Source organism: Lonchura striata, chromosome 36, assembly GCF_046129695.1.
Source record: "Lonchura striata isolate bLonStr1 chromosome 36, bLonStr1.mat, whole genome shotgun sequence".
NCBI lineage: Eukaryota > Metazoa > Chordata > Aves > Passeriformes > Estrildidae > Lonchura > Lonchura striata.
Genome location: NC_134638.1, coordinates 1,333,772 through 1,394,719, shown reverse-complemented (window position 1 = coordinate 1,394,719; position 60,948 = coordinate 1,333,772). Strand labels below are relative to the sequence as shown.

Genomic DNA, 60,948 nt, shown 5'->3' with positions numbered 1-60,948 from the left:
GTCCCACTCCCCTCCCAGCCCCTCCCAGTTTATCCCAGTCCCTCCCAGTTTATCCCAGTCCCTCCCAGTTTATCCCAGTCCCTCCCAGTTTATCCCAGTCCCTCCCAGCCCCGCCTCCTCCACCCGGGAGGTCCCGCCCAGGCCCCGCCCCCGCCGCCATCTTGAGCGTGGCGGAACCGGGGGTGGCAAAGGGGCGGGGCCTTAACGATGACGTCATCGGGGTGATGACGTCGTACGTGAGAATGGCGTCGTGGGGTGACGTCAGAGCTTCCGGGGCGCTCCCGAGGGCGGGGGGGGCACCTGGGAGCAGGTGAGGTCCCATGAGGGGGTCAGTGACGTCATCGGAGGGACTCCAGTGACGTCATCGGAGGTAACCCGGTGACGTCATTGAAGGGAACCTGGTGACGTCATCCAGGTGATCTGTGGGGACATCCCTGATCCACCCTCCCGACCCCCCTGGGGACCCCGAAATCAGCACCCGGGGACCCCAAAAGCCATCGGGGGGTCCCAAATCCACCTGGGGGGACCCAAAATCACCTGGGGGGGTCCCAAATCCACCTGGGGGGGTCCCAAAATCACCTGGGGGGGTCCCAAATCCACCTGGGGGGTCCCAAATCCACCTGGGGGGACCCAAAATCACCTGGGGGGGGTCCCAAATCTACCTGGGGGGTCCCAAATCCACCTGGGGGGACCCAAACTCACCTCGGAGGGTCCCAAAATCACCTCGGGGGGTCCCAAAATCACCTTGGGGGTCCCAAATCCACCTGAGGGATCCCAAACTCACCTCGGAGGGTCCCAAAATCACCTCGGGGGGTCCCAAAATCACCTTGGGGGTCCCAAATCCACCTGGGGGGACCCAAAATCACCTGGGGGGTCCCAAACTCACCTGGGGGGGTCCCAAATCCACCTGGGGGGGTCCCAAAATCACCTGGGGGGTCCCAAATCCACCTGGGGGGTCCCAAAATCACCTGGGGGGGTCCCAAATCCACCTGGGGGGACCCAAAATCACCTTGGGGGTCCCAAGTCCACCTGAGGGGTCCTAAACTCACCTGGGGGGGTCCCAAAATCACCTGGGGGGGTCCCAAATCCACCTTGGGGGTCCCAAATCCACCTGGGAGGACCCAAACTCAGCACACGTCGGGGTCAAAATCCACGCAGGACCCCCAAAATCTTCCTGGAGGAACCCAACCTCAGCAGCCCGGGATCCTAAACCTCACCTGGGGGTTCCCAATGCACCTGGACGGACACAGCCCCACCTGGGGAGAGCCTAAAATCAACTCCTGCACGGCCGAAAAGCACTCGGGAACCCCAAAATCCACCTGGGCACCCCAAAATCCACCTGGGGACTCCAAAATCAGCCCATTGGGACCCCAAAATCCACCTGGGGACTCCAAAATCCACCTGGGGACTCCAAAATCCACCTGGGGACTCCAAAATCAGCCCATGGGGAGCCTAAAATCCACCTGGGGAACCTAAAATCCACCTGGGGACCCCAAAATCCACCCGGGGACCCCAAAATCAGCCCATGGGGAGCCTAAAATCCACCTGGGGACCATAAAGTCAGCCCATTGAGACCCCAAAATTTACCTGGGGACCCCAAAATCAGCCCATGGGAAGCCCAAAATCCACCTGGAGACCCTAAAATCCACCTGGGGACCCCAAAATCAGCCCATGGGGAGCCCAAAATCCACCTAGGGACCCTGAAGTCCACCTGAGGACCCCAAAATCCACCTGGGGACCCCAAAATCAGCCCATGGGAAGCCCAAAATCCACCTGGAGACCCTAAAATCCACCTGGGGACCCTGAAGTCCACCTGGGGACTCCAAAATCCACCTGGGGACCCAAAAATCAGCCCATGGGGAGCCCAAAATCAGCCCATGGGGTCCCCAAATAAACCGGGGAGCCTCCAAACACCAGAAGCACCTGGGGGGGATTTGTGGGGGAAATTCTGGGGGATTCTGGAGGGGATTTTGGGGGCGATTTTTGGAGGGGTTTTGAGGGGATACCATGGGATTTTGGGGGCAATTTTGGGGGGATTTCTGGAGGGATTTTAGGGGGATCAAGGGGGATTTTAGGGGAAATTTTGGGGGGATTTCCGGAGGGGTTTTGAGGGGATCTGGTAGGGATATTTGTGGGGGGATTTTGGAGGGATGTGGGCAGGGATTTTAGGAAGATTTTAAGGGGGATTTTTGGGGAGGTTTTTGGGGAGATGTGGGTGGGATTTTAGGAGGGATCTGGGCGGGATTTTAGGAAGATTTTATAGGGGATTTTTGGGGAGGTTTTTTGGGGATCTGGGAGGGATTTTAGGGGGGATTTTTGGGGAAGTTTTGGGGGATCTGGGCGGGATTTTAGGGGGGATTTTTGGGGAAGTTTTGGGGGATCTGGGCGGGATTTTGGGGGGGATTTTTGGGGAGGTTTTAGGGGATCTGGGCAGGATTTTAGGCGGGATTTTTGGGGATGTTTTGGGGGATCTGGGCGGGATTTTAGGGGGGATTTTTGGGGAAGTTTTAGGGGATCTGGGCGGGATTTTAGGCGGGATTTTTGGGGATGTTTTGGGGGATCTGGGCGGGATTTTAGGGGGGATTTTTGGGGGGACCTGGGTCCGGATTTTCCGGGGGGATCCGTGCGCGGAGCCAAAGAAGCGGCAGAGGCGGCTGAGGGTTACACAGATTTATAATCGCTGGATCACGCGCAGCAGCAGCAGCAGCAGCACAGACACAGACCCGGGGGGGGGGGGGGGGGGGGGGGGCGGAATTTGGGGGTGGGGGGGGGGGGGTGTCTAAATTGGGGGGGAGGGGCGGCGCCGTGGGACCACCCCCCCCCCCACCCCCACCCAAAAACAACCGACACCGAGGGGCTTTTCCGGAACTTTATAAGGCAAAAACGTCTCGAGAGAATAAATAGGTGGGGGGTGGGGGGGCCCCCCAAAATTTACCCCCCCCCCCTCCGTGGTGGTGGCTGCGCCCCCCACGCCCCCCGGGACCCCTCCCCCACGTGGGCCCCTCCCCCTTTTTGGGGTTCGCTCTCTCTGGCCGCCCCTCCCCCCCCGTTATTGCCGTGAGGAGCCGGGGGGGGGTCGGGGACCCCCGGGGGGGGGGGATGGAAGAACGGGGGGGGGGCACAAAGGGGGGGCGACCCCTCCCCCTCCCCCCCCCGGGTGGGTAAAGTGCAGGACGGGGACCCCTCCCCCACCCGGGATGGGACTGGGGGGGGGGGGGCGGGTGGGGGAGGGGCAGAACGACCCCCCCCCCCCTCCCCCCAGGGTGAAGTGGATCGCCCCGTGCTCGCTCCTGATTGGCTCGAGACCAGATCCCGGCCCCGCCCAGCTCACTCCTGATTGGTTCCCGATCGGATCCCACCCGCGTTTCTGATTGGCTCTGTACCAGATCCCAGCTCCACCCATGGTCAGTTCTGATTGGCTGTGGACGGGATCCCAGCCCTGCCCAGCTCGATCATGATTGGCTCTTTACCGGTCCCACTCTTGCCCCTGATTGGCTCCTGACCAGATCACACCCTCAATTTTCATTGGCTCCAGACTGGATCCCAGCTCTGCCCATTCTGACTCGTGATTGGCCGCGCCTGGATCCCACCCTTCCTCCTGATTGGCTCCCACCATTCCCACGGCCTGTCCTGATTGGCCGCGCCTGGATCCCACCCCTCCAGGGCCGAGCAACCCCATTGGGCGGGGGCCGGACCCGCCCCTCCAATCCAAACCACTCCTGATTGGATCCCGGCCGGGCCCCGCCCCCGCCCAGAGTCGCCTGGGGCCAGGGCCGGCCCCGCCCCCACAGGATCTCAGCTCTGATTGGACGGCGCCGACCCTACCCGCTCCCTGATTGGCTCATGACTCGACCACGCCTCCGTGCGGGGGGATCCAGAATCCTCCCCACCCCCCTCTGTTCCCCCTCCGGATCGCGGCTCCTGATTGGCCAAACACTGGATCCCAGCTGAACCCGAGGCTGCTCCTGATTGGCTCCAAGTCTGATCTCGCTTCTCCCGATTGGCTCCACTCCAGGTCCGGCACCCACAGAGCCGCCCCCATTGGCCAAAGGCCAGGCCCCGCCCCCTCCCAATCCTGCCCTGCCTGATTGGCTGCAGACACCAGATCCCGCACAGACTGGTAGCTGCTGATTGGCTCAAAATCCGACCCCCAATAAAATCACACCTGATTGGCTCAACACCAGACCCCCTCCTCCTCAGTCGCTCCTGATTGGTTCCACACTGGATCCCACCCCTGCCCAACTCAGCTCCTGATTGGCTCAGCCCCAGATCCCGGCTGAACCCATCGCTCCTCTTGATTGGCTCCACACCAGACCCCGCCCCCTGACGCCGCACCCCCTTCTCCTGATTGGCTCCACGCTGGATCCCTGCCCCTGATTGGCCGCGGCCTCGGCCCCGCCCCCCTCTTCAGCAGCGCCGCTCGCCATTGGCCGCTGGCCGGATCCCGGCCCCGCCCCCTCCCCTCCCCCATAGTGCAAATGGTTCCCACGGGCGGAAAACGCGAACGGAACTGGAAGAACGAGAAAAGCGGCGCCGGGGGAGGGGGGAAGACGCGGCCCCGCCCCCCCAAAAAACAACCCCCACCCCCCAACCCCGCCCAACCTCGTGGGGGGGGCCCAGGAGACCCCCCCCCTCCAAAAGTGCAAAGTGGGGGGGTCCGGGGTCCCTCGCTGTGCTTGTCGGTAATAAAAATCCGGGGGGGACGCGGGGGGGAGGGGCGGGAAACCCATGGGGGGGGGGGCGCTCCTGGTGGGGGAGGGGGGGTCCCCGCTGCCTCGTGAAAGGGGGGGGGTGGGTAGGGCGGGGAGGGGGGCCCGTCCGTGTGTCCGTCCGTCCGTCCGTCCGTCCGTGCGTCCCCCGCGGCGGCTCACAGTCAGCTGACCCGCTCGGGCACAGGCGTCCGCGTGTCCACCGGCTCCTCGCGGGCCGGGGGCCGCGGCACGGCCACGCTGGGGGGGGCGGGGGCGGCGGCGGCGCCGACGAGGACGACGAGGAGGAGGAGGAGGAGGAGGAGGATGAGGAGGATGAGGAGGTGGAGGAAGAGGAGGCAGAGTCTTTGTGCTCGGGCTCCCCTCGGTGTTTGTAGGGCGGCGACGGCGGCGGGGGCTGAGTCTTAGGGGGCTCCTTGGCGCAGCCGTCGGGGGCCGCGGGACCCCCCCTCTGCTCCGAGCACCCGCTCAAGTCCTGGGGGGGCGGCGGCGGCGGCGGCGGGGGCGGCGGGGCGGGGGGGCTGGCGCTGTCCTTGGGGCTGCTCTGGGGGGGCTCCGGCGGCGGCGGCGGCGGCGGCGGGGGCGCGGGGGGAGCCCCCCGACCCTTGGGGCTGCCCTCCTTGCTGCGCCGCCCGGGGCTGCGGGCGCTGCGGGGGCCGCGGGGGCCCGGCGGGGTCGGCGGCGGCCGCGGCGTCGTCGTCGTGGCGGTCGCGGCGCCCGCCGTCGTCACCGGTTCCACCACCACCGTCTCCCTCGTCTTCCTCTTCTTGATGGGCAGCACGGTCTCCTGCACGGCCGGGGGAGTCGTCGCCTTCTTGTCGGGGCCGCCCGGCCCCCCCGGCCCCGTTGCCCCCGCCGGTTTGCGCCCGCGTTTCTTGGGCACGGCCGGACTGTCCGGCTCGGCCCGGCGCTTGCGGCCCGGCCGCCGCGGGGCCGGCGGGGCAGCGGGGCCCGGCTGGCCCGGGGAGAACGGCATCTTGACCAGCAGCTTGCCCGGCGGCTTCTCCAGCGCCCGCTTGGCCGCGGAGCCCCCTTCGGACACGGCGGCGGCCGCCTTGGGCCGGGCGCCGCCGCCGCCGCCGCCGCTGCCCTTGGGCCGCCCGCGGCCGCGGCCGGTGCCGGGGCCTTTGGGCGATTTGGGCTTCTTGGGCGGGCGCTGCTCGCGGCGCGACGGGCTGCCCCGGCCGGTCACGGTGAAGTCGAAGTCGTTGGGGTCCAGCGAGGTGTCCCCCACCTTCTCGAAGTAGGCGATCAGCTCCACCTTGGAGCGGAAGGCTTTTCCCTGCGGGCTGCGGACGGAGAGCGAGCGGTCAGCGAGCGGTCAGCGGCGATGACCACACCCCGATTCTCCGGCCAACCCCCCACCACGACGCGTGCCGGGGCCTCACTTGATCAGGTAGACGTCGTACTTGCCGGCCGAGCGGCCGGACTTGCGCTGCTTCAGCTTGCGCGTCCAGCCCTCGGGCAGCGTGGGGTCGTCGTACATGGGCCCGCGGTCGCGGATGATGGAGCGCCGCTGCTTCGGCGACGCCGACGCCTCCGGGGCCGCCGGCGCCGCCCCGGCCCCCTCTGAGCTCTCGGCCTTGCCGGCCTCGGCGGGCTCGGCCGCGGGCTGCTCCGGCTCCTTGCGCTCCTTCTTGGGCTTCTTGGCCTTGGGCGGCCGCTGCAGGTTCTCCTCGGACTTCTCCTCCCTGTGGGGACACGCAGCGGTCAGCGGGGGCACGGGGACAGGGGCAGGGATGGACGCACGGACGTGAGGGGCACGGGGCTGCGGCCACGCGAGTCGCTGGGTGTGGGAGGGGTCAGTGCTGGGCTCCGGACACGGCACTGGTCAGTGTTGGACACACAGACAGGGCCCTGGACGCACGGACAGGGCCCTGGACACAGTGCTGGTCAGTGCTGGACACACAGACAGGGCCCTGGACGCACGGACAGGGCCCTGGACACAGTGCTGGTCAGTGCTGGACACACAGACAGGGCCCTGGACACAGTGCTGGTCAGTGCTGGACACACGGACAGGGCCCTGGACACGGCGCTGGTCAGTGCTGGACACACGGACAGAGCCCTGGACACAGTGCTGGTCAGTGCTGGACACACGGACAGAGCCCTGGACACAGTGCTGGTCAGTGCTGGACACACGGACAGGGCCCTGGACGCACGGACAGGGCCCTGGACCCAGCACTGGACACACGGACAGGGCCCTGGACACATGGACAGAGCCCTGGACACAGCGCTGGTCAGTGCTGGACACACGGACACTGACAGACACAGGGACACAGCCCAGTGAGCTCCCGGACACAGCGTTGGTCAGTGCTGGACACACCAATAGGATCCCACGACTCTTTGGACATGGTGCTGGTCAGCACTGGACGCATGAACCCAATGGACACACGGACACAGACTCGCTGGACACATGGACCAGGCCCTGCAACTCTCCAGACGCAGCATTGGTCAGTGCTGGTTGCATGGACCAGATGGACACATGGACACAGCCCTGGGGATCCCTGGACACAGCACCGGTCAGTGCTGGACACACGGACACTGACAGACAGGGCCCTGCACCTCTCCGGACACGGCACCGGTCAGTGCTGGACACACGGACACTGACAGACAGGGCCCTGCACCTCTCTGGACACGGCACCGGTCAGTGCTGGACACACGGACACTGACAGACAGGGCCCTGCACCTCTCCGGACACGGCACTGGTCAGTGCTGGACACACGGACACTGACAGACAGGGCCCTGCACCTCTCCGGACACAGCACCGGTCAGTGCTGGACACACGGACACTGACAGAAGGGCCCTGCACCTCTCTGGACACGGCACCGGTCAGTGCTGGACACACGGACACTGACAGACAGGACCCTGCACCTCTCTGGACACGGCACTGGTCAGTGCTGGACACACGGACACTGACAGACAGGGCCCTGCACCTCTCCGGACACGGCACCGGTCAGTGCTGGACACATGGACACTGACAGACAGGGCCCTGCACCTCTCCGGACACGGCACTGGTCAGTGCTGGACACACGGACGGGCCCCGCATCTCTCTGGACACAGCACCGGTCAGTGCTGGACACACGGACAGGGCCCCGCATCTCTCTGGACACAGCACCGGTCAGTGCTGGACACACGGACAGGGCCCCGCATCTCTCTGGACACAGCACTGGTCAGTGCTGGACACACGGACAGGGCCCTGCATCTCTCTGGACACAGCACTGGTCAGTGCTGGACACACGGACAGGGCCCCGCATCTCTCTGGACACAGCACCGGTCAGTGCTGGACACACGGACACTGACAGACAGGGCCCTGCACCTCTCCAGACATGGCACTGGTCAGTGCTGGACACACGGACGGGCCCCGCATCTCTCTGGACACAGCACTGGTCAGTGCTGGACACACGGACAGGCCCCGCATCTCTCCGGACACAGCACCGGTCAGTGCTGGACACAGACCCCGCCGGACACACGGATGCAGCACCGCAGCTCCCTGGACACGGCACTGGTCAGTCCCGGCTGCACAGATGGACAAACGGACAGGACCGGACACACGGACACGGCACCGAATTGGCCAAAGCAGGGGATGGGCCTGGCCAGAGCCAGGACAAGGAGGAGGAGGAGGAGGAGGAGGAAGGAGGGGCAGCCCGGACCGGCGGGAATTACGGCCGCGGCCGGAATGCCATCCCAGCGCTGGTCAGTCGGCGGTGTGGGGGGCACGGAGGGGACGGGGGCTCGGAGTGGACACCGGACGTCCCCAAAGCCCCGTCCGGGCTCGGCCGGACTAAAACCAGCCCTGGGGGCCGTGGTCAGCGCAGGGCTGTCACCGGGGCTGTCACCGGACCCCCGTGTCGGTGTCACCGGGGACGGGACCCTCGTTAGGGGGGGATTTGGGGTGGGGTGGGACCCCCGTCCTCGGTGTCACCGCTGCCACCGGCGCGGGGGTCCCGTCCTGGCGAGGAAACACACACAGGTGAGGCTCGGGGAGGGGCGGGACCCCCACCGTGGGGTCGGTCATGGGGAGGGGGATGCAGCCCCCCAGGACCCCCTCCCCAGCGCTGGGGGTCCCCACGGTGACACCCTGGACATCAGGAGAGCCCCCCGACCCCTCCCCACCGAGAGGGGAGCACGGCCGGGACCCCCCAGCCCCATCCTGGGGCTAAAAGTCACAAAAACGGCACCAAAAAAATTTGGGAAGGGGCGTGGGAATGGCGGGATGAGGGGGACTGGGGACAAGGGGTGACCCCCAGGGACTCCCCGACATGTCCCATGGTCGGGGGGCTGAGGTGGCCCTGGGTGGTCTCTTGGTGGCCCTGGGGGGTCCCTGGGAGGTCCCAGAGGGGTCTGGGGTGGCCCTGGTGGCCCCAGGGTTGAGGATCCCAAGGGGGTCTTGGGGTGGGCACAACCCCGGGCACAGCAAAGGTGGGCGTGAGACCCCAGATTTTGGGGTGTTCCGGGGAAATTTGGATAATTCTGGCAACATTTGGGAAATTTAGGGATGATTTGTGGGATTTCGGGGCGTGAGGGCAGTTTTAGGGCAATTCCAGGTGGGATTTGGGGGAATTTGGGGGGACTCGGAGGGGCCGCGGGAGCGCGGCTGTTTTGGGGGAATTTGAGGCGTTTTTGGGAGCAGCATGAGGGGAACATTTGAAGCAACTTTGAGGCGATTCTGGGTATTTTGGGGCTGTTGTATTTTGGGGGAATTCAGGGTATTTTGGGGTAACTCGGGGAGTTTGGGGGCGCTGCATGAGTGCAGCAATTTGGGGAAATTTGGGGGATTTTTGGGTAAATGGAGTGTTTGGGGTGTGCTGCCTGAGCAGCGTTTTGGGCAATTTTGGGTATTTTGGGGTGGCGCACGAGCAGAAAATTTTGGAGCAATTCAGGGGATTTTAGGGTAAATCGAGAGGATTTGGGACACGGCGTGAGGAGCAGTTTGGGGCAATTTTGGGTATTTTGGGGCGCAGCATTTTGGGATAATTCAGGGGGTTTGGGGGCGCAGCGTGAACAGCGGTTTGGGGCGTTTTCAGGTATTTTGGGGTGCATCATTTTGGGGCAGTTTGGGATAATTTGGGGCATCACGTGCATGCAATAATTTGAGGCAGTTTTGGGGTGCAGCATTTTGGGGAAATTCCGGTTATTTTGGGGTAACCCGGGGTGTTTTGGGGCACCACGTGAGTGCGAAAGTTCGGGGCAAATTTGGGTATTTTGGGGCGCAGCGCAGGCGTAACATTTTGGGGTGACTCGGGGTGTTTTGGGGCGACTCGGGGTGGGTTTCGGGGTGACTCTGGAGTGGGTTTTGGGGTGACTTCAGGAGGGTTTTGGGGTGACTTCGGGGTGGGTTTTGGGGTGACTTCGGGAGGGTTTTGGGGTGACTTCAGGAGGGTTTTGGGGTGACTCCGGGGTGGGTTTCGGGGTGACTTCAGGAGGGTTTGGGGGTGACTTCGGTGTGGGTTTCGGGGTGACTTCTCTGGGGTGGGTTTTGGGGTGACTTCAAGAGGGTTTTGGGGTGACTTCAGGAGGGTTTTGGGGTGACTTCGGGGTGGGTTTTGGGGTGACTCCGGGGTGGGTTTCGGGGTGACTTCAGGGTGGGTTTCGGGGTGACTCCGGGGTGGGTTTTGGGGTGACTTCAGGAGGGTTTTGGGGTGACTCCGGGGTGGGTTTTGGGGTGACTTCAGGAGGGTTTCGGGGTGACTTCGGGGTGGGTTTCAGGGTGACTTCAGGAGGGTTTTTGGGTGACTTCGGGGTGGGTTTTGGGGTGACTCCGGGGTGGGTTTCGGGGTGACTTCAGGGTGGGTTTCGGGGTGACTCCGGGGTGGGTTTTGGGGTGACTTCAGGAGGGTTTTGGGGTGACTCCGGGGTGGGTTTTGGGGTGACTTCAGGAGGGTTTCGGGGTGACTTCGGGGTGGGTTTCAGGGTGACTTCAGGAGGGTTTTTGGGTGACTTCGGGGTGGGTTTTGGGGTGACTTCAGGAGGGTTTCGGGGTGACTTCGGGGTGGGTTTTGGGGTGACTTCAGGAGGGTTTCGGGGTGACTCCGGGGTGGGTTTTGGGGTGACTTCGGGGGGGGTGTCGGGCTAACTCGGGGAGTCACGGGGTGATTTAGGGGGGTTTGGGGTAACTCTGGAAATCCGGGGTGACTCGCGGGGGGTTCGGGGTGGATTTTGGGGCGACTCGGGAAGGGTTTGGGGCGGTTTTTTTGGGTTTTTTTTGCGCGCGGGACGGGCCGGGGGGGTGTGTCCCCTTGTGGGGGGGGGGGTGGGCGGGGGTCCCTGCGAGAGATGGGGGGTCCCCAAATCCCACCCTGACGGGATGGCGACGCACACAGGATTTTGGGGAAGGGGTGTATTTTGGGGGGGGGGGGGTGTCCCCAAATTTCACAGCGGCGCTGAGGATGGGGTTGGAGGGGGGGGGCCGCATTTTGTGGGGCTGGCGGAGGAAAGGGAAGGGAGGTCCCCCCGTGGCGGAGGGTCCCGAGGAAGGCTCGGGGGGTCCCACCGAGGGTTCCCCGGAGCCGGGGGGCTCCTCCCGCCCCCCGGGGGGGCCGCGGCCGCTCGTGACGCACTCGCGGCGCTCGCAGCCCCCCCCCAGCCCTCACACACACACACACACCCCCCCCGCCCGCCATCCCCGGTTCCCGCCCGGCCCGTGAGGGGAAGGAAAAGGGGATGTGGGGGGGGGGGGGGGGCGTGAGGGAGAGAGGAGGGGGGGGGCGTCGCCCCGTGCGCGCGCGCGCGCGAGACCCCCCCCCCCCCCCCCCCACCGGCTCTCCGCTCCCTCACAGCTTTCCCCAACAGCCGCCGCGGCCCCCCCCCGGCCCCGCCGCCCCCTCCTCACTCACAGCCGCCCCTCGTCGCCGCTCGGCGCCGCCGCCGCCATTTTCTTCGCAGCGAAGAACCCGCGGGGGGGGGGGGGGGGGGGAAGCTGAGGGGGGGGGCCGGGAGGGGGGGGGCGGGAGGGGGGGGGGGCGGCCCGGACCGAGCGGCGACGGGAACCCGGAGCGGCGCTGGCCCCGCCCCTCCGCCCGGCGCTGATTGGCGGAGCGCACCGTCGGTCAAGGCGTCGGCGCGCGGCGATTGGGCGGCGGGGCCGCCCTCCGGGGGCGGGGCCGGGGCGCTCGCGGCGGGCCGTTGGAATTGGCGGGAAGCGCTGTCAGTTACGGGGGGCGGGGTCGGCGGAGCGCGCGCGGCCGCTCATTGGGCCCCGCGCCGGGACGCCGGGTGCTGATTGGCTGTAGGGGACGTCGGTCAAGAGACGGCGGAGGGGGCGTGGCCTGGGCCCCCCCGCGCTGTGAAGGGTTTGAAATCCAACGGCCGTAACGGTCCGTGAGGCCACGCCCCCGGCCACGCCCCCGCGAGGCCACGCCCCGACCACGCCCCGCCCGCCCCGGGTCCCGCTGCCCCAGCACGGGGAGAACTGGGACCAGTATGGGGAGAACTGGGACCAGTACGGGGCAACTGGGACCAGGACGGGGAGAACTGGGACCAGTATGGGAATAACTGGGACCAGTACAGGGAGAACTGGGACCAGTATGGGAATAACTGGGACCAGTACGGGGAGAACTGGGACCAGTACAGGGAGAACTGGGACCAGTACGGGACAACTGGGACCAGTACAGGGAGAACTGGGACCAGTATGGGGAGAACTGGGACCAGTACGGGACAACTGGGACCAGTACGGGGAGAACTGGGACCAGTACGGGGAGAACTGGGACCAGTATGGGAATAACTGGGACCAGTACGGGACAACTGGGACCAGTACAGGGAGAACTGGGACCAGTATGGGGAGAACTGGGACCAGTATGGGAATAACTGGGACCAGTACGGGGAGAACTGGGACCAGTATGGGGAGAGCTGGGACCAGTACGGGGCAACTGGGACCAGTACGGGAATAACTGGGACCAGTACGGGGCAACTGGGACCAGTATGGGAATAACTGGGACCAGTACGGGAATAACTGGGACCAGTACGGGGAGAACTGGGACCAGTATGGGGCAACTGGGACCAGTAGGGGGAGAACTGGGACCAGTATGGGAATAACTGGGACTAGTACGGGACAACTGGGACCAGTACGGGGAGAACTGGGACCAGTACGGGGAGAACTGGGACCAGTATGGGGCAACTGGGACCAGTACGGGGCAACTGGGACCAGTACGGGGAGAACTGGGACCAGTATGGGAATAACTGGGACCAGTACGGGGAGAACTCGGACCAGTATGGGGAGAACTGGGACCAGTATGGGAATAACTGGGACCAGTATGGGGCAACTGGGACCAGTACGGGGAGAACTGGGACCAGTATGGGAATAACTGGGACCAGTACGGGGAGAACTCGGACCAGTATGGGGAGAACTGGGACCAGTATGGGAATAACTGGGACCAGTATGGGGCAACTGGGACCAGTACGGGGAGAACTGGGACCAGTACGGGGCAACTGGGACCAGTACGGGGAGAACTGGGACCAGTATGGGAATAACTGGGACCAGTACGGGGAGAACTGGGACCAGTACGGGGAGAACTGGGACCAGTATGGGGACAACTGGGACCAGTACGGGACAACTGGGACCAGTACGGGGAGAACTGGGACCAGTACGGGGCAACTGGGACCAGTATGGGAATAACTGGGACCAGTATGGGAATAACTGGGACCAGTACGGGACAACTGGGACCAGTACGGGGAGAACTGGGACCAGTATGGGGCAACTGGGACCAGTACGGGGAGAACTGGGACCAGTACGGGGCAACTGGGACCAGTACGGGGAGAACTGGGACCAGTATGGGAATAACTGGGACCAGTACGGGGAGAACTCGGACCAGTATGGGGAGAACTGGGACCAGTATGGGAATAACTGGGACCAGTATGGGGCAACTGGGACCAGTATGGGAATAACTGGGACCAGTACGGGACAACTGGGACCAGTATGGGGAGAACTGGGACCAGTATGGGGCAACTGGGACCAGTACGGGGAGAACTGGGACCAGTATGGGGAGAACTGGGACCAGTACGGGACAACTGGGACCAGTATGGGGAGAACTGGGACCAGTACGGGACAACTGGGACCAGCATGGGGCAACTGGGACCAGTACGGGGCAACTGGGACCAGTACGGGGCAACTGGGACCAGTACGGGAATAACTGGGACCAGTACGGGGAGAACTGGGACCAGTATGGGAATAACTGGGACCAGTATGGGAATAACTGGGACCAGTACGGGACAACTGGGACCAGTACGGGGACAACTAGGACCAGTACGGGAATAACTGGGACCAGTACGGGGACAACTGGGACCAGTACGGGGCAACTGGGACCAGTACGGGGACAACTAGGACCAGTATGGGAATAACTGGGACCAGTACGGGACAACTGGGACCAGTATGGGAATAACTGGGACCAGTACGGGGAGAGCTGGGACCAGCACAGGGAGAACTGGGACCAGTACGGGGCAACTGGGACCAGTACGGGGAGAACTGGGACCAGTACGGGAATAACTGGGACCAGTATGGGAATAACTGGGACCAGTACGGGACAACTGGGACCAGTATGGGGCAACTGGGACCAGTACGGGGACAACTAGGACCAGTATGGGAATAACTGGGACCAGTACAGGGAGAGCTGGGACCAGTATGGGAATAACTGGGACTAGTACGGGACAACTGGGACCAGTACGGGGAGAACTGGGACCAGTACGGGGAGAACTGGGACCAGTATGGGGCAACTGGGACCAGTACGGGGACAAGTGGGACCAGTACGGGACATCAGGGACCAGTATGGGGATCGTGGCCACCAGTCCTGGACCAGTACAGGCACCACAGACTCCAGTGCAGGACCAGTATGGGGACAACTGAGACGAGTACAAGACCAGTAGAGGCACCAGTGCCACCAGTATGGCACCAGTATGGGCACTGCAGCCACCAGTAAAGAACCAGTATGGCACCAGTATGGGCACTGCAGCCACCAATAAAACCAGTATGGCACCAGTATGGGCACTGCAGCCACCAGTACGGGGACCAGTATGGAACCAGTATGGGCACTGCAGCCACCAGTAAAGAACCAGTATGGCACCAGTATGGGCACTGCAGCCACCAGTATGGAGACCAGTATGGAACCAGTATGGGCACTGCAGCCACCAGTAAAGAACCAGTATGGCACCAGTATGGGCACTGCAGCCACCAGTAAAACCAGTATGGCACCAGTATGGGCACTGCAGCCACCAGTATGGGGACCAGTATGGCACCAGTATGGGCACTGCAGCCACCAGTAAAGAACCAGTATGGCACCAGTATGGGCACTGCAGCCACCAGTATGGGGACCAGTATGGCACCAGTATGGGCACTGCAGCCACCAATAAAACCAGTATGGCACCAGTATGGGCACTGCAGCCACCAGTACGGAGACCAGTATGGAACCAGTATGGGCACTGCAGCCACCAGTAAAGAACCAGTATGGCACCAGTATGGGCACTGCAGCCACCAGTAAAGAACCAGTATGCCACCAGTATGGGCACTGCAGCCACCAGTATGGGGACCAGTATGGCACCAGTATGGGCACTGCAGCCACCAATAAAACCAGTATGGCACCAGTATGGGCACTGCAGCCACCAGTAAAGAACCAGTATGGCACCAGTATGGGCACTGCAGCCACCAGTACGGAGACCAGTATGGAACCAGTATGGGCACTGCAGCCACCAGTAAAGAACCAGTATGGCACCAGTATGGGCACTGCAGCCACCAGTACGGAGACCAGTATGGAACCAGTATGGGCACTGCAGCCACCAGTAAAGAACCAGTATGGAACCAGTATGGGCACTGCAGCCACCAGTAAAACCAGTATGGCACCAGTATGGGCACTGCAGCCACCAGTAAAGAACCAGTATGGCACCAGTATGGGCACTGCAGCCACCAGTACGGAGACCAGTATGGAACCAGTATGGGCACTGCAGCCACCAGTAAAGAACCAGTATGGCACCAGTATGGGCACTGCAGCCACCAGTACGGAGACCAGTATGGAACCAGTATGGGCACTGCAGCCACCAGTAAAACCAGTATGGAACCAGTATGGGCACTGCAGCCACCAGTAAAACCAGTATGGCAAGGACGGCCACCAGTCCGGCCACTGTGGCCACCAGTTTGCTCACGGTGCCCCCAGTCCGGAGCGGGGTGGGGGAGGGCGGGGGATGAGCGGGGATGGAGCTCTAATCCCCCCTCCCCCACCCCCGGCCCCTCCCGACCCCCCCCCCGGACCACCCCCCAACCTCCCCGACCCCCTCCCCAATATGGGACCCCCTCCCAAACCCCCTCTGGACACCCCCAAACCCCCCCGGACCCCCCATCCCCCCCAGTCCATGGGTTCCTCTCCCCTCCCCCCAACTTTTTTCCACCCCCCCTCCCCGTTTCGGGGGGTCCCACCCCCGCCCCCTCCCCCCCCCCGGATCGGGGCCACCTCCGGGGGGATTGTCCCTAATCCCGGCCACCCGTGACCCCCCCGGGATTAGGGGGACACCTGGGGGGGGTCCCCAGAGGGACCCTGGGACATGTAGTCCCCCCCTTGGGGGGGGGGGTGGAGGGCAAGGAACCCCGCAAATGTCAGCCGGGACCGCCCAAAATCCCCCGGGACCCCCCAAATGATCCCCGGGACCGCCCAAATTCCCCCGGGACCCCCCAAATGTCAGCCGGGACCGCCCAAAATCCCCCGGGACCCCCCAAATGTCAGCCGGGACCACCCAAAATCCCCCGGGACCCCCCCAAATGTCAGCCGGGACTGCCCAAAATCCCCCGGGATCCCCCAAATGATCCCCGGGACCACCCAAAATCCCCCGGGACCCCCCAAATGATCCCCGGGACCACCCAAAATCCCCCGGGACCGCCCAAATGATCCCCGGGACCACCCAAAATCCCCCGGGACCCCCCAAATGATCCCCGGGACCGCCCAAAATCCCCCGGGACCACCCAAATGTCATCCGGGACCACGCAAAATCCCCCGGGACCCCGCAAATGTCAGCCGGGACCGCCCAAAAGCCCCCGGGACCCCCCAAATGTCAGCCGGGACCGCCCAAAATCCCCCGGGACCCCCCAAATGATCCCCGGGACCGCCCAAAATCCCCCGGGACCCCCCAAATGTCAGCCGGGACCGCCCAAAATCCCCCGGGACCCCCCAAATGATCCCCGGGACCACCCAAAATCCCCCAGGACCGCCCAAATGTTACCCGGCCCCCCCAAAATCCCCCGGGACCACCAAACGCCATTCTGCACCCCACCAGGGTGGGGCAGAGACCCCCCCCAAATGTCACCCGGGACCCCCAAAATGTCCCCTGAGACCCTCCAAAATCCCCCGGGAACCCCCAAATGTCACCCGGGACCCCCAAAATGTCCCCTGAGACCCTCCAAAATCCCCCGGGAACCCCCAAATGTCACCCGGGACCCCCCAAATGTCCACCAGGACCCCCCTCCCAGATGTTGCCAAAACCCTGTGGTGGCATCAGGGGGGGCAGTGGGACCCCAAAATCCAGGGGGGGAATTGGAGGGGCTCCAGAGGGGTTTGGGGGTACAGGGGGGAGAGTCTGGGGTGTTTTGGGGTATGGAGGGACTCGGGAGAAGTTTTGGGGTGCAGGCAAGGGGGTTTGGGAAGGTTTGGGGTTCAAATTTGAGGTCCCAGCAAGTTTTTTGGTTTGATTTGTGGGCACAGGACGGTCCCAGTAAAAATTTTGGCAAACCAGGGAGGTTTTGGGGTCCAATTTGGGATCCCAAAGAAGGTTTTGGGGTCAAATTTTGTGGCACAGAGTGGTACCAAGGAATTTTGGGGTCCAGTTTGGGATCCCAAAGAGTTTTTGGAGTCCAATTTGGGATCCCAAAGAGTTTTTGGGGGTCCAATTCAGGACCCCAGGGACCTTTTGGAGCCAAATTTGGGCTCCCAGGCACCTCCCAGTCTCCAGTTTGGCACCTCAGCACCCCTGAACCCCCCGCAGCACCCGAGGGTATTTCAGGACCACCACCCCCCCACCCCCTCCCCATCACACCAGCACCCAATTAAGCCCTTTTAGGGTGGGGGGGGGGCCTGATACCCCCTGATCCCCCACCCCAACCCCGCTAATCAGGGCTCGGGGGTGATTAAGACCCCCCGAAAGCCGCTTGCCGAGCGCCTAAGCCCGGCTTGGCCAGCGCCGGCTCCGGGATGAGCCGGGCTCAGCCGCGCTTTACCTCCTGAGCCCCGATTATTGGGGGGGGGTCGCATCCGCCCCCCGCCCTATAAAAGATCCTCCCCGTCGCCCCCCACCCGCCCGTCCGACCGCGGTGTCGCCGTCACCGCCGCCATGCAGAAGTCGCGGGAGATGCGGGACGAGCTCCCCGAGGATTTCTACATCCCCGTGAGCTTGGAGACCTCAAACCTGACGGCGCTGAGCCCCTTCCTGGTCCCCCAAACCCACCTGGGCAGCCCCGGCATCTTCAAGGCCATGGCGGCCTTCATGTTCCTGCTGGTGGTCCTCGGCGTCCCCATCAACGCGCTGACCGTGGTGTGCACGGCCAAGTACAAGAAGCTGAGGTCGCACCTCAACTACATCCTGGTCAACCTGGCGGTGGCCAACCTGCTGGTGGTGTGCGTGGGCTCCACCACGGCCTTCTACAGCTTCTCCCAGATGTACTTCGCCCTGGGGCCGCTGGCCTGCAAGATCGAGGGGTTCGCCGCCACGCTGGGCGGTGAGGGACGGGCAACGGGTGGGGGTGGTGGGGTTGGGGGTGGTTGGGGGTGTGGGATGTGGGCTGCGAGGTCATCGTGGTCTGGGGGTGTTGGGTCTGGGGGCATTGGGTTTGGAGGTGTTAGACATGAGGGTATGTGGTAGAAGATCACCATGGTCTGGGGATGTTGGGCATGAGGGTGTTGAGTTTGGGTGTTGGGTGGGGTTGGGGGTGGTTGGGGATGTGGGATGTGGGCTACGAGGTCATAGTGGTCTGGGGGTGTTGGGTCTGGGGGCGTTGGGTTTGGAGGTGTTAGACATGAGGGTATGTGGTAGAAGGTCACCATGGTCTGGGGATATTGGGTTTGGGGATGGTTGGGGGTGTGGGATGTGGGCTTCGAGGTCACTGTGGTCTGGGGGTGTTGGGGTTTGGGGACATTGGGTTTGGAGATGTTGGGGTTTGAGGATATTGGGGTTGAGGACACGGGCTTTGAGGTCACTGTGGTCTGGGGGTGTTGGAGTTTGGGGACATTGGGTTTGGAGATGTTGGGGTTTGAGGATATTGGGGTTGAGGACACGGGCTATGAGGTCACCATGGTCAGGGGATGTTGGGTTTGGGAGCATTGGGTTTGGAGGTGTTGGACATCAGGGTGTGGGCTATGAGGTCACCATGGTCTGGGGGTGTTGGGTTTGGAGATGTTGGGGTTTGAGGATATTGGGGTTGAGGACATGGGCTATGAGGTCACCATGGTCAGGGGATGTTGGGTTTGGGAGCGTTGGGTTTGGAGGTGTTGGACATCAGGGTGTGGGCTATGAGGTCACCATGGTCTGGGGGTGTTGGGTTTGGAGATGTTGGGGTTTGAGGATATTGGGGTTGAGGACATGGGCTATGAGGTCACCGTGGTCTGAGGGTGTTGGGTTTGGGGGCGTTGGGTCTGGAGGTGTTGGACATGAGGGTGTGGGGTAGAAGGTCTGGGAATATTGGGGGCGTTGGGTTTGGGGATGTTGGGTTTGGGGATATTGGGGTGTGGGATATGGACTATGAGGTCACCGTGGTCTGGGGGTGCTGGGTCTGGGGGTGTGGGGTAGAAGGTCCCCATGGTCTGGGGGTGTTGGGTTTGGGGACGTTGGGTCTGGGGGTGCTGGGGTGCATAGAACATGGGTCACAAGGTCACTATGGTCAGGGGGTGTTGGACATGAGGGTATGTGGTAGAAGGTCACCATGGTCTGGGGGTGTTGGGGTTGGGGGCGTTGGGGGTGTGGGACATGGGGCACAAGGTCACCATGGTCTGGGGACATTGGGTCTGGGGACATTGGGTTTGGGGTGTCCCTGTGGTCGCTGGCCGTGGTGGCCATGGTGGCCATGGCCATGGTGACAGGGATGTCACCAGTGTCCCCTGTCCCGCCTAGGGATGGTGTCCCTGTGGTCATGGCCGTGGTGGCCGTGGTGACAGGGATGTCACCCTAGGAATGCTATCCCTGTGGTCACTGGCCATGGTGGCCATGGTGACAGGGATGTCACCAGTGTCCCCTGTCCCTAGGGATGGTGTCCCTGTGGTCATTGGCCATGGTGGCCATGGTGACAGGGATGTCACCAATGTCCCCTGTCCCTAGGGATGGTGTCCCTGTGGTCGCTGGCCGTGGTGGCCTTTGAGCGGTTCCTGGTCATCTGCAAGCCCCTGGGCAACTTCACCTTCCGGGGCAGCCACGCGGTGCTGGGCTGTGCCATCACCTGGATCTTCGGCCTCGTCGCCTCCATGCCCCCCCTCTTCGGCTGGAGCAGGTCTGGGGGGGTTCCTGGGGGTCCCGGGGGGGTCTGGGGGTCCCGGAGGGTTTGGGGGTCCCTGAGGTGTCACGGAGTCTCCAAGGTTTGAGCTTCCAAGGGGAGCTGGGGGTCCCTGGAGTTGGGGATCTGGGGAAGGTTGGGGGGGTCTCAGATCAATTGGGGGGGGTCCCAGGAGGGTCAGGGGGTCCCTGGGGTCAGGGGTCTCTAGAGGGGTCTGGGGGTCCCTGGGGTCAGGGGTCTCTGGAGATTTGGGGTTCCAAGAGGATCTGGGGATCCCTGGAGTTGGAGATCTGGGGAAGGTTGGGGGGGGTCTCAGATCAATTGGGGGGGGGTCCCTGGGGTCAGGGGTCTCTGGAGATTTGGGGTTCCAAGAAGATCTGGGGGTCCCTGGAATTGGGGATCTGGGGAAGGTTGGGGGGGGTCCCAGGAGGGTTTGGGGGTCCTGGATGGGGTCAGGGGGTCCCTGGGGTCAGGGGTCGCAGGGGGGTTGGGGGTCCCGGGGGGGGGGGGGGGTTGAGCCTTCAAAGGAGGTTGGGGGGGGTCTTGGATGGGGTCGGGGGTTTTGGGGGTCCCGAGGGGTTTTAAGGGTCCGGAGGCAGATCGGGGGTCCCGGGGAAGGTCCGGGGGGGGGGTTTGGGGGTCCCTCATCCGTGCGACCCCCCCCTCCTCATCCGCGCCCCCAGACCCATCCCCGCGGGCTGGGAGTGCCCGGAATTGTCGGGGATTTTGGGATCCCGGGGGTCCCGGGGATTTTGCTGATCCCGGGGGCGGTTTGGGGGTCCCGGGCTGGGCTCGGGGGTCCCGTGGGCAGTGCCCACCCCCCGTGCCCCCCTCCCCAGCTCCATCCCCGAGCCGCTGAGGAGCTCCTGGGCTCGGGGGTCCCGGGAATTTTCGGGGATTTGTTGGATCGGGGATGTCGGGGGCGGGCCGGGGGTCCCGGGGGCGGTTTGGGGGTCGCGGGGGTGGTTCGGTTCGGGGGTCCCGCTGAAGTGTGACCCCCCCCGGTGCCCCCCTCCCCAGGTACATCCCCGAGGGGCTGCAGTGCTCGTGCGGGCCGGACTGGTACACGACGGACAACAAATGGAACAACGAGTCCTACGTGATTTTCCTCTTCTGCTTCTGCTTCGGCTTCCCCCTGACCGTCATCGTCTTCTCCTACGGGCGGCTGCTGCTCACCCTGCGCGCGGTGAGGGCATTTTGGGGGGTCCCGGGGGTCCTGGGGGCTCGGGGGGATCAGGGGAGCTCAGGTTCCCCACCGTGATCGTCTCCTGCTGCTCACCCTGCGCGCGGTGAGGGGATTTTGGGGGGTCCCGGGGGTCCTGGGGGGGTCCTGGGGGCTCGGGGGGATCAGAGGAGCGAAGGTTCCTCACCGTGATCATCTCCTGCTGCTCACCCTGAGCGCGGTGAGGGCATTTTGGGGGGTCCCGTGGTGGTCCCGGGGGCTCAGGGTGATCAGAGGAGCGCAGGTTCCCCACCGTGATCGTCTCCTGCTGCTCACCCTGAGCGTGGTGAGGGCATTTTGGGGGTCCTGGGGGGGATTCTGGGTGTCTTGGGGGGGTTCTGGGGGGTCCCAGGGGGTCCCGGGGGCTCGGGGGGATCAGGGGAGCACAGGTTCCCCACCGTGATCCTCTCCTGCTGCTCACCTTGAGCGTGGTGAGGGGATTTTGGGGGTCCTGGGGGGGTTCTGGGGGTCTTGGGGGGTCCCAGGGGGCCCTGGGGGGCTCAGGGGTCACACAGTTTATTGGGGTACACGGTTTATTGGGGGCACAGGGGAATTGGGGTGCCGTGGGGTGGGTGGTCCTTGGGGAGACCCCACAGCGGGGGGGGGGGGGGCAGTGGGGGTCAGCGTTGGGGGTCTGAGACCCCTCCCCGTGTTTGAGACCCCCGTGGGTCACTGGCGTGGCTGAGTGCCCCAGACCTGACCCCATAACTGACCCCATGAGTGTCCCCATAGCCCCCCATTGCCACCCCCACATCTGACCCCACATCTCCTCTATATCTGACCCCACATCTGACCCCATTTCTGACCCAGATCCCCCCGATCTCTGACCCATATCCGACCCCATATTCTCCCATCTTCGACCCCACACTGTCCCCTATATCTTACCCCATATCTACCCTTTCTGACCCCATATCTGACCCCTGTATCTGACCCCACACCATCCCCTATATCTGACCCCACATCTGACCCCACATCTGACCTCATATCTGACCTCATATCTCCTCTATATCTGACCCCACATCTGACCCCACACCATCCCCTATATCTGACCCATACCTGACCCATACTTGACCCTGTATCTGACTCCACATCACTCCTATATCCGACCCACATCTGACCCCACACCATCCCCTATATCCACCCCACACTGACCCCACACCATCCCCTATATCCACCCCACACTGACCCCACACCATCCCCTATATCCGCCCCACACTGACCCCACACCATCCCCTATAGCCGCCCCACACTGACCCCACACCATCCCCTATATCCGCCCCACACTGACCCCACACCATCCCCTATATCCGCCCCACACTGACCCCACACCATCCCCTATATCCGCCCCACACTGACCCCACACTATCCCCTATATCCGCCCCACACTGACCCCACACCATCCCCTATATCCGCCCCACATCTGCCTCACACCATCCCCTATATCCACCCCACACTGACCCCACACTGACCCCACACCATCCCCTATATCCGCCCCACACTGACCCCACACTGACCCCACACCATCCCCTATATCCGCTCCACACTGACCCCACACCATCCCCTATATCCGCCCCACACTGACCCCACACCATCCCCTATATCTGCCCCACATCATCCCTTATATCCGCCCCACACTGACCCCACACTGACCCCACACCATCCCCTATATCCGCCCCACCCTGACCCCACATCATCCCCTATATCCGCCCCACACCAACCCCACCCTGACCCCACAGCGTCCCCACCCTGACCCTGTCCCGCGCCGCCCCGCAGGTGGCCAAGCAGCAGGAGCAGTCGGCCACCACGCAGAAGGCGGAGCGCGAGGTGACCAAGATGGTGGTGGTGATGGTGCTGGGCTTCCTGGTGTGCTGGCTGCCCTACTGCAGCTTCGCGCTCTGGGTGGTGACGCACCGGGGACATCCCTTCGACGTGGGGCTGGCCTCCATCCCCTCCGTCTTCTCCAAGGCCTCCACCGTCTACAACCCCATCATCTACGTCTTCATGAACAAGCAGGTGGGGACGCGGGGACGCGGGGACATGGGGAAGTGGGGACACTGGGATGTGGGGACACAGGGATGTGGGGATGTGGGGACACGGGGACATTGGGGACACGGGGGTGCGGGGACATAGCGATGTGGGGACACTGGGATGTGGGGATGTGGGGACGTGGGAACACAGGGATGTGGGGACATGGGGACATGGGGATATGGGGATGTGGGGACACGGGGACGTGGGGATATACGGACATGGGGACACGGGGACGTGGGGACATGGGGAAGTGGGGACACTGGGATGTGGGGACACTGGGATGTGGGGACACTGGGATGTGGGGATGTGGGGACACGGGGACATTGGGGACACAGGGGTGCGGGGACATGGCGATGTGGGGACACTGGGATGTGGGGATGTGGGGACGTGGGAACACAGGGATGTGGGGACATGGGGACATGGGGATATGGGGATGTGGGGACACGGGGACATGGGGATATACGGACATGGGGACACGGGGACGTGGGGACATGGGGAAGTGGGGACACTGGGATGTGGGGACACGGGGATGTGGGGACACGGGGATGTGGGGACACTGGGATGTGGGGACACGGGGGCACAGGAACATGGGGACATGGGGACACTGGGATGTGGGGACACGGGAACATTGGGGACACGGGGGCATGGGGACATGGTAATGTGGGGACACGGGGATGTGGGGACATGGGGACATGGGGACACGGGGACGTGGGGACACAGGGTCAGGAGGACACAGGGGGACGGTGAAGACATGGGGATATGGGGATATGGGGACACAGACATGGGGACAGGGGGACACAGGGTCACGGGGACATGGGGACACGGGGATGTGGGGATACAGGGTCACGGGGACATGGGGACACAGGGACACAAGGATATGGGGATGTGGGGACACAGGGACACAGGGACATGGCAGTGTGGGTACATGGGGACATGGGGACATGGGGATGTGGGGACATGGGGACACAGGGTCAGGAGGACAGGGGGACAGTGAAGACATGGGGATATGGGGACACAGGGTCACGGGGACATGGGGACACGGGGATGTGGGGACACGGGGATATGTGGACATGGGGACACAGGGTCATGGGGACATGGGGAACACAGGGACACGAAGACGTGGGGATGGTGGGGACAGTTGGGGTGATGGGGGTGGTGGGGACAATGGGGACATGGGGGCAGTGGGGGGATGGGGGTGTTGTTGTGAGTCTGGGGTCCCTCTGTGGGTCTGGGGCTGTTCCTATGGGTCCTTCTGTGGGTCGGGGGTCCAGCTGTGGGTCTGGGGTCTCTCTATGGTTCAGGGGTCCCGCTGTGGGTCAGGGGTCCTGCTGTGGGTTGGGGTCCCTCTCTGGGTCCTGGCTCTTTCCATAGGTCGGGCATCCCTCTATGGGTCTGGGGCTGTTCCTATGGATCCCGCTGTGGGTTGGGGGTCCCACTGTGGCTCTGGGGCTGTTTCTATGGGCCTGGGGCTGTTGCTGTGGGTCTGGGCTGTTCCTGTGGGTCCTGCCGTGGGTCTGGGGCTGTTGCTATGGGTCCCACTGTGGGTCTGGGCTGTTCCTATGGGTCTGAGGCTGTTCCTATGGGTCCTTCTGTGGGTCAGGGGTCCAGCTGTGGGCTGGGGTTCTGCTGTGGGTTGGGGGGGGGTCTCTCTGTGGGTCTGGGGCTGTTCCTATGGGTCTGGAGCTGTGGCTATGGGTCTGGGCTGTAGCTGTGAGTCTGGGGTTGTTGCTGTGGGTCCCGCTGTGGGTCTGGGGCTGTTCCTATGGGTCTGGGGCTGTTGCTGTGGGTCCGGGGCTGTGGGTCTGGGCTGTGGCTGTGGGTCCGGGGCTGTAGCTGTGGGTCTGGGGCTGTAGCTGTGGGTCTGGGCTGTAGCTATGGGTCCCGCCGTGGGTCCGGGGCTGTGGCTGTGGGTCCGGGGCTGTTCCTATGGGTCTGGGCTGTGGCCGTGGGTCCCGCCGTGGGTCCGGGGCTGTAGCTGTGGGTCTGGGCTGTGGCTGTGGGTCCCGCCGTGGGTCCGGGGCCATAGCTGTGGGTCTGGGCTGTGGCCGTGGGTCCCGCCGTGGGTCCGGGGCTGTAGCTGTGGGTCGGGGCTGTAGCTATGGGTCCCGCTGTGGGTCCGGGGCTGTAGCTGTGGGTCTGGGCTGTGGCTGTGAGTCCGGGGTTGTTCCTATGGGTCTGGGCTGTGGCCGTGGGTCCCGCCGTGGGTCCGGGGCTGTGGCTGTGGGTCCGGGGCTGTTCCTATGGGTCTGGGCTGTGGCCGTGGGTCCCGCCGTGGGTCCGGGGCTGTAGCTGTGGGTCTGGGCTGTAGCTGTGGGTCTGGGCTGTAGCTGTGGGTCCCGCCGTGGGTCCGGGGCTGTAGCTGTGGGTCGGGGCTGTAGCTATGGGTCCCGCTGTGGGTCCGGGGCTGTAGCTGTGGGTCGGGGCTGTAGCTGTGGGTCCGGGGTTGTTCCTATGGGTCTGGGCTGTGGCCATGGGTCCCGCCGTGGGTCCGGGGCTGTAGCTGTGGGTCCGGGGCTGTTCCTATGGGTCTGGGCTGTGGCTGTGGGTCCGGGGTTGTTCCTATGGGTCTGGGCTGTGGCCGTGGGTCCCGCCGTGGGTCCGGGGCCGTAGCTGTGGGTCGGGGCTGTAGCTGTGGGTCCGGGGCTGTGGCTGTGGGTCCCCCCGTGGGTCCGGGGCTGTGGCTGTGGGTCCGGGGCTGTTCCTATGGGTCCGGGCTGTGGCCGTGGGTCCCGCCGTGGGTCCGGGGCCGTAGCTGTGGGTCGGGGCTGTAGCTGTGGGTCCCGCCGTGGGTCCGGGGCTGTAGCTGTGGGTCTGGGCTGTGGCTGTGGGTCCGGGGCTGTAGCTGTGGGTCTGGGCTGTAGCTATGGGTCCCGCCGTGGGTCCGGGGCTGTGGCTGTGGGTCCGGGGCTGTTCCTATGGGTCTGGGCTGTGGCCGTGGGTCCCGCCGTGGGTCCGGGGCTGTAGCTGTGGGTCTGGGCTGTGGCCGTGGGTCCCGCCGTGGGTCCGGGGCTGTAGCTGTGGGTCGGGGCTGTAGCTGTGGGTCCCGCCGTGGGTCCGGGGCTGTAGCTGTGGGTCGGGGCTGTAGCTGTGGGTCGGGGCTGTAGCTGTGGGTCCGGGGCTGTTCCTATGGGTCTGGGCTGTGGCTGTGGGTCCGGGGCTGTTCCTATGGGTCTGGGCTGTGGCCGTGGGTCCCGCCGTGGGTCCGGGGCTGTAGCTGTGGGTCGGGGCTGTAGCTGTGGATCCGGGGCTGTTCCTATGGGTCTGGGCTGTAGCTGTGGGTCCCGCTGTGGGTCCGGGGCTGTTCCTATGGGTCCGGGCTGTGGCCGTGGGTCCCGCCGTGGGTCCGGGGCTGTTCCTATGGGTCTGGGCTGTGGCCGTGGGTCCCGCCGTGGGTCCGGGGCCGTAGCTGTGGGTCGGGGTCCCGCAGTTCCGCTCCTGCATGCTCAAGCTCGTGTTCTGCGGCCGGAGCCCGTTCGGGGACGAGGACGACGTGTCCGGCTCGTCCCAGGCCACGCAGGTGTCCTCGGTGTCCTCCAGCCAGGTGTCCCCGGCATAGGGCGGCCCCACGGCGCTGCCCCACGGCGCTGCCCCACGGCGCTGCCCCACGGCGGGCCCGACCCAGCCAGGGCTGCCCTACAGCGGACTTGGTCCTGTATGGGGCTCTGCCCCACATCGGGCTCTGCCCCATATCGGGTTTGGCTCTATATTGGGCTCTGCCCCATATCGGGCTCAGCCCTATATCAGGTTTGCCCCCACATCGGGCTCTGCCCCATATCAGGTTTGGCCCTATATTGGGCTCTGCCCCACACCGGGCTCTGCCCCATATCAGGTTTGGCCCCACATCGGGCTCTGCCCCACATCAGGTTTGGCCCCACATTGGGCTCTGCCCCACATCGGGCTCTGCCCCATATCAGGTTTGGCCCCACATCGGGCTCTGCCCCATATCAGGTTTGACCCTATATTGGGCTCTGCCCCACATCGGGCTCAGCCCTATATCAGGTTTGGCCCCACATTGGGCTCTGCCGCACATCGAGCTCTGCCCCATATCGGGTTTGGCCCTATATTGGGCTCTGCCCCATATCAGGTTTGGCCCCACATTGGGCTCTGCCCCATATCAGGTTTGGCCCCACATCGGGCTCTGCCCCACATCGGGTTTGGCCCTATATTGGGCCCAGCCCTATATTGAGCTCTGCCCCACACCAGGCTCAGCTCTGCCCCACACCAGGCTCAGCTCTATATCAAGCTCTGCCCCACATCGGGCTCTGCCCTATATCATGTTTGGCCCTAGATCGAGCTCTGCCCCACACCGGGCTCTGCCCCACACGGTGTTTGACCCTATATCGGGCTCTGCCCCATATCAGATTTAGCCCTATATCAGTCTCAGCCCTATATCAAGCTCTGCCCCACACCGGGCTCTGCCCCATATCAGGTTTGGCCCCACATTGGGCTCTGCCCCACACCGGGTCAGCCCTATATCGGGTTCTGCCCCACAGCGGGTCAGCCCTATATCGGGTTCTGCCCCACATCAAGCTCTGCCCTATATCGGGTTCTGCCCCACACCGGGTCAGCCCTATATCGGGTTCTGCCCCACATCAAGCTCTGCCCCACCCCGGGTCAGCCCTATATCGGGCTCAGTCTCACAGTTCTGCCCTATGGAGGGCTCTGCCCCATATCGGGCTTTACCCCACAGCAGCTCTGCCCCACAGCAGCTCTGCCCCACGGCTCTCTCAGCCCCACGGCAGCTCTGCCCCACGGCAGCTCTGCCCCCCGCTATGGGGCAGCCCCACAGCTCCGTTGTACATAACCCCCCCTCACCCCATTAAACACTGGAGACGCAGCCGCTGCCTCTGCTTTGGGGGGCACCCCACAAGTGCCCCCAGACCCACAGAACCACCCCAAGTGCCCCACAAGTGCCCCCAGACCCACAGAACCACCCCAAGTGCCCCACAAGTGCCCCCAGACCCACAGAACCACCCCAAGTGCCCCACAAGTGCCCCCAGACCCACAGGTACCACCCCAAGTGCCCCACAAGTGCCCCCAGACCCACAGAACCACCCCTAATGCCCCACAAGTGCCCCCAGACCCACAGAACCACCCCTAATGCCCCACAAGTGCCCCCAGACCCACAGGTACCACCCCAAATATCCCACAAGTGCCCCCAGACCCACAGGTACCACTCCTAATGCCCCACAAGTGCCCCCAGACCCACAGAACCACCCCTAATGCCCCACAAGTGCCCCCAGACCCACAGAACCACCCCTAATGCCCCACAAGTGCCCCCAGACCCACAGAACCACCCCTAATGCCCCACAAGTGCCCCCAGACCCACAGGTACCACCCCAAATATCCCACAAGTGCCCCCAGACCCACAGGTACCACCCCAAATATCCCACAAGTGCCCCCAGACCCACAGGTACCACCCCAAATGCCCCACAAGTGCCCCCAGACCCACAGGTACCACCCCTAATGCCCCACAAGTGCCCCCAGACCCACAGGTACCACCCCTAATGCCCCACAAGTGCCCCCAGACCCACAGGTACCACCCCTAATGCCCCACAAGTGCCCCCAGCCCCACAAGTGCCCCACAAGCACCCCTCAAAGTGCCCCACAAGTGTCCCTGCAGTAACCCCAAGTACCCCCGCAGTGCCCCCAGCCCCACAAGCGCCCCACAAGTGCCCCCAAATGCCCCCGTGGCGCCCCCCGGGTGCCCCCCGGGTGCCCCCGCAGTGGGGCGCGCCGCCGAGTTCTGCCAGTAGTGAGCTTTTTTTCCAGGAAAAAGTTCAGAACTAGCGGAATTCCGGCCGCACGGCCCGGGGGGACACGGGGGGGACACCCCACAGGGGACACCCCACAGGGGACACCCCACAGGGGACACCCCACAGGGGACACGCGGCACCCGTGGAGTCCTTTGGTGGCCCCACGGTGACTCGTGGTGGCCCCAGAGCAGCCCCACGGCACCCAGTGGTGGCCCCCAGCACCCAGTGGTGGCCCCACAGTGACCCACAGCACCCAGTGGTGGCCCTTGGTGGCCCCACAGTGACCCACAGCACCCAGTGGTGGCCCCAGAGCAGCCCCACAGTGACCCACAGCACCCAGTGGTGGCCCCACAGTGACCCACAGCACCCAGTGGTGGCCCCACAGTGACCCACGACACCCAGTGGTGGCCCTTGGTGGCCCCACAGCACCCAGTGGTGGCCCCACAGTGACCCACAGCACCCAGTGGTGGCCCTGGGTGGCCCCACAGTGACCCACAGCACCCAGTGGTGGCCCCACAGTGACCCACGACACCCAGTGGTGGCCCCAGAGGAGCCCCACAGTGACCCACAGCACCCAGTGGTGGCCCCACAGTGATCCACGACACCCAGTGGTGGCCCCACAGTGACCCACAGCACCCAGTGGTGGCCCCAGAGCAGCCCCACAGCACCCAGTTGTGGCCCTTGGTGGCCCCACAGCACCCAGTGGTGGTCCCACAGTGACCCACAGCACCCAGTGGTGGCCCTTGGTGGCCCCACAGCACCCAGTGGTGGTCCCACAGTGACCCACAGCACCCAGTGGTGGCCCTTGGTGGCCCCACAGCACCCAGTGGTGGCCCCACAGTGACCCACAGCAGCCCCACGACAGCCACCAGTGGCTCTTGGTGGCCCCACGGCGCCTCGAGGTGGCCCCAGAGCAGCCCCCCGGTGACCCACGGCACCCACGGGTGGCCCTGGGTGGCCTTGGTAGCCCCACAGCCGCTCCTGGTGGCCCCCCGAGCCCCCAGCCCCCTCCCCCCACGCCCCCCCCCCCAGCACTTACCGGCCGCCCCCCGGGATGGGGGGGGGAGATGGGGGGTGGGGGGCACCGCCCGCCCCCTTTGCCCCCCAATTTGGGGGGTCCGGCTGCTCCCCAAACCAATCCCCCCCACCCGAACCCACGGGACCCCTCAGAGACCCCCCCAGAGCCCCCAAAGCCTCCCCAGAGACCCCCGTAGCGGCCCCAAAACCCCTCAGAAGTGCCCCAAAACCTCTCAGAATGATCCCAAAATCCCTCAGAACTGCCTCAAATCCTTCAGAACTGTCCCAAAATCCCTCAGAATGACCCTAAATCCTTCAGAAGGGCCCCAAACCCCTCAGAACTACCCCAAAATCTTTCAGAACTGCCCCAAAATCCCTCAGAAGTGCCCCAAAACCTCTCAGAATGATCCCAAAATCCTTCAGAACTGCCTCAAATCCTTCACAACTGCCCCAAAATCCTTCAGAACTGCCCCAAAATCCCTCAGAATGATCCCAAAATCCTACAGAACTGCCCCAAAACCCCTCAGAATGACCCAAAATCCTACAGAACCGCCCCAAAACCCCTCAGAACAGCCCCAAACCCCCTCAGAACTGCCCCAAAATCCTTCAGAACCGCCCCAAAACCCCTCAGAACAGCCCCAAACCCCCTCAGAACTGCCCCAAAATCCTTCAGAACTGCCCCAAAACATCTCAGAATGATCCCAAAATCCTTCAGAACTGCCCCAAAATCCTTCACAACTGCCCCCAAATCCCCTCAGAATGCCCCAAAATCCCTCAGAACTGCCCCAAAATCCCTCAGAACTGCCTGAAAACCCCTCAGAATGACCCAAAATCCTTCAGAAGTGCCTCAAATCCTTCAGAACTGCCCCAAAATCCCTCAGAACTGCCCCAAAATCCCTCAGAATGACCCCAAAATCCTTCAGAACTGCCCCAAACCCCCTCAGAACTGCCCCAAAATCCCTCAGAACTGCCCCAAAATCCCTCAGAACTGCCCCAAAATCCCTCAGAACTGCCCCAAAATCCCTCAGAACTGCCTGAAAACCCATCAGAATGACCCCAAAATCCTTCAGAACTGCCCCAAAATCCCTCAGAACCGCCCCAAATCGCCCCCCTGGAGCCCCTCCGGGGAACCCCTGAACCCCCAGACCCCCCTACCCCGCACCCCCGGACGCCCCCAGACCCCTTCACAACCCCTCAGAACCGCCCCAAACCCCCCAGAACCACCGCAAAAACCCCCCAGAAATGCCCCAAAGCCTCTCAGAATTGCCCCAAAACCCCTCAGAGCCCCCCGAGAACACCCAGACCCCCCTAGAGCTCCCCGGAACCCCCCCCTGACACCCCCGGAGCCCTCCAGACCCCCCAACATCCCCTCTGAGAAATGCCCCAAATCCCCTCAGAACCGCCCCAAAACCACCCCCGACACCCCCCTCAAGCCCCCAGACCCCCCAAAACCGCCCCAGCTCCCCCCAGCAGCCCCCCAAGCTCCTCTGTCCGCCGCTCCGCGCCCCCTTTTCCCCGGCGGGGGGATTAAAGTTTCCGTGTCCCCCCTAATCGGACTCCCCCGGGGCGACCCGAAAATCCCGGGATTAAGGGGGGGGGGCAGCTCCGGCCCCCCCGGGGGGCGGGATTGAGGTCAGGCTTGGGGGGTCCCTCCGGGGTGACCCCCCCGGGGGGCGCCCCCCAACCCCCGCGACCCCCGGGACCCCCCGTGGGTGCAGAAGGGGATGGGGGGGACACCCCCGGACCCCAAATTTGAGCCCCCCCCACCCCCCTCGTTAATCCGCCTCCCCGCCCCGAGTTAATTGCTAATTAGGGCTGTGGTTATTTTTGGGGGGTGGGGCTCCCCCCCGTGCCCCACTTGGCCCCGAGCCGGAGCCCCCCGTGATGTAACGCGGCCCCGTGACCCCGATTTGGGGGGCGGAGGGGGGGTCCGACCCCAAAATGTGGGTCAGGAAGGGGCCCCGAGCCCCCGGTGTGGGGCAGGACCCCAAAACGTGGGGCAGGACCCCAAAACGTGGGGCAGGAGAGGGTCCCGAGCCCCCGGTGTGGGGCAGGACCCCAAAATATGGGGCAGGAGAGGGTCCCGACCCCCGATGTGGGGCAGGACCCCAAAATGTGGGTCAGGAGGGGGGTCGGAACCCCGGTGTGGGTCAGGAGGGGGGTCAAGACCCTGATGTGGGTCAGGAGGGGGTCCCGACCCCCCAATGTGGGGCAGGACCCCAAAATGTGGGGCGGGACCCCGATGTGGGGCGGGAGGGGCTCAGGACCCCACTCTGGGTCACAAGGGGGGGTCGGGACCCAGATGTGGGGCAGGGGGGCTCCGGGACCCCTCAATGTGGGGCAGAGGGGCTCCGGGACCCCTCAATGTGGGGCAGGGGGGCTCCGGGACCCCTCAATGTGGGGCAGGACCTCCCAGTGTGGGTCAGGAGGGGGCTGGGGGGGTCCCACAATTTTGTGGGGTGGGGGGTCAGGACCCCCGATGTGGGGCAGGAGGGGGGACGAACACCCCGCTATGGGGCAGGACCCCAATGTGGGGCTGTGTCACATCCCGGGGGGGGGGGCAGCGCTGGTCCTGGGGGGCTCAGCCCCACACTTGGGGGTCCCGGGGAAGCCAATTTGGATCCTGGGGGGCCCAGTCAGGAACTGGGAATTGGTGCTGGGGTTTGGGGGGTCCCGGGGGTCTCTGGGGGTCCCGATTTCCATCCCGGGGGTCTCTGGTGGTCCCGATTTCCATCCCGGGGGTCCCGGGAGTCCCGATTTCCATCCCGGGGGTCCCGGGGGGCTCTGGGGGTCCCGATTTCCATCCCGGAGGGGCTCTGGGGGTCCCGATTTCCATCCCGGGGGGTCTCTGGGGGTCCCGATTTCCATTCCGGGGGGTCTCTGGGGGTCCCGATTTCCATCCCGGGGGTCCCGGGGGGCTCTGGGGGTCCCGATTTCCATCCCGGGGGGCTCTGGAGGTCCCGATTTCCATCCCGGGGGGCTCTGGGGGTCCCGATTTCCAACCCGGGGGGCTCTGGGGGTCTCTGGGGGTCCCGATTTCCATCCCGGGGGTCTCTGGGGGTCCCGATTTCCATCCCGGGGGTCTCTGGGGGTCCCGATTTCCATCCCGGGGGGCTCTGGGGGTCCCGATTTCCAACCCGGGGGGCTCTGGGGGTCCCGATTTCCGTCCCGGGGGGTCTCTGGGGGTCCCGATTTCCATCCCGGGGGTCCCGGGGGGCTCTGGGGGTCCCGATTTCCATTCCGGGGGTCTCTGGGGGGTCCCGATTTCCATTCCGGGGGGTCTCTGGGGGTCCCGATTTCCATCCCGGGGGTCCCGGGAGTCCCGATTTCCATCCCGGGGGTCTCTGGGGGTCGCGATTTCCAACCCGGGGGTCTCTGGGGGTCCCGTGGGGGCCAATTTGAATTTTGGGGGGGGGGAGGTAGAAATCATCCAGGGAACTTCGGGGCTGTCTGTGACGAACTCCGACTTTTGGGGGTCCTGGGGGTTTTCGGGGGTGCCGATTTCGATCCCGGGGGTCCCGTTGTGATCTGGGGGGTCCCGGGGGGTGTCAGTTGGGACCCCCAAAGGGGGGGGGGCAGAGGCCAGGAAGCAGCGGGGGATTAGCGCTGGCGTCAATCCCATCAGCTCACCCCGGCTGCTCAGGTGAGCCCGGGGCGTCCCCCCCGATCCGCGCCGCCCCAATTAAGGGCTCAGGGATGGGATTTTTGGGGGGGGGGCGTGTGTTCCGGGCTAATCCGGGGGCGGGGGGCGGTATAAGAGCAGGGGGGCGCGGGTGGCCGGGGCAGTGGCGCTGGTGGCACTTGGGGACGCGATGGCGACGGGCGTTTGGGACGGGGCGGTTTTCGCCGCGCGCCGGCGTCACGACGACGACGACACCACGCGCGACAGCATCTTCACCTACACCAACAGCAACAACACGCGCGGTGAGCGCGGGGACACGCGGCGACACCGCGGGAGGGGGCCTGGGGGAGTTTTGGGGCGGTTTTGGGGTGGTTTGGGGCGGTTTTGGGGTGGTTTGGGGCAGTTTTGGGGTTGGCGGTGAAGGTATGCCAATGGTAGAGACACGCGTGGTGAAGATGTTGGGGACATCAGCAGCACAGAGAGACATGGGGGACACTGAGGGACACTGGGGGACACACGAGGACACCGGGGGAGGGGGCCTGGGGGAGTTTTGGGGCGGTTTTGGGGTGGTTTGGGGTGGTTTTGGGGTGGTTTGGAGTTGGCGGTGAAGGTACGCCAATGGTAGAGATGTGCACGATGAAGATGTTGGGGACATCAGGGGACACAGACAGGAATGAGGGACATCAGGGGACACTGGGGGACACCAAGGGGACATGGGGGAGGAAGTTTGGGGGAGTTTTGGGGTGGTTTTGGGGCGGTTTTGGTGTTGGCGGTGAAGGTACGCCAATGGTAGAGACATGCGTGGTGAAGATGTTGGGGACATCAGGGACACAGACAGGAATGGGGGACACTGAGGGACATCAGGGGACACTGGGGGACACCAAGGGGACATGGGGGAGGAAGTTTGGGGGAGTTTTGGGGTGGTTTTGGGGTGGTTTTGGGGTTGGCAGTGAAGGTGCGCCAATGGTAGTGATGTGCACGGTGAAGATGTTGGGGACATCAGGGGACACAGACAGGAATGAGGGACACTGAGGGACATCAGGGGACACTGGGGGACACCAGAGGAACATGCAGAGACACTGGGGAAGGGGTCTGGGGGAGTTTTGGGGTCGTTTTGGGGCAGTTTTGGGGTTGGCGGTGAAGGTGTGCCAACAGTAGAGATGTACACGGTGAAGATGTTGGGGACATCAGGGGACACAGACAGGAATGAGGGACACTGAGGGACATCAGGGGACACTGGGGGACACACGAGGACACCGGGGGAGGGGGCCTGGGGGAGTTTTGGGGCGGTTTTGGGGTGGTTTGGGGTGGTTTTGGGGTGTTTTTGGGGTTGGCAGTGAAGGTGCGCCAATGGTAGAGATGTGCACGGTGAAGATGTTGGGGACATGAGGGACACTGAGGGACATCAGGGGACACTGGGGGACACCAGAGGAACATGCAGAGACACTGGGGAAGGGGTCTGGGGGAGTTTTGGGGTGGTTTTGGGGTGTTTTGGAGTTGGCGGTGAAGGTACGCCAACGGTAGAGATGTGCACGGTGAAGATGTTGGGGACATCAGGGGACACAGAGAGACATGGGGGACACTGAGGGACATCAGGGGACACTGGGGGACACACGAGGACACCGGGGGAGGGGGCCTGGGGGAGTTTTGGGGTGGTTTGGTGTGGTTTTGAGGCGGTTTTGGGGTTGGCGGTGAAGGTGCGCCAATGGTAGAGACACGCGTGGTGAAGATGTTGGGAACATCAGTGGCACAGAGAGACATGGGGGACACTGAGGGACACTGGGGGACACACGAGGACACCGGGGGAGGGGGCCTGGGGGAGTTTTGGGGCGGTTCTGGGGCGGTTTTGGGGCGGTTTTGGGGTTGGTGGTGAAGGTACGCCAATGGTAGAGACACACGTGGTGAAGATGTTGGGAACATCAGTGGCACAGAGAGACATGGGGGACACTGAGGGACATCAGGGGACACTGGGGGACACCGGAAGGACACGCAGAGACACTGGGGAAGGGGTCTGGGGGAGTTTTGGGGTGGTTTTGGGGTGTTTTGGGGTGGTTTGGGGTGGTTTTGGGGCAGTTTTGGGGTTGGTGGTGAAGGTATGCCAATGGTAGAGATGTGCACGGTGAAGATGTTGGGGACATCAGGGACACAGAGAGACATGGGGGACACTGAGGCACATCAGGGGACACTGGGGGACTCGGGGAGACATGGGGGGACATGGGGATAGGGAGTTTGGGGGAGTTTTGGGGGGTTTTGGGGTTGAAGGACATCCACGGCAACAACGCGCAGTGAAGATGTGAAGGGACGTGGAGGGACATGGGGGGACAAAAGGGGCAGGAAGGGACATCAGGGGTGACCAAAAGGCACAAAGGGACATGAGGGGACACAGCGGGAGAATTTTGGGAGGGTTTTGGGGGAGTTTTTTGGGTCAACAGTCAATGCATGCCAAGCTGTATTGATGGCAGTGAAGATGTGGTGGGACATGGGGGGACATGAGGGGACACATGAGGAGACACAAAGGGACATGAGGGGACACCAAGGGACACCAGGGGATCGTTTTGAGGGAGATTTTGAGGAATTTTGAAGAGTTTTGGGGTCAATGATCAATGTTTGCCAACCCGTACCGATGGCAGTGACGCAGTGAAGATGTGGTGGGACGTGGGGGGACACAGAGGGACATGAGGGGACACAAAGGGACACCAGGGGATCGTTTTGAGGGAGATTTTGAGGAATTTTGAAGAGTTTTGGGGTCAATGATCAATGTTTGCCAACCCGTACCGATGGCAGTGACGCAGTGAAGATGTGGTGGGACGTGGGGGGACACAGAGGGACATGAGGGGACACAAAGGGACACCAGGGGATCATTTTGAGGGAGATTTTGAGGAATTTTGAAGAGTTTTGGGGTCAATGATCAATGTTTGCCAACCCGTACCGATGGCAGTGACGCAGTGAAGATGTGGTGGGACGTGGGGGGACACGAGGGGACACAGAGGGACATGAGGGGACACCAAGGGACACCAGGGGATCATTTTGAGGGAGATTTTGAGGGAATTTTGAGGTCAACACCAGCCTCCGCCACCACTGCCACCACACCCAGCGGGCGCCAGGTGACACGAGGTGACACGAGGGTCACTCACGGCCACCACCGCTGACCCCACGCTGTCCCCCAGGTCCCTTCGAGGGCCCCAACTACCACATCGCGCCGCGCTGGGTGTACAACCTGACGTCGCTGTGGATGATCTTCGTGGTGGTGGCCTCGGTGTTCACCAACGGGCTGGTGCTGGTGGCCACGGCCAAGTTCAAGAAGCTGCGGCACCCCCTGAACTGGATCCTGGTCAACCTGGCCGTGGCCGACCTGGGCGAGACGGTCATCGCCAGCACCATCAGCGTGGTCAACCAGATCTTCGGCTACTTCATCCTCGGCCACCCCATGTGCGTCATCGAGGGCTACACCGTCAGCGCCTGCGGTCAGTCGGGGCGGGGACATGGGCGGGGTGTGGGCAGTGCCTGTGGTCAGTCGGTGTGGGGACATGGGGTGCAGGGTGTGGTCAGTGCCCATGGTCAGTTGGTATGGGGTGTAGGCAGTTGGTGTGAGGTACGGTGTGTGGTCAGTGCCTGTGGTCAGTTGGTGTGGGGACATGGGGTGCAGGGTGTGGGCAGTGCCCGTGGTCAGTCGGTGTGGGGTGCAGGGTGTGGTCAGTGCGTGTGGTCAGTCGGCATGGGGTCATGGGGTACAGGGTGTGGTCAGTGCCTGTGGTCAGTCGGTGTGGGGTACAGGGTTTGGTCAGTCAGTGTGGGGTACAGGGTGTGGTCAGTGCCCGTGGTCAGTCGGTGTGGGGTACAGGGTGTGGGGTACAGGGTTTGGTCAGTCGGTGTGGGGTACGGGGTGTGGTCAGTGCCCATGGTCAGTCGGTGTGGGGTACGGGATGTGGGGTACGGGGTCTGGTCAGTCGGTGTGGGGTGGGGTGTGGGGACACGGTCCATGTGTGTATTGGTCAGTTTGGGGACAGAGATATGGGAGGGTCACAGATGTGGGTCAGGATTGTGGGTCACGGATGAGGGTCACGGATATGGGGCTGGGGTGAGGGTCAGAGATGCGGGTCAGGGTCACGGATGTGGGTCAGGATTGTGGGTCATGGATATGGGGCTGGGGTGCGGGTCAGAGATGTGGGTCATGGATAAGGGTCACGGATATGGGGCAGGGATATGGACCATGGATATGGGTCACGGATATGGGGCAGGGATATGGGTCACAGGTATGGGTCACGGATATGGGTCACGGATATGGGGCAGGGATATGGATCATGGATATGGGTCACGGATATGGGGCAGTGCTATGGGTCACGGATATGGGGCAGGGATATGGATCATGGATATGGGTCACGGATATGGGGCAGTGCTATGGGTCACGGATATGGGGCAGGGATATGGACCATGGATATGGGGCAGTGCTATGGGTCAGAGATGTGGGTCAGAGATGAGGGTCGTGAATATAGGGCAGGGATGTGGATCATGGATATGGGGCAGGGATATGGGTCACAGGTATGGGTCACGGATATGGGGCAGTGCTATGGGTCACGGATATGGGTCACGGATATGGGGCAGTGCTATGGGTCACGGATATGGGTCACGGATATGGGGCAGTGCTATGGGTCACGGATATGGGGCACGGATATGGGGCAGAGATATGGGTCACGGATATGGGGCAGGGATATGGGTCACGGATATGGGGCAGGGATGTGGGTCACAAATGTGGGTCAGAGATGTGGGTCAGGGACTCTCTGTGGGTCCGGGCGCTATGGGGCAGCCCCATAACCACCCCAAACCCCTGCAGGAATCCCAGTGCTGCAGTTCCTGGCCTCCAGTTCCTCCCCACAGCCAGGACTGGAGGTTATGGGGTTGTCTATGGGGTTCTGTGGGGTTTGGGCTCTACAGGGCCGTGTTCTGTGGGGTTCTGTGGGTCCGGGCGCTATGGGGCAGCCCCATAAGCACCCCAAACCCCCCTGCAGGCATCACGGCGCTCTGGTCCCTGGCCATCATCTCCTGGGAGCGCTGGTTCGTGGTGTGCAAACCCTTCGGGAACATCAAGTTCGACGGGAAGCTGGCGGTGGCCGGGGTCCTCTTCTCCTGGATCTGGTCCTGCGCCTGGACCGCGCCCCCCATCTTCGGCTGGAGCAGGTGGGGAGGGGTCCCCAGGGCCCGGGGAGGGGTCTAGGGGTGTCACAGAGGTGACACGAGTGTCCCCAGGGGATCACAGAGGTGACGCGAGTGTCCCCAAGGTGTGGGGAGGGGTCTCGGCCGGGGTCCTCTTCTCGTGGTCCCACCGCTGGACCGCGCCCCCCATCTTCGGCTGGAGCAGGTGGGGAGGGGTCCCCATGTCCTGGGGAGGGGGCCGGGGGTGACACGAGTGTCCCCAGGGGATCACAGAGGTGACACGAGTGTCCCCAGGGGATCACAGAGGTGACGCGAGTGTCCCCAAGGTGTGGGGAGGGGTCTCGGCCGGGGTCCTCTTCTCGTGGTCCCACCGCTGGACCGCGCCCCCATTTTGGGCTGGAGCAGGTGGGGAGGGGTCCCCATGTCCTGGGGAGGGGGCCGGGGGTGACACGAGTGTCCCCAGGGGATCACAGAGGTGACACGAGTGTCCCCAAGGTGTGGGGAGGGGTCTGGGCCGGGGTCCTCTTCTCGTGGTCCCACCGCTGGACCGCGCCCCCATTTTGGGCTGGAGCAGGTGGGGAGGGGTCCCCAGGGCCCGGGGAGGGGTCTAGGGGTGTCACAGAGGTGACACGAGTGTCCCCAGGGGCTCACAGAGGTGACACGAGTGTCCCCAGAGTTGTCAGGACCCCGAGACCCCTTGGGGTCCCCTGAACCTGGAACCTTCCCGAGGAATTTGGGGGGTCCCTTTTGTCACCCCTGACCCCCCCGATGTCACCCTGACCCCACGGGGGTGACCCAGGTGGCTCCAGGGGGGTCCCCGAGGCTGTCCCAGGGGTCCCCTGAGGATGTCCAAGGTGGGTCTGGGGGTGACCTGCAGTTCCCAGGGGTCCCCCAGACCCGGATCCTCCCCGAGGAATTTGGGGGGTCCCTTTTGCCACCTGTGCCACCCCAATGTCCCCCTGGGTAGGGTCTGGCGCCATGGGGGTGTTCAGATCTCCCTGATGTGGGTCTGGGGGTGACCCCCCGAGGTTCCCAGGGGTCCCCCAGACCCGGATCCTCCCCGAGGAATTTGGGGGTCACCCCTGACCCCCGATGTCTCCCTGGGCAGGTACTGGGGGTTCCCATGGGGGTGCCCCCAGGTCTCCCTATTCTGGGTTTGGGGGTGACCCCCCGAGGTTCCCAAGGGTCCCCCAGACCCGGATCCTTCCCAAGGAATTTGGGGGGTCCCTTTTTGTCACCCCTGACCCCCGGTGTCCCCCCGGGCAGGTACCAACCCCACGAGGCTGTCCAGATGTCCGCAGGGCTACCTGAGATGGGTCTGGGGGTGACCCCCCGAGGTTCCCAGGGGTCCCCCAGACCCGGATCCTTCCCGAGGAATTTGGGGGGTCCCTTTTTGTCACCCCTGCCCCCCGATATCCCCCTGGGCAGGGTCTGGACCCATGGGGGTTCCCTGGGTGGGTCTGGGGGTGACCCCCCGAGGTTCCCAAGGGTCTCCCAGACCCGGATCCTTCCCGAGGAATTTGGGGGTCCCTTTCATCACCCCTGCCCCCCGATGTCCCCCTGGGCAGGGTCTGGACCCATTGGGGTGCCCCAGGTCTCCCCAAGGTGGGTCTGGGGGTGATCCCCCGAGGTTCCCAAGGGTCCCCCAGACCCGGATCCTCCCCGAGGAATTTGGGGGTCACCCCTGACCCCCGATGTCTCCCTGGGCAGGTACTGGGGGTTCCCATGGGGGTGCCCCCAGGTCTCCCTATTCTGGGTCTGGGGGTGACCCCCCGAGGTTCCCAGGGGTCCCCCAGACCCGGATCCTTCCCGAGGAATTTGGGGGGTCCCTTTTTGTCACCCCTGCCCCTCGATATCCCCCTGGGCAGGGTCTGGACCCATTGGGGTGCCCCAGGTCTCCCCAAGGTGGGTCTGGGGGTGACCCCCCGAGGTTCCCAGGGGTCCCCCAAACCTGGATCCTTCCCGAGGAATTTGGGGGGTCCCTTTTTGTCACCCCTGCCCCCCGATGTCCCCTTGGGCAGGGTCTGGACCCATGGGGGTTCCCTGGGTGGGTCTGGGGGTGACCCCCCGAGGTTCCCAGGGGTCCCCCAGACCCGGATCCTTCCCGAGGAATTTGGGGGGTCCCTTTTTGTCACCCCTGCCCCCCGATATCCCCCTGGGCAGGGTCTGGACACATTGGGGTGCCCCAGGTCTCCCCAAGGTGGGTCTGGGGGTGACCCCCCGAGGTTCCCAAGGGTCTCCCAGACCCGGATCCTTCCCGAGGAATTTGGGGGGTCCCTTTTTGTCACCCCTGCCCCCCGATATCCCCCTGGGCAGGGTCTGGACCCATGGGGGTTCCCTGGGTGGGTCTGGGGGTGACCCCCCGAGGTTCCCAGGGGTCCCCCAGACCCGGATCCTTCCCGAGGAATTTGGGGGGTCCCTTTTTGTCACCCCTGCCCCCCGATATCCCCCTGGGCAGGGTCTGGACACATTGGGGTGCCCCAGGTCTCCCCAAGGTGGGTCTGGGGGTGACCCCCCGAGGTTCCCAGGGGTCCCCCAGACCCCGATCCTCCCCGAGGAATTTGGGGGTCACCCCTGACCCCCGATGTCTCCCTGGGCAGGTACTGGGGGTTCCCATGGGGGTGCCCCCAGGTCTCCCTATTCTGGGTTTGGGGGTGACCCCCCGAGGTTCCCAGGGGTCCCCCAGACCCGGATCCTTCCCGAGGAATTTGGGGGTCCCTTTCATCACCCCTGCCCCCCGATATCCCCCTGGGCAGGGTCTGGACACATTGGGGTGCCCCAGGTCTCCCCAAGGTGGGTCTGGGGGTGACCCCCCGAGGTTCCCAGGGGTCCCCCAGACCCGGATCCTCCCCGAGGAATTTGGGGGTCACCCCTGACCCCCGATGTCTCCCTGGGCAGGTACTGGGGGTTCCCATGGGGGTGCCCCCAGGTCTCCCTATTCTGGGTTTGGGGGTGACCCCCCGAGGTTCCCAGGGGTCCCCCAGACCCGGATCCTTCCCGAGGAATTTGGGGGGTCCCTTTTTGTCACCCCTGCCCCCCGATATCCCCCTGGGCAGGGTCTGGACCCATTGGGGTGCCCCAGGTCTCCCCAAGGTGGGTCTGGGGGTGACCCCCCGAGGTTCCCAAGGGTCTCCCAGACCCGGATCCTTCCCGAGGAATTTGGGGGGTCCCTTTTTGTCACCCCTGCCCCCCGGTGTCCCCCCGGGCAGGTACTGGCCCCACGGGCTGAAGACCTCGTGCGGGCCCGACGTGTTCAGCGGCAGCACGGACCCGGGGGTGCAGTCCTACATGGTGGTGCTGATGGTCACCTGCTGCTTCTTCCCGCTGGCCGTCATCATCTTCTGCTACCTGCAAGTCTGGCTGGCCATCCGTGCGGTGAGGAGACACCCCAAAAAAAATCCCGACCCCAAAAAACCCCCGGGGAAAAATCCCTGACTGAAAAAAACCCGGGGAAAAATCCTGGACTGAAAAAAAAAAAAAAACGGGGAAAAATCCTGGACTGAAAAACCCGGGAAAAAAATCCTGAACTGAAAAAACCCCGGGGGGAAAATCCCCGACTGAAAAAACCCGGGAAAAAAATCCTGAACTGAAAAAACCCCGGGGGAAAAATCCCCGACTGAAAAAAAAACCCGGGAAAAATCCCAGATTGAAAAAAACCCGGGGGAAAAATCCCAGATTGAAAAAATCCCGGGGGAAAAATCCCGGACTGAAAAAACCCCGAGGGAAAAATCCCCGACTGAAAAAAAACCCGGGGGAAAAATCCCAGATTGAAAAAATCCCGGGGGAAAAATCCAGAATTGAAAAAAAAAACCCAAGGGAAAAAAATCCCGGACTGAAAAAATCCCGGGGGAAAAATCCAGAATTGAAAAAAAAAACCCAAGGGAAAAAAATCCCGGACTGAAAAAATCCCGGGGGAAAAATCCCGGACTGAAAAAACCCCGGGGGAAAAATCCCGGACTGAAAAAACCCCGAGGGAAAAATCCCGGACTGAAAAACCCGGGAAAAATCCAGAATTGAAAAAAAATAAACCAAAAAAACCCAAGGGAAAAAAATCCCGGACTGAAAAACCCGGGGGAAAAAAATCCAGAATTGAAAAAAAAAACCAACAAAAAAAAAACCCAAGGGAAAAAAATCCTGGGCTGAAAACCCCCGGGGGAAAAAAATCCAGAATTGAAAAAAACTCTAAGAGAAAAAAATCCCGGACTGAAAAACCCTGGGGGAAAAATCCTGAATTGAAAAAAAGAAAAAAAAAAAAACAAACAAAAAAACACCGGCGGAAAAATCCCGGACTGAAAAAATCCCGGGGGAAAAATCCCGGACTGAAAAAATCCCGGGGGAAAAATCCCGGATTTAAAAAAACGCGGGGGAAAAATCCTAAACTGAAAAAACCCCGGGGGGAAAATCCCGGATTTAAAAAACCCCGGGGAAAAAAAAATCCTGAACTGAAAAAACCCCGGGGGAAAAAAATCCCGAATTGAAAAAAAACCCGGGGAAAAATCCTGACCCTAAAAATCCACACTGGATGCAGATGCCCCCCCAAAACCTCCTCCCCACACACCCAGACATCCCCAGGACCCCCCAAACCCTCCAGGACCCCCCAGGACCCCCCAGGACCCCCCGATCTCCCCCCAGGTGGCGGCCAGCAGAAAGAGTCACCCCAAATATCCCCTATAGACCCTGCAAACCCCATAACATCTCCCCCAACTCCCCCAAATCTCCCACCCCAAACCCCCCAGGACCCCCCTAACCCCCCAAATCTCCCACCCCAAACCCCCCAGGACCCCTAAACCCCCCAAATCTCCCACCCCAAACCCCCCAGGACCCCTAAACCCTCCAAATCTCCCACCCCAAACCCCCCAGGACCCCTAAACCCCCCAAATCTCCCACCCCAAACCCCCCAGGACCCCCCTAAACCCCCAAATATCCCACCCCAAACCCCCCAGGACCCCCCTAAACCCCCAAATCTCCCACCCCAAACCCCCCAGGACCCCTAAACCCCCTAAATCTCCCACCCCAAACCCCCCAGGACCCCCCTAAACCCCCAAATCTCCCACCCCAAACCCCCCAGGACCCCCCTAAACCCCCAAATCTCCCACCCCAAACCCCCCAGGACCCCTAAACCCCCTAAATCTCCCACCCCAAACCCCCCAGGACCCCCCTAAACCCCCCAAATCTCCCACCCAACACCCCCCAGGACCCCTAAACCCCCCAAATCTCCCACCCTAAACCCCCCAGGACCTCCCTAACCCCCCAAATCTCCCACCCCAAACCCCCCAGGACCCCTAAACCCCCCAAATCTCCCCCCCAACACCCCCCAGGACCCCTAAACCCCCCAAATCTCCCCCCCAACACCCCCCAGGACCCCTAAACCCCCCAAATCTCCCCCCCAGGACCCCCCTAACCCTCTAAATCTCCCCCCCAGGTGGCGGCCCAGCAGAAGGAGTCACCTTTTGTACCCCTCTAAGCCCCCTAACACCCACTTTAAACCCCATTACAGCCCCCAAACCCCTCCAGGACCCCCCCAAACCCCCTCAGGACCCCCCCAGGACCCCCCTAAACCCCCAATCTCCCCCCCAGGTGGCACCCCAGCAGAAGGAGTCACCCTTTGTACCCCTCTAAGCCCCCTAACACCCACTTTAAACCCCATTACACCCCCCCAAACCCCCTCAGGACCCCCCAAGACCCCCCTAACCCCCCAAATCTCCCCCCGCAGGTGGCGGCCCAGCAGAAGGAGTCGGAGTCGACGCAGAAGGCGGAGAAGGAGGTGTCGCGCATGGTGGTGGTGATGATCCTGGCCTACTGCTTCTGCTGGGGGCCCTACACCATCTTCGCCTGCTTCGCCGCCGCCAACCCCGGCTACGCCTTCCACCCGCTCACGGCCGCGCTGCCCGCCTTCTTCGCCAAGAGCGCCACCATCTACAACCCCATCATCTACGTCTTCATGAACAGACAGGTGAGCGGGGCGCCCGGGGGCACCTGGGGACACCTGGGCACACCTATGGGCATGGGGGTATGGGGTACGGGGTGTGGGATATGGGATATGGGATATGGGATAGAGCCACCATCTACAACCCCATCATCTACGTCTTCATGAACAGACAGGTGAGTGGGGCGCCTGGGCGCACCTGGGCACACCTATGGGCATGGGGGTATGGGGTGTGGGATATGGGATAGTGCCACCATCTACAACCCCATCATCTACGTCTTCATGAACAGACAGGTGAGCGGGGCGCCTGGGCGCACCTGGGGACACCTGGGCACACCTGGGCACACCTGGGCACACCTGGGCACACCTATGGGCATGAGGATATGGGATATGGGATGTGGGGTATGGGATAGAGCCACCATCTACAGCCCCATCATCTACGTCTTCATGAACAGACAGGTGAGCGGGGCGCCCGGGGCACCTGGGCACACCTGGGCACACCTATGGGCATGGGGGTATGGGGTGTGGGATATGGGATATGGGATATGGGATAGAGCCACCATCTACAGCCCCATCATCTACGTCTTCATGAACAGACAGGTGAGCAGGGCGCCTGGGGCACCTGGGCACACCTGGGCACACCTATGGGCATGGGAACACAGCCAGGATATGGGATGTGGGGTATGGGATATGGGGTATGGGATACAGCCACCATCTACAGCCCCATCATCTACGTCTTCATGAACAGACAGGTGAGTGGGGCGCCCGGGGCACCTGGGCACACCTGGGCACACCTGGGCACACCTATGGGCATGGGGATATGGGGTATGGGGTGTGGGGTATGGGATATGGGGTATGGGATATGGGATAGAGCCACCATCTACAACCCCATCATTTACATCTCCATGTCCCCCTGTCCCCCCTGTGTCCCCTTCTATCTCCACTGTCCCCCTGTGTCCCCCTGTGTCCCCATGTCCCACCGTCCCATGTCCGCCCTGTCCCCTGTGTCCTCTGTGTGTCCCCATGTCCCCCATGTCCCCCCCATGTCCCCTGTGTGTCCCCCCTGTCCCCTGTGTCCCCCCGTGTCCTCTGTGTGTCCCCATGTCCCCCCTGTTCCCTGTGCCCCCTGTTTGTCCCCCCTGTCCCCTGTGTCCCCCTGTGTCTCCTGTGTCCCCATGTCTGCCCCGTGTCCCCTGTCTGTCCCCCCTGTCCCCTGTGTCCCCCTGTGTCTCCTGTGTCCCCATGTCTGCCCCGTGTCCCCTGTCTGTCCCCCCTGTCCCCTGTGTCCCCCTGTGTCTCCTGTGTCCCCATGTCTGCCCCGTGTCCCCTGTCTGTCCCCCCTGTCCCCTGTGTCCCCGCTGTCCCCCGTGTCACCTGTCTGTCCCCCCTGTGTCCCCTGTCTGTCCCCCGTGTCCCCGCAGTTCCGGAACTGCATCCTGCAGCTCTTCGGCAAGAAGGTGGACGATGGCTCCGAGGTGTCCACCTCGCGCACCGAGGTGTCCTCGGTGTCCAACTCCTCCGTGTCCCCCGCCTAGGGACCCCCGCCGCCCCCTCCCCAATAAAGCTTTGTACCCCCCGGACCGCTGTGCCACCCGTGTCACCTCCCCGCACTGGCCCCAGTGTCCCCAATGGCTCTGGGGTCCTCAGTGTCCCCTCCTTGGTGTCCCCAATGTCCCCAATGGCTCTGGGGTCCCCTCCTTGGTGTCCCCAATGTCCCCAATGGCTCTGGGGTCCCCTCCTTGGTGTCCCCAATGTTCCCAGAGCACTGGGGGTCTCCAGCCTCCCCTCCTTGGTGTCCCCAGAGCACTGGGGTCCCCAGTGTCACCTCCCAGCGCTGTCCCCAATGTCCCCAGAGTGCTGGGGGTCCCCAGCCTCCCCTCCTTAGGAGAGTGTCCCATGTTCCAATGGCCCTGGGGAGGTGGCGTCACCCAGGGGTGTCCCCAGTGTCCCAGTCAGGGGGTCCCCAATACCCCAAATCGCTCTGGGGGTCCCTTGTGTCCCCTCCTTTGTGTCCCCATCACTCTGGGGGGTCCCCAGTGTCACCCAAGGGGCTCCTCATTGTCCCCCTCAATGGATTCCCATTGTCCCCATGGCTCTGGGGGTCCCCGGTGTCCCCTCCTGGGGTGCCCCCAATGTCCCCATGGTTCTGGGGGTCCCCGGTGTCCCTCCTGGGGTGTCCCCAATGTCCCCATGGTTCTGGGGGTCCCCGGTGTCCCTCCTGGGGTGTCCCCAATGTCCCCATGGTTCTGGGGGTCCCCGGTGTCCCTCCTGGGGTGCCCCCAATGTCCCCATGGTTCTGGGGGTCCCCGGTGTCCCTCCTGGGGTGCCCCCAATGTCCCCATGGTTCTGGGGGTCCCCGGTGTCCCTCCTGGGGTGCCCCCAATGTCCCCATGGTTCTGGGGGTCCCCGGTGTCCCCTCCTGGGGTGCCCCCAATGTCCCCATGGTTCTGGGGGTCCCCGCTGTTCCCTCCTGGGGTGTCCCCAATGTCCCATCACCTTTGGGGGTGGCACCACCCCCCGGGATGTCCCCCCGGGGGTCCCCAACCCTCCCATCAGCCCCTGGGGGTGTCACCCCCCCCCCGGGCCCCCCCAAATCCCCCCCGGGTCCCCCCAAATCCTCCCCGGACCCCGGGGAGCGACCGCGGCCGCTGGCCCCGCCCCCGCCGGCTCGCAGCCAATGGGAAGCGCTCCCGCTGCGCGCGGCTCTGCTATTGGCCAAAACATATGTCAATTATCGCTGCACCAAGCAGCCAATCAGGAGCAGGGGTGGGGCGAAAGGGGCGTGCGCTTGAATGGAGGTGATGTCATCGCCTCTGGCCACGCCTCCCGCGCGTTCTCATTGGTGAAAAAAGGCGGGAGGGGCGCGCGCCGCGCTGTGATTGGCGGGGAGGGGGCGGGAAAGGGGCGGGGCCAGAGGAAAAGGCACGTGGAGGGGGGGACGGGGATGGGGACAGGGGATGGAGACAGGGATGGGGATGGGGACAGGGGATGGGAATGGGACAGGGATGGAGACAGGGATGGGGACATGGGACAGGGACGGGGACACGGGACAGGGATGGTGATGGGGACAGGGATGGAGACAGGGATGGGGACATGGGACAGGGACGGGGACACGGGACAATGATGGGGACACGGGGCAGGGATGGTGATGGGGATGGGGACAGGGATGGAGACAGGGATGGGGACATGGGACAGGGACGGGGACACGGGACAGGGATGGTGATGGGGACAGGGATGGAGACAGGGATGGGGACATGGGACAGGGACGGGGACACGGGACAATGATGGGGACACGGGGCAGGGATGGTGATGGGGATGGGGACAGGGATGGAGACAGGGATGGGGACATGGGACAGGGACGGGGACACGGGACAGGGATGGTGATGGGGATGGGGACAGGGATGGGAATGGGACAAGGATGGGGACAGGGATGGGACAGGGATGGGGATGGGAATGGGACAGGGACAGGGATGGGGACACAGGACAGGGACGGGGACACGGGACAATGATGGGGACACGGGACAGGGATGGGGATGGGGATGGGGATGGGAATGGGATGGGAACACAGGACGGGGACAGGGATGGGACAGGGGTGGGGACACGGGACAGGGACAGGGATGGGACAGGGATGGGGATGGGGACAGGTATGGGACCGGGATAGGGACAGGGACAGGGATGAGATGGGATAGGGTTGGGACAGGGACCGGGATGGGGACAGGGACAAGGATGGAGACAAGGACAATACTGGGATAGGACAGGGATGGGGACAAGGAATGGACAGGGATGGGACAAGGATGGGGACAGGGGTAGGAGAGAGATGGGAACAGGAATAGGGACAAGGACAGGGACAGGAAAGGGACACGGGGGTGTCCCCGAAGGTGACACTGTCCCTGGTGTCCCCACACCTTCTGTCCCTTGCATCCGCCATCCGTGGGTCCCCGAGCCCACATCCCCTGTGTCCCCTGTCCCCCTGTCCTCCTGTCCCCCTGTCCCCCGTGTCCTCCCTGTCCCCCGTGTCCTCCCTGTCCCCTGTGTCCCATGTCCCAGTGTCCTGCTGTCCCCTGTGTCCTGCTGTCCCCTGTCCCCCGTGCCCCCCCCAGGTGTGGCCTGGCCCTCCAAGGGATGGGGACACCGAGGTGACACCCGGGGTGGGGGGGGGGACACGAAGGTGACACCGAGGAGGGGACAGGTGAGACAAGGGGTGGGGGGTGACACGAGGAGGGGACACAGGGGGGTGACAGAAACGGGGACAAGGGGGGTGACAGAAAGGGGGACAAGGGGGGTGACACAGGGAGGGGACACGGGGGGTGACAGAAAGGGGGACACGGGGGGTGACACGGGGAGGGGACACGGGGGGTGACAGAAAGGGGGACACGGGGGGTGACACGGGGAGGGGACACGGGGGAGGGGACACACAGGAGGCGACAAAGAGGAGGTGACAAAGGGGAGGTGACAACCCCGGTGGTCTCCACCAGCGACATCGGAGGGAGGGGGGGGTTGGGGGGGTGGGTATGGGGGGGGTTCCCACCCAGTGGGCGTGGCCTCCACAAGACCCCGCCCCCCGCAGGCCCCGCCCCCGGCCCGCAGCGCCTCCGGCAGCGCCGCAGCGCCGGGACCGATGGGCCGGGACCGGTACCGGGGGGGGCCCGCGGGGCCGGGGGGGCTCGGGGGGCTCCGGGAGGGGGGTCCGGGCTCGGGGGAGGGGGCGGGGGAGGGGAGGGGGAGGGGGCAGCGCGCGGGGCTGCGGGAGGGGGGAGGGGGGAGGATGCGGGGGGAGGGGAAGGGGGGATTTGGGGGGGCGGGCGCCTGCGGGGGGAGGGGGGAAGGGGCTCGGGGGGCACCTGGGCAGGTGGGAGGCCGAGGGGGGGAGGGGGCGGGCCGGGGGTGGGCAGCGGTGGCCAGGCGTGACCAGGGGACAGCTGCCAGCAGGTGTGACAGGGATGTGCGCGTGTCAGGGACGGGGGTGGGCAGCGGCGGTGGGGACAGCGGGCAGCGGCGGTGGCCGGGTGTGACCAGGTGGGACAGGGATGTCCAGGTGTCACAGGGGTGGCCAGGTGTGGTGGTGACAGCTGTGACCAGGTGGGACAGGGATGTCCAGGTGCCAGGGCCAGGTGTGACCAGGTGTGACAAGGATGTCCAGGTGTCAGGGGTGGCCAGGTGTGACAGGGATGTCCAGGTGTCACAGCCAGGTGTCACAGGGGTGGCCAGGTGTGGTGGTGACAGCTGTGACCAGGTGTGACCAGGTGTGACAGGGATGTCCAGGTGTGGTGGTGACAGCTGTGACCAGGTGTGACCAGGTGTGACAGGGATGTCCAGGTGTCAGGGGTGGCCAGGTGTGACAGGGATGTCCAGGTGCCAGGGCCAGGTGTGACCAGGTGGGACAGGGATGTCCAGGTGTCACAGCCAGGTGTCACAGGGGTGGCCAGGTGTGGTGGTGACAGCTGTGACCAGGTGTGACCAGGTGGGACAGGGATGTCCAGGTGTCTGGGGTGGCCAGGTGTGACAGGGATGTCCAGGTGTCACAGCCACGTGTGACCAGGTGTGACAGGGATGTCCAGGTGCCAGGGCCAGGGGTGGCCAGGTGTGACAGGGATGTCCAGGCGTCACAGCCAGGTGTCACAGGGGTGGCCAGGTGTGGTGGTGACAGCTGTGACCAGGTGTGACCAGGTGGGACAGGGATGTCCAGGTGTCAGGGGTGGCCAGGTGTGACAGGGACGTCCAGGTGTCACAGCCAGGTGTCACAGGGGTGGCCAGGTGTGGTGGTGACAGCTGTGACCAGGTGTGACCAGGTGGGACAGGGATGTCCAGGTGCCAGGGGTGGCCAGGTGTGACAGGGATGTCCAGGTGTCACAGCCACGTGTGACCAGGTGTGTCGGGGATGTCCAGGTGCCAGGGCCAGGGGTGGCCAAGTGTGACAGGGATGTCCAAATGCCAGGGTCAGGTGTGGTGGGGACAGGGGTGACCAGGTGTGACCAGGTGTGATGGGACAGGTGTGACCAGGCGTGTCCAGGTGTGTCGGGGATGTCCAGGTGTCACAGACAGGAGTGGCCAGGTGTGGTGGGGACAGGGGTGACCGGCTGTGTCCAGGTGTGTCGGGGATGTCCAGGTGTCAGGGACAGGTGTGCCCAGCTGTGCCTAGGTGTGACCAGGTCTGTCAGGGACAGGTGTGCCCAGATGTGCACAGCTGTGCCCAGGTCTGTCAGGGACAGGTGTGCCCAGCTGTGCCTAGGTGTGACCAGGTCTGTCAGGGACAGGTGTGCCCAGATGTGCCAGGGACAGATGTGAGCAGGAGCTGGGAGTTCTTGGAGCCTCTGGGAGTTACTGGGGTTCACTGGATGAACTGGGAGTTACTGGGGGTTCTAGGGGTTCACTGAATTAACTGGGACTTACTGGGACTTACTGGGGCACTGGAGGTTACTGGGGTTCACTGGGTGAACTGGGAGTTACTGGGACTTACTGGAACTTACTGGGACTTACTGGGGCACTGTGGGTTACTGGTGTTCACTGGGTGAACTGGGGGTTACTGGGATTTACTGGGGCACTGTGGGTTACTGGGGTTCACTGGGTGAACTGGGGGTTACTGGGATTTACTGGGGCACTGTGGGTTACTGGGGTTCACTGGGTGAACTGGGGGTTACTGGGATTTACTGGGGCACTGTGGGTTACTGGGGTTCACTGGGTGAACTGGGGGTTACTGCGGGTTACTGGGATTTACTGGGGCACTGTGGGTTACTGGGGTTCACTGGGTGAACTGGGGGTTACTGGGATTTACTGGGGCACTGTGGGTTACTGGTGTTCACTGGGTGAACTGGGAGTTACTGGGGGTTACTGGGATTTACTGGGGCACTGTGGGTTACTGGGGTTCACTGGGTGAACTGGGGGTTACTGGGACTTACTGGGGCACTGTGGGTTACTGGTGTTCACTGGGTGAACTGGGAGTTACTGGGATTTACTGGGGGAGCTGTGAGCTACCGGGGACACTGGCACTTGCTGGGGGTCACTGGGCAAACTGGGGGTTACTGGGGGTTACTGGGAGCCCACGTGTGCCCAGCTGTGCCGCGCTGGGGGCGGGGCTTCCCCGCTGTGGGCGGGGTTTGCCGCGCGCGGGCGGCGATTTTCCCGCGCGGTGGGCGTGGTTTTGCCCATATAAGGACATGCACGTCCCGCCCCCGCCCAGAGGCCACGCCCCCCGTTTGGCGCAGTCCGCGCGCGCCGCCGCAGGGCCGGGGGCGGGGCCTCGGTGCTGGCCACGCCCTCTGAAGGCGCTGATTGGCTGAAAACGTGGGATGGACGTGAGGGGGCGGGGCTTGGGCGGAGTGAGACGGGACTGGGAGAATGGGGGGGACTGGGAGAACTGGGAGTTACTGGTGGTCACTGGTGGTCACTGGTGGTCACTGGTGTCCCCGGGGGATGGGGACGGTGCCCGCTGTCCCCTCAGGTGTCCCCGCTGTCCCCAGGTGTGGCCCGGGCAGGGGGGGCGGCCGGGCCCCCCCCGGCGAGACCCCCCCCAGGCCCCGCCAGCGCTGACAGGTGAGGGGCGGTGGCCCGGCTGCTGTCCCCAGGGATGTCCCCAGGGATGTCCCCTGTCCCTGTCCCCAGGGATGTCCCCAGGGATGTCCCCTGGGATGTCCCTTGTCCCTGTCCCCAGGGATGTCCCCAGGGATGTCCCCAGGGATGTCCCCTGTCCCTGTCCCCAGGGATGTCCCCAGGGATGTCCCCAGGGATGTCCCTTGTCCCTGTCCCCAGGGATGTCCCCTGGGATGTCCCCTATCCCTGTCCCCAAGGATGTCCCCAGGGATGTCCCAGGGATGTCCCCTGTCCCTGTCCCCAGGGATGTCCCAGGGATGTCCCTTGTCCCTGTCCCCACGGATGTCCCAGGGACGTCCCTTGTCCCTGTCCCCAGGGATGTCCCCTGGGATGTCCCCTATCCCTGTCCCCAAGGATGTCCCAGGGATGTCCCTTGTCCCTGTCCCCAGGGATGTCCCCAGGGATGTCCCCTATCCCTGTCCCCAAGGATGTCCCAGGGATGTCCCTGTCCCCAGGGATGTCCCCTGGGATGTCCCTTGTCCCTGTCCCCAGGGATGTCCCCAGGGATGTCCCCTATCCCTGTCCCCCTCCATGTCCCCATCACTGTCCCCGCTCTTGTCCCTCCTGCTGTCCCCACGCTGTGTTCGGTGTCCCCCAGCTCTGGTGTGTCCCCAAGCCTTCAGCCGTGTCCCCAAACCCTGAGCGCTGTCCCCAGCGCCGCTCTCATGTCCCCAGACCCATCCCCAGGCCCCCAGAGGTGGCCTGAGCGCTGTCCCCATGTCCCCAGTGGTGTCCCTTGTCCCCATGGCTGTCCCCAAAGCTGTCCCCTGTCCCTAGCGGTGTCTCCAGAAGTGTCCCTGTCCCCAGCGCTGTCCCCAGGGGTGTCCCCGCGCTGTCCCTGTCCCCAAGGCTGTCCCCAGCGGTGTCCCCGCGCTGTCCCTGTCCCCAGCGCTGTCCCCAGGGGTGTCCCTGCGCTGTCCCTGTCCCCAAGGCTGTCCCCGCGCTGTCCCCAGCGGTGTCCCCACGCTGTCCCTATCCCCAGCGGTGTCCCCAGCGGTGTCCCCGCGCTGTCCCTGTCCCCAGCGGTGTCCCCAGCGGTGTCCCCGCGCTGTCCCTGTCCCCAGCGCTGTCCCTGTCCCCAAGGCTGTCCCCCGCGCTGTCCCCGCGCTGTCCCCAGCGGTGTCCCCGCTCTGTCCCTGTCCCCGCTCTGTCCCTGTCCCCGCGCTGTCCCTGTCTCCAAGGCTGTCCCCCGCGCTGTCCCCGCGCTGTCCCCAGCGGTGTCCCCGCGCTGTCCCTGTCCCCAGCGGTGTCCCCAGCGGTGTCCCCGCTCTGTCCCTGTCCCCAGGCCGCCATGGGGGACGCCGGGGGGGGTTTCGGGCTGGCGCTGCCGGAGCTGCGGGCGCTGATGGAGCTCCGGGGCTCCGAGGCGCTCCTGAGGCTGCAGCGGGACCTGGGGGGGGTCCCGGGGCTCTGCCGCCGCCTGCGCACCTCCCCCACCGACGGTAACGCCCCCCCGGGACCCCCCAAAACCCACCGAGACCCCGCGGAACCCGCCCCGACACCCCCAGATCCCCTCATTCCCCCGGAAAGCCTTGGGACCCCCCCACCCCGGCACTCTCAAAACTCTCCAAAACCACCCAGGACCTCCCCAAAACCACCCGGGACCTTCCCAAAACCACCCGGGACCTCCCCAAAAACGCCCGGACCCCCAAAACTATCTGGAACCCCCAAAACCACGCGGGACCCCCCCAGACCCCCCCAACCCAGAGTGGCTGTGGCTGACCCAGGGGTTCCCAGGGTGGCGGTGGGGGTGACACCCGTGTCCCCAGGGCTATGAGGGGGTCCCCAGAGTGGCAGTGGAGGTGACATCCATGTCCCCAGGGCTGTCCGAGGGTCCCCAGGGTGGCGGTGGGGGTGACACCCGTGTCCCCAGGGCTCTCCGAGGGTCCCCAGGGGTGTCACCCAGGGCTGTCCGAGGGTCCCCAGGGTGGCCGTGGGATGACACCTGTGTCCCCAAGGCTATCAGGAGGTCCCCGGGGTGGCTGTGGGGGTGACACCCGTGTCCCAGGGCTGTCCGAGGGTCCCCAGGGTGGCCGTGGGGTGACACCCGTGTCCCCAGGGCTGTCCGAGGGTCCCCAGGGGTGTCACCCAGGGCTGTCCGAGGGTCCCCAGGGTGGCTGTGGGGTGACACCCGTGTCCCCAGGGCTGTCCAAGGGTCCCCAGGGCTGTCCAAGGGTCCCCAGGGGTGTCACCCAGGGCTGTCCAAGGGTCCCTAGGATGGCGGTGGAGGTGACACCCGTGTCCCCAGGGCTCTCTGAGGGTCCCCAGGGGTGTCACCCAGGGCTGTCCGAGGGTCCCCGGGGTGGCGGTGGGGGTGACACCCGTGTCCCCAGGGCTATCGGGGTTCCCCAAGGGTGTCACCCAGGGCTGTCCGAGGGTCCCCGGGGTGGCGGTGGGGGTGACACCCGTGTCCCCAGGGCTGTCCGAGGGTCCCCCGGAGCTGGAGCGCCGCCGCCGGGTGTTCGGCCGGAACTGGATCCCCCCGCGGCGCCCCAAGAGCTTCGCGGCGCTGGTGTGGGAGGCCCTGCAGGACGTCACCCTCGTCATCCTCGAGGTGGCCGCGCTCGTGTCCCTGGGGCTGTCCTTCTACGCGCCCCCCGGCGCCGCCGATGAAGGTGACGCCGCTGTCCCCACGGCCCCGCCACTGTGTCCCCATCCTGCTGCCAGCCCCAGCCCTGTGCCCTGTCTGCTGTCCCCGTGTCCCCAGCTCGGTGTCCCCGCCCCATGTCCCCACCCCAGTGCCATCCCCGTGTCCCCGTGTCCGCATGTCCTTATCCCCGTGTCCCCATGTCCCCAAATCTTCATCCCCGTGTCCCCAAATCCTCATCCCCTTGTCCCCATATCCTCATCCCTGTGTCCCCAAGTCCCTGTGTCCCCAAATCCCCATCCCTGTGTCCCCATGTCCCCACCCCAGTGCCATCCCCGTGTCCCCATGTCCCCAAATCTTCATCCCCGTGTCCCCATATCCTCATCCCTGTGTCCCCATGTCCCCCTGTTCCATCCCTGTGTCCCCAAGTCCCTGTGTCCCCAAATCCCCATCCCTGTGTCCCCATGTCCCCATCCCACGTTCCCTACACCCCTGGCCGTGTCCCTGCACGTGACACTGGTGTCCCCACGCGTGTCACCTGTATCCCTCCGTGTCCTCACGTGTGTCACTGATATCCCCACGTGTGACACCTCTGTCCCCACGTGTGACACCTGTGTCCCCACACGTGACACGCGTGTCGCCGTGACACCTCTGTCCCCTTGTCCCCACGCGTGTCACTGATATCCCCATGTGTGTTGCCCATGTCCCCACATGTGCCACCTCTGTCCCCACGTGTGCCACCTCTGTCCCCACATGTGCCACCTATGCCCCCACACGTGACACACATGTCGCCATGTGTGACATCTCTGTCCCCTTGTCCCCACATGTGTTGCCCATATCCCCATGTGTGTCGCCCATGTCCCCACGTGTGTCGCCCATATCCCCATGTGTGCCACCTCTGTCCCCATGTGTACCACCTGTGACCCCACATGTGACACGCGTGTCGCCATGTGGGACACCTCTGTCCCCTTGTACCCACATGTGTTGCCCATATCCCCACATGCGTCACCGATATCCCCACGTGTGTTGCCCATGTCCCCACGTGTGTCACCGATATCCCCATGTGTGTCACCGATATCCTCATGTGTGTTGCCCATGTCCCCACGTGCATCACCGATATCCCCACGTGCATCACCGATATCCCCACATGTGTCGCCCATGTCCCCACGTGTGTCACCCATATCCCCACGTGTGTCGCCCATGTCCCCACATGTGTCACCCATATCCCCACGTGTCACCCATATCCCCACGTGTGTCGCCCATATCCCCACATGTGTCGCCCATATCCCCACGTGTGTCACCCATATCCCCACATGTGTCGCCCATGTCCCCACATGTGCCACCCCCGTCCCCACACGTGCCACCCGTGCCCCCACGCGTGACGCGCGTGTCGCCGTGTCCCCAGCGTGCGGGCAGGCCTCGGGGGGCGCGGAGGACGAGGGCGAGGCGGAGGCCGGCTGGATCGAGGGCGCGGCCATCCTGCTCTCGGTGGCCTGCGTGGTGCTGGTGACGGCGTCCAACGACTGGAGCAAGGAGCGGCAGTTCCGGGGGCTGCAGAGCCGCCTGGAGCGCGAGCAGCGCGTGGCCGTCCTGCGCGGCGGGCGCCTGGCGCAGGTGCCCGTGGCCGACCTGGTGGTCGGGGACGTGGTGCAGGTCAAGTACGGTGAGCGACCAAGCGCGGGGACACGCGGGGAGTGGCGCGAGGTGGGGCGTCCCGTGTCCCCGTCGCGAGGGCGTCTGCTGTCACCAGCCCTGTGTCCCCATCCTGATGCCATTCCTGTCCCCAGCCCTGTGTCCCCATCACGATGGTGTCTCCTGTTCCCAGGACTGTGTCCCCAGCCCTGTGTCCCCAGCCCTGTGTCCCCATCACGATGGCGTCTCCTGTCACCAGCCCTGTGTCCCCATCACGATGGCGTCTCCTGTCACCAGCCCTGTGTCACCAGCCCTGTGTCCCCATCATGATGGTGTCTCCTGTCCCCAGCCCTGTGTCCCCATCCTGATGGTGCCATTCCTGTCCCCAGCCCTGTGTCCCCATCGCTATGGCGTCTCCTGTCGTCATCCCAAGTGTCCCCAGCCCTGTGTCCCCATCACGATGGCATCTCCTGTCCCCAGCCCTGTGTCCCCAGCCCTGTGTCCCCAGCCCTGTGTCCCCATCACGATGGTGTCTCCTGTCCCCAGCCCTGTGTCCCCACCCTGATGCCATCTCCTGTCCTCATTGCCCTTCCTGTCCCCAGCCCTGTGTCCCCATCACGATGGCATCTCCTGTCACCATCCCAACTGTCCCCAGCCCTGTGTCCCCATCCTGATGCCATTCCTGTCCCCAGCCCTGTATCCCCATCCCGATGGCATTTCCTGTCACCATCCCAACTGTCCCCAGCCCTGTGTCCCCATCCTGATGCCATTCCTGTCCCCGTCCTTGTGTCACCGTCCCTGTGTCCCCATCTCGATGCCATCCCTTGTCCCCATCCTCTGTCTCCACCACTGTGTCCCCGTCTTGTCCCCACCCTTGTGTCACCATCCCCATCCCGATGCCACCACCGTGTCCCCATCCCCACGTCCTCTTGCGTCCCCGCACCCATGGGCACATGAGGGGACATCAGGGGACATCAGGGGACACCAGGACACACCACAAGGTCCTGGTCACACCATGGTGACACGGCCCAGACACTCGGTCTGGGGACACCCCAGGGGACATCACAGGGTCCATGGTCATCCCAGGGGACATCATGAGTCCCACCAGGACACAGCACGAAGTTCTGGTGACACCGTGGTGACACAGCCCAGACACTCGGTCTGGGGACAGCCCAGGGGACACCAGGACACAGCACGAAGTTCTGGTGACACTGTGGTGACACAGCCCAGACACTTGGTCTGGGGACAGCCCAGGGGACATCACAGGGTCCGTGGTTGCCCCAGGGGACACCATGAGGTTCCAGTCCCACCAGGACACACCACAAAGTTCTGGTGGCTCTGTGGTGACACAGCCCAGACACTCGGTCTGGGGACACCCCCAAGCTCCCCGGTGACACTGTGGTGGCCCTGTCCCCTCCCAGGTGACCTCCTGCCGGCCGATGGGGTCCTGATCCAGGGCAACGACCTCAAGATCGACGAGAGCGCCCTGACCGGGGAGAGCGACCACGTCCGCAAGTCCCCGGACAAGGACCCGCTGCTGCTCTCGGGTGAGGGACGCTCGGGGACGCGGGGGACACCGAGGGGATGTCGCCGTGACCCGCGGTGTCCCCGCCAGGCACCCACGTCATGGAGGGCTCGGGCAAGATGGTGGTGACGGCCGTGGGGGTCAACTCGCAGAGCGGCATCATCTTCACCCTGCTGGGCGCTGCGGGGGACGACGAGGACGAGGGCAGGGACAGGAAAGGTGACACCACAGCCGGGCGTGGCCGCCGGCTCCGTGGGAGCTGGCACTGGTGGCATTGGTGTGTCCCCATGGGAGCTGGGACTGGTGGCATTGTCCCCATGGGAGCTGGGACTGGTGGCATTGGTGTGTCCCCAAGGAATCTGGCACTGGTGGCATTGTCCCCATGGGAGCTGGCACTGGTGGCACTGGTGTGTCACCATGGGAGCTGGCACCGGGTGGCTTTGGTGTGTCCCCAAGGAATCTGGCACTGGGTGGCACCATGGGTGGCTGGTGACCCTGTGCGATCTGTCACTTGTCCCCAAATCCCTCCCATGTCCCTGAAGTCTCCAGGTCCTTCTGTCCCCATGGGCTCTGTCCCAGTCTGTCCCCAAGGTCTCCAGACCCCTCTGTCCCCCTCTGTCCCCATGTGCTCCACCCCTCCCATCCCTGTCCCACCTCAGGTCACATTTTGGGGTGTCCCCACCCTGGTTTCTCTCCCTGTCCCCCCCAGGTCACATTTTGGGGTGTCCCCACCCCGGGGGCTCTCCCTGTCCCACCCCAGGTCACATTTTGGGGTGTCCCCACCCCGCTTTGTCCCACAGGGAAGCCTCAGGACGGCGCCGTGGCCACCCCACAACCCAAAGGTGCTTTGGGGTCGGGTGGGGACAAGCCCAAACCCCCCTCCCGGTGTCCCCCCCCGGTCCCCCTGCCACGTGGCCGGTGTCCCCAGGCAAGCGGCAGGACGGGGCGGTGGCCATGGAGATGCAGCCGCTGAAGAGCGCCGAGGGAGGGGACGCGGCCGACGGGCCGGGGACGCGGCCCCGAGGTGGCCCCAAGAAGGAGAAGTCCGTGCTCCAGGCCAAGCTGACCCAGCTGGCCGTGCAGATCGGGAAGGCAGGTGGGGGCTGGGGTCCCCAAACGAGGGGACAGACGCTGGGGGACGTGTCCTGAGGGGTGGGGACATTGTGGGCAGGTTGGGGACACATCCCCGAGGTGGCACCAAGGACAAATCAGTGCCCCCGGTCAAAGCGGCCATGCAGATCAGTGTCCCCAAATGGGGTGGCAGGGGGCTGGGGACACTGGGGACATGTCCTGAGGGGTGGGGACACTGCGGGCAGGTTGGGGACACATCCCCGAGGTGGCACCAAGGACAAATCAATGCCCCAGGTCAAAGCGGCCATGCAGATCGGGGTCCCCAAATGGGGTGGCAGGGGGCTGGGGACACTGGGGACATGTCCTGAGGGGTGGGGACACTGCGGGCAGGTTGGGGACACATCCCCGAGGTGGCACCAAGGACAAATCAATGCCCCAGGTCAAAGCGGCCATGCAGATCGGGGTCCCCAAATGGGGTGGCAGGGGGCTGGGGACACTGGGGACATGTCCTGAGGGGTGGGGACACTGTGGGCAGGTTGGGGACACATCCCTGAGGTGGCCCCAAGGACAAATCAGTGCCCTGGGTCAAAGTGGTTGTGCAGATTGGGGTCCCCAAATGGGGTGGCAGGGGGTTGGGGACACTGGGGACGTGTCCTGAGGGGTGGCTGAACAACACCAAGGGTGGGGACACGTCCCCGAGGTGTCCCCAAGGAGCACAAATTGGTCCTGCAGGGCACAGTGACCCAACTGACCGTGCGGACTGGGGTGTCCCCAGTGAGGGGACAGAGCGCTGGGGACGTGTCCTGAGGGTGGGGACATCGGGCCCAGGGTGGGGACACACCCCAAGAAACAACAGATCAGTGCTCCAAGCCAAACTGACCTGAGTGACCACACAGATCAAAGAGTTTGGTGTCCCCAAGCAGGGTGACAAGGACACGGCCACCTTGGGGGACGTGTCCTGAGGGTGGGGACATCGGGCCCAGGGTGGGGACACACCCCGAGAAACAGCAGATCAGTGCTCCAAGCCAAATTGACCCGAGTGATCGTGCAGATAAAGAGTTTGGTGTCCCCAAACGGGGTGACAAGGACACGGCCACCTTGGGGGACGTGTCCTGAGGGTGTCCCCGCGCAGGCCTGGCCATGTCGGCCATCACCGTCATCATCCTCGTGCTCTACTTCGTCATCGAGACCTTCGTGGTGCAGGGCCGGCCCTGGCTGGCCGAGTGCGCCCCGGTCTACGTCCAGTACTGGGTCAAGTTCTTCATCATCGGCGTCACCGTGCTGGTGGTGGCCGTCCCCGAGGGGCTCCCGCTGGCCGTCACCATCTCGCTGGCCTACTCCGTCAAGGTGGGGCCGTCTGTCCCTCCGTGGCTGTCTGTCCGTCACCGCTCTGTTCGTGCCCAGCCGTGTCCGTTTGTCACGGTTTCCCCCCATTTTCCTCGCTCCTCTCTCGTTTTTCCCCAAATTCCTTCATTTTTTCCCCCCAGAAAATGATGAAGAACCACAACCTGCTCCCATTTTCCCCCATTTTCCCCATATTTTCCCCATTTCTCCCCCATTTTCCCCATATTTTCCCCATTTCTCCCCCATTTTCCCCATATTTTCCCCATTTCTCCCCCATTCCCCCCTTGTTTTTCTCATTTTCATCTTTTTTTCCATTTCCCCCCATT

General features: G+C 64.1%; 4 protein-coding genes across 4 annotated transcripts in view; 3 read left to right on the top strand and 1 right to left on the bottom strand.

The window, feature by feature from the left end:
* Positions 1-4,833: 4,833 nt before the first annotated feature.
* On the bottom strand, positions 4,834-11,589 carry MECP2 (methyl-CpG binding protein 2). The gene is made up of 5 exons (XM_077789655.1): positions 11,543-11,589; positions 6,098-6,400; positions 5,288-5,998; positions 5,037-5,230; positions 4,834-4,941 (listed from the first exon to the last, which is right to left on the bottom strand). Exons 1-5 carry the CDS (start codon positions 11,578-11,580, stop codon positions 4,874-4,876), a joined length of 1,314 nt encoding a protein of 437 aa, XP_077645781.1. The 5' UTR covers positions 11,581-11,589; the 3' UTR covers positions 4,834-4,873.
* A 6,416-nt stretch (positions 11,590-18,005) lies between these two features.
* On the top strand, positions 18,006-27,134 carry LOC110481609 (blue-sensitive opsin). Its single transcript, XM_077789609.1, has 5 exons — positions 18,006-18,390; positions 19,983-20,151; positions 21,175-21,340; positions 23,150-23,389; positions 26,832-27,134. Exons 1-5 carry the CDS (start codon positions 18,006-18,008, stop codon positions 26,958-26,960), a joined length of 1,089 nt encoding a protein of 362 aa, XP_077645735.1. The 3' UTR covers positions 26,961-27,134.
* Positions 27,135-33,989: 6,855 nt separating this feature from the next.
* Positions 33,990-46,447, top strand: LOC110481610 (red-sensitive opsin). Its single transcript, XM_077789608.1, has 6 exons — positions 33,990-34,101; positions 36,967-37,263; positions 38,806-38,974; positions 42,160-42,325; positions 44,664-44,903; positions 46,298-46,447. Exons 1-6 carry the CDS (start codon positions 33,990-33,992, stop codon positions 46,409-46,411), a joined length of 1,098 nt encoding a protein of 365 aa, XP_077645734.1. The 3' UTR covers positions 46,412-46,447.
* Positions 46,448-52,387: 5,940 nt separating this feature from the next.
* The window catches only part of ATP2B3 (ATPase plasma membrane Ca2+ transporting 3), a 23,389-nt gene continuing 14,828 nt past the window's right edge, over positions 52,388-60,948 (top strand). The window contains exons 1-9 of the mRNA XM_077789653.1: positions 52,388-52,406; positions 53,749-53,905; positions 54,881-55,078; positions 56,456-56,713; positions 58,104-58,229; positions 58,298-58,426; positions 59,008-59,049; positions 59,136-59,303; positions 60,411-60,625. Of these exons, the coding sequence (XP_077645779.1) occupies positions 53,755-53,905; positions 54,881-55,078; positions 56,456-56,713; positions 58,104-58,229; positions 58,298-58,426; positions 59,008-59,049; positions 59,136-59,303; positions 60,411-60,625 (1,287 nt within the window). The 5' untranslated portion in view covers positions 52,388-52,406; positions 53,749-53,754. The remainder of the gene's footprint in view (positions 52,407-53,748; positions 53,906-54,880; positions 55,079-56,455; positions 56,714-58,103; positions 58,230-58,297; positions 58,427-59,007; positions 59,050-59,135; positions 59,304-60,410; positions 60,626-60,948) is intronic.

Bases quoted from the DNA above. Each gene is read 5' to 3' on its own strand.
- LOC110481609 (XM_077789609.1), top strand. From the start codon at position 18,006: ATGCAGAAGTCGCGGGAGATGCGGGACGAGCTCCCCGAGGATTTCTAC. The intron at 21,341-23,149 runs GTGAGGGCATTT...GCCGCCCCGCAG, and splicing joins TGCTGCTCACCCTGCGCGCG to GTGGCCAAGCAGCAGGAGCA. The intron at 23,390-26,831 runs GTGGGGACGCGG...GGGGTCCCGCAG, and splicing joins ACGTCTTCATGAACAAGCAG to TTCCGCTCCTGCATGCTCAA.
- LOC110481610 (XM_077789608.1), top strand. From the start codon at position 33,990: ATGGCGACGGGCGTTTGGGACGGGGCGGTTTTCGCCGCGCGCCGGCGT. The intron at 37,264-38,805 runs GTCAGTCGGGGC...ACCCCCCTGCAG, and splicing joins CTACACCGTCAGCGCCTGCG to GCATCACGGCGCTCTGGTCC. The intron at 42,326-44,663 runs GTGAGGAGACAC...CTCCCCCCGCAG, and splicing joins TCTGGCTGGCCATCCGTGCG to GTGGCGGCCCAGCAGAAGGA.
- MECP2 (XM_077789655.1), bottom strand. From the start codon at position 11,580: ATGGCGGCGGCGGCGCCGAGCGGCGACGAGGGGCGGCT. The intron at 6,401-11,542 runs GTGAGTGAGGAG...GTGTCCCCACAG, and splicing joins AGCGGCGACGAGGGGCGGCT to GGAGGAGAAGTCCGAGGAGA. The intron at 5,231-5,287 runs GCCGCCGCCGCC...GGACAGCGCCAG, and splicing joins GGGGCTCCCCCCGCGCCCCC to CCCCCCCGCCCCGCCGCCCC.